This window comes from Zingiber officinale, chromosome 9A (assembly GCF_018446385.1).
Source record: "Zingiber officinale cultivar Zhangliang chromosome 9A, Zo_v1.1, whole genome shotgun sequence".
NCBI lineage: Eukaryota > Viridiplantae > Streptophyta > Magnoliopsida > Zingiberales > Zingiberaceae > Zingiber > Zingiber officinale.
This window is the reverse complement of record NC_056002.1, coordinates 132,070,586-132,131,533: the sequence shown is the minus strand read 5'-3', so window position 1 is coordinate 132,131,533 and position 60,948 is coordinate 132,070,586. Positions and strand designations below refer to the sequence as shown.

Here is a 60,948-nt window from a genome sequence, read left to right as displayed (position 1 = left end):
ATTTGTTCTATGGAGCAGCAAAGTAAGGTGTGACAATCTTCTTAGCAATTGAATGCTCACTGTGTTTGCTGTCGCACGAACCATTTCCCTAATGTATGGAATGGATGTTCTGATCTGGTCTTTGTGACTTGATTCTCATAAAGTCTGTGTGACTTATTTGGTCTTTGTGACTAAATTTTGCTCTGGTCTTCGTGACTTGATCCTCATAAAGTATTCGTGACTTATTTGGTCTTTGTGACTAAATTTTGCTCTGGTCTTCGTGACTTAATCCTCATAAAGTCTTCGTGACTTATTTGGTCTTTGTGACTAATTTCGCTCCGGTCTTCGTGACTTGATCACCTTGTAGTCTATGTGACTGACATGGTCTATGTGACCATATGGATTGACTTGGACGAGTGGGAGATGTTGGGCGTTACACTTGGCAGACGAAAGGGTTCGTCCCTTTCGCTGCTGCAAACGCCAGGGAGACGAAGGGACGTCCTTTCCCCTTCGTCTTCCTCAGCCTGCTTATAAGAGGCGTCCAAGGCAATCAGAGGGGTGGAGAGCTTCTGGCGATCAGAGGCGCAGCAGGAGAGCAGTGGAGGTGATCGTGTGAGCAAAGGGAGAACATCCGTAGGGACGGGATTTGGTTTGTGGAAGAGTCCGAGAAGGTTCCGTGTGGTGATCTTCTCGACGACAGCAGCAACGACATCTCCGGCGGTTCATCGGCGACTTCATCGACCGACGTCTTTGGTTGCGGTTCTTCGGGAGATCAATGTGAGTGTTTATGATTTCCACATTATTATTTTAATTACTTCGTTTAAGTTTTCATGCTCTCAAAACTATCAACAACTTAGTGAATCTGGACACCCGAATTCACTGAGACGACTGCACAAGATATATAAATATATATACTATACACAATGAGCGTAGCGCCTCTCATGGGGAGGCACCTCTAATCACTAGACGCGCCTCCCTGTATGAGCCACATATATGGTGCTAGGTATATATATATATATATATATATCCTAATTTGAGAGCAATTAGGACCAAATTTATCGCCTTGGATCTCTGCTGCCTTTTTCTATTGTTGGTTTCCGTGCTTTGGCTTATTGGTGTTTGCTGACTGCTGCTTTTGTTGGTTTGTTGCAATCTTAGGATGGAATGATGGCTAGGAGTTTAGATAATTGGTTTGTTCATCCCTAAGGGAGACCAAGTTCCTGCTTCCTAATAGGAAAGAAAAATGCCTTTTTGTTATCTGTATGCCATCTAGATTTTGATCGGATTCGAATTACTGTTAAAAGTTTCCTGAAAGAAAAATGTCCTTTTGTTATCCGTATGTCATCTAGATTTTGATCTGATTTGAATTACTGTAAAAAGTTTCCTGGAAATTAAAATGCCCTTTTGTTATCCGTATGTCATCTAGATTTTGATCGGATTCGAATTTTTGTTTAAAGTTTCCTAGAAAGACAAATGCCCTTTTGTTATCCGTATGTCATCTAGATTTTGATCGGATTCAAATTCCTGTTTAAAGTTTCATGGATAGTGCGGATCTTTTCCTTTTCCTTTTCCTCTTTTCCCTTTCCTCTTCCTTAATTCACGTTATTGCCCCTAAAACTGATCCTTTTTTCGAGCCCGAGTATTTCACTCGCCATTGAAGTAGAGGAACGCAGTTAGTTCCATATCTGTTTATTCTCTAATAAATAGTGGATTAGTCTCCCAGACTAATTTTGCTTAATATGGTAGTAAAAAATGAATACGTTAATTCTCAGTACCCTGTCAATCCATCTCAGGGTCAATACGAAGGAGGTAAATCACAGGCGGCTACTAGCCTTTGGAATAGTGACTAGCACATAATAGAGGTATTTACTTCGGCTTTACCGAGATTCGAACTCCATACCTCATGGTGACAACACCTCATACGCTAACCACTAGACTCATCCGAGGGGACCCAATTTGACTTAATATGCTTTTAGATCAGGTTCAAAATGTGTTGGATCGCGGCGGCCAACACGGTCCAACAAGTAGTATCAGAGCGAGAACGCTTCAGGAGGACTAACCGCCAATCGAAGCAAAGACAATGACCGGACCGAGCATATACCCACCGAAGTTCGAAGGGGAATTCGCTACCTGGAAAAGGCGAATGCAGGTATTTTTCAAAACCGACTTTGAATTACTTCTTATAATGGAATTTGGTTTTGTAGCACTGGAGGGCAAAGAAAAATATTAATGGACGAAAAAAGAGCAGGCCGACTACGTGGCAAACGGCAAAGCAGAGTACCATCTGCTGAGTGTTCTTCCGCCACAAGAAGTCAACCGAATCGGCAACTACGACTCCGCGAAGGAACTTTGGGAGAAGTTCCTTGAGCTGCATGAAGGGGCGTCCGAAGCCAAGCTCGCAAGACGGGATCTACTTCGCAACCAGCTCACCAACCTGCGACTCGGAGAAGATGAAACAACTGCACATCTGCACTCGAGAGTCAAAGAGCTTATCACCGAACTGTCGAATCTCGGAGAAAAGGTAAGTAATCGAGATTCACTCAGGTACACACTAAATTATTTTCCTAGAAATACGGAATGGACATCACTAGTAGATGCCTTTTATATTTCTAAAGATTTAGAAAAAATTACTTTAGAAGAATTATTCTCGATATTTAAAGTGCATGAATCAAAATGTGCAAGTACGAAGGAGCCCAAACACAACATTGCCTTCAAAGCATCGAGAGACGAACCTGAATTAGAATCCTCTCTCGACGACGAGGAAATGGTTATGATGGTAAGACGTTTCAAGAAACTTTGTAAATCTAAAAATACTAACCATCCGCAGGGTAGAAAGAAAAGGGCGATCCGCTGCTACCACTACAACGAAGAAGGGCACGTCAGGGACAACTGCTCCAAGCTGAGGAATAAGGATAAGGACAAAGGTAAGAAGCTTGTCCAAAAACGTAAGGTCTTAAAGGCGACGTGGGACAATACGTCGTCCGAATCGGAAGTCGAGGCTTTCTCCGGACTTGCACTAATGGCAAGTCATCAAGACGACGACTGCGAGTCAAGCTCTTCCGAAATGAGCATCGAGAGCATTGATGAAGGGGGAGCTACGTCGGAAGATAGCAGCAGTTCAGGGGGAGACACAGACAACGAGATCGACAAGGTAAGTCAGGTACGATCTCTTCCTCCCGATAAACTATTTAAGTTTATTAAACTGTTAACTAAGGATTGCTGTAAATTAGAAAAAGAAATTAAAAATTTAAAAGTAATACTAGCTAAATCTTGCCCTTTAAAAGAGTTAGATAAATTAAAATTAGAAAATTATAATTTAAAAATACAAGTAAATAACTTGAAAACCTGTGCATGTTTATCTAATACAAATGTTCGAAACTTTAATAATCTAAATTGGTGTTTTAGATACCACAAGGGACAAATTCGGAATATCTCAAAAAGGTATGTCCCTAAGAAATTTTTAATCAATCCAGTAAGTTAGAACCTATATTGGGTTCCAAAGTTCTGTTTAACTTGAACTATTAATTAGATTTAGAGTTTTTAACGAGAAAATTAAACATTAAATTTCTTTATGAGACTTTGTCTAAGAAAGTAGTTGTTGCTCCAATAATCAAGAAGACCTAGTGACTCGCCACTGCCTGGAAGTCAAAATATTGAAATAAAATGTTTAATTAATTTTTTGATAAAGCATTAAGATTTAAATTTAATGATGCTTTAAAAGTTTTTCAAACATTTTTTTTGGAAATGTTTCAAAATATTTTTTTATACTTAGAAAAAATTTTCTTGCGTAAAATTTTTACTTAGAAAAATTCTCAAAAATTATTGCCTAAGTTAAATTTTTTCTGAAATTGTTGCTTAAATTTTTTTTTACCTAAAATTTGTATTTAGAAAATTCTTAAAGATTTAAGTTAGAATTTTTTTTTTAAAAAAAATATTTCTTTTGCAAATTATCTAATTTAAAAAAATTTTTAACTTAAAATTATTTTAAAGAAACTTAGAAACTTTGTTGGAAATTATTTTCAAAATTTTCTAAGTTTTAATCCTTAGATTTTGTTCTCGGGATCCCATTTTTTATGTGATTAAAGGGGGAGAAGGAAAAGTATAAGGGTTTAGGGGGAGGTAGACAAATTTTTTTTCTACAATTTCTCTATATTTTTGCACTTTATTGCAATACTAGTTAATTCTTTTTATGTATATTTACCCTAGCTTAACTTAGGTTGCTCACATCAAAAGGGGGGAGATTGTTGGAACCCCAAGGTTGTTTTGATGTGATCAACAAGTTAAGTTAGGTCCTATTGTATTTTTAATCTTGTTTCTAAGTGTCCAGGAGTTTAGGAGTACAAGAAGTCGAGCAAAAGACGCAGCTAGCGAGAAGGACGACACGGGAGGGAGCCGACGGGCTTAGTGTGTCTAAGGTACGAGGCGCTGCGGAAGAGTATGCGGACGGAGGAGAAGTAGGCGGCGGTGTTCCCGAGGGACGAGAAGCCGAAGCGAAAGGTTGCTCGAGAAAGCCGAAATTAGGTTCGGGTGAGTCTTATTTCGGTTGGTCAAAATCACCCAAACGATCGGAGCCGGAGCGGAAGACCCGGACCGAGGCGAGCAACATCGGAGCAGAGGGACTGGACCAAAAGTCAACCCTGTTGACTTTAGTGGTCCGAGCGCCCGTAGCCAATCCGGGCGCCCGGAGTTGAACTTTGACCAAGATCGCGTCAAACGCAATCCGATACGAAGGAGATAAAAGTTTATCCCCTCCCAGACGCCTAGAACCCTTCTAGGCGCCCTGACCAAGGCTATAAATACAACCTTGGTCCAGAAGCTTCTAATTAATTCCAAGCATTAGTATTCCAACACTTGTATACTTTCTTTTAGAATTGAGCTTCTATTTCTTGTACGTCAGTGCTGTAAGAGGCTTCTCCGCCTGAAGGAGATACTAGTGCGATACTTTCCTTGGATTAACAACCTCCCCGGTTGTAACAAAGTAAACATAGGGCTGTAAACAAGCCGAGCTGGGCCGAACTGAGCTTTGGGGTGTTTAAGCTTGTTTGATAATGTAACCAAGCCGAGTTGAGCTGAGCTTAAAATGAACCAAACTTTTGAAATGAGTGTTCAAGCTTGGCTTGATTTATTTTTTATGAGCTTGAGCTTGTTTGAAGTTTGGCTTGAGCTTGGTTCGTTAATATGTTATCAAGCTCTCAATTCAAGTTTAGCTTGAGCTTGGTTCGAGCTTAGCTTGAGCTTGGTTTGTTTAGATGTTATCAAACTCTCAATTCAAACTTGTTTAATTGTTTGAAACTTTTAGTTATTTGATTGGTTATTGAGTTTGATAATTTAAATTTATCTATTTTATTTTATGGTTTATTTAGCATATTGAAAAGAGTTTTATTAATGAATATGGTTCGTGAACATTATTCATGAACGCTGTGTTGGATCGATGAGTTTCGCAAGAGGAGGGATGAATAGCGATTTAAAAATTTAGAAAGAGTACACAGCAAAAAGAATAAACGAAAAGAAAGAGCAACGCTAACAAGGTCGTTTTTTACTTGGTTCGGAGCCTTCGGCGACTCCTACTCCAAGTCCCGCACTCGTTGAGTGCTTTCGTTGGGCAATCCACTAGCAATTTGAAATGAGTATTACAAGTAAGAGTACAATTGCTTTTAAGAAAATAATACCGACAATAAGAAAAAGACAACAGAAGCACTTTGTCGGAGAAGCGTCGCAGGAGCACAAGAGAGAAGATCGTTCATTGTTGTAGTGACTCCAACCTTTACCCTCTTTATATAGGAGGTTTGGGACGCCTCGATCCCTTTGGCGCCCTGAATATGACGTAGCCGAGCCAACCAGGGATCTCCACATGGTGAGGCGACGTTTGTGGATAAATCTTGCCTCCGGGCGCCCAGACCCATGTTTTTCGGCAGCTTCCTACCTGCACGAAAACGTTAGTCCGAGGCAATTATATATCCTGCAAAACAGAGTGTTAGCATAGTTTATGATTAAATAAAATATTAATTAGATTCCGTCTCCTCGAGACCGGAATCTAATCACGATCTCGACTTAGGTGTCCGAAATGAATCTAAGTCGGATGACGCCTAATGTTCCCTTCCCGGGAACACGTACTCACAGTCACTCTCCTCCAGTGATTTACCTATACTTACCTGCCAGACGTCTGGTCAGCCCTTCGACCCGTCTGGACTTCGTGTCAGCTACTTGGTCAGCTCGTCGACCTAGCTGAGCTTCCATGCAACACTGAGTTAGCACAGTATTAACAGATATCAAGTATAACCTAGGGTTACCTCCTAGGGTTGCTTAGCTTCACTCACTAGGACTTCCATTATCTGATTTCACTCACCAGGACTTCCTCCACCTAGCTTCACCCACTAGGGACTGGTTTCACTCACCAGGACTTCCACCACCTAGCTTCACTCACTAGAGCCCTGACTTTACTCACCGGGACTTCCACCACCTAGCTTCACTCACTAGGGCCCGACTTCACTCACCGGGACTTCCACTTTGCCTAACCTTACGTTAGGACTTACCTTTGTTAGTCATCTAAACTTAACTAGACTTCCTCTCCCAAACATCAAGTCCTGTTTGGGTCAGCGCTTGGTCAGATTGTCAAACATCGAAACCCTAGAAGTCGATTGCACCAACACGTTGTTCACGAACATTGTTCACGAACGTTATTCACGAACGTTAACAAGTTGAACACATATGTGTTCAAGCTTGTTTGTTTAACTTAACGAGTTGTTCAATCATACCTTATCGCGAAGTAGTGTCGACCGACTGAGGATCTAACTTGATCCCTCGACTCCCAAATACCCGTGAATTCGGGAAGAGAAATAGTGTCAATTTCTTGACTCCCAAATGCCCGCGGAGAAAGGGAGAGAATAATCTGAGCAATGACTGTCAAAAGGAGTGAAGCCCATAGCAATATAAGGGAGCAGAGCCCGTAGCAATAGAAGGAAGCATAGTGTCGTGGGTGGAGGGTGCAGAGCCTGCAGATATAAGAGGATGCAAAACCCAATAGGTGGAGGGTGGAGAGCATATAGTAGAATAGGGTACAGAGCTTATGGATGGAGGGTGTAGAGCCTGTAGCGGTAAAAGGATGCATAGCCATGGTGAAGAGTGCAGAGCCTATAACACACCTGATTGGGGAGTTGAGCCCCTAGTATCTGATCAGGGATTAAGGCCCCTAGCTTGTAATTAAAGAGCGAGACCCCTAGATCCTGATCGAGAAGTTATACTGCGAGTCTCTGATTGGGGAGCTGTATCCCTAGTGTCTGATCGAGAATTTATGGCCCTAATGTCTGATCGGAGATATGTGCCCCTAGTGTCTGATCAAAGATCTAGGGTCCTAGATTTTGATCAAGGGACTATTATCTTACTCTCTTATTAGGGAGATATAGTATATCCTGTAATTGTAAAAAGGGAGGAGAGCTCGTAATGTACCTGATCGAGGAGTCGTGCCAACCGGCTGAGGATCTGTCTTGGTCCCTCAACTCCTGAATACCCGTGGAGTCGAAGAAAAAATATAATGAAAAAACTAACCTGTCGGCCAGCTGAAGTTCCAAGTCAATCTTTCGACTCCCGAATACCCGTGGAGTGAGGGGAGAAGATAATATGTTCGTCAGGATCCTCCGGGACTGTGATAATGGTAGAGAACCTCTTGACGTTGTCCATCTTCACGTTCCAGAACAAGTGGAGAAGATTCCCACAGACGCCGCCAAATTTGATCATATTCGGAAACTGAGTCAGACGGACCGACGAGTGAGGTGGATGGAATGTTGACCGAATCGCTATGGTCTGGAGGGGGGTATGCTGAAATGACTTCTATATTGACCAAGTCGTCAAAAGTTCTCTAGTCAACATTACTTGCAGCTAGCGACCGGGTCGCCCCGGTCTCTGGTACCCCAATACTCGAGACAGATCCAACGAATATATAAGGAGCATTCTAGTAGTAAAATGATGAAATGAATGTAGAGTAGGTATGATAACGTACCCTGGCCCAGGGGACGTCCTCTGGTGGATCGATGAGCTGGTTGGGATGTTACTTGCATTGCCCTGACTCGGAAGGGTAGATGCCTTTGAACAAGCTGGAAAGATGGATCTGACGACGTGGAGCTGAACGCGGTGTCATGAAACCAGATGTGACCTAGGCACGTAGGTTGGGATATGACATTGGTATGCAGGCTGGGATAAGACATCGGTGCGCATACCGAGATACAATGGTGGCACGAAGGTCGGAACATTAAAACATCATACAAGTCAGAGGACTACAATGTTAGAATATAGCAAGACACTAGAGCGAAATGACGATAGCTGTGGGGGCTCAGAAGTCGAAGACGGGTCCGATCGGCGAGGTCAAGCGGAATACTGGAACGTCGTCAGACATATGCTGCCGAATGGATCAAAAGGGCATGCGATAAGGATGGTCCGGAGGATAGCATCAACCGCTGAAGACAGTGTCATCTGACTGTGGGTGGTGTCGGCCGCCGGAGGCAGTCGGTCGACCGTGGCGAGAAGGCGTACGGGTTGCCGGCAGGTGTGAGGGAGAGAGGTAGTGTTGGAAAGGGGGAGAGCGGCAGGGCAGTGCTGACTCGCGATGTGTGACGGCAGAGGCAACATCGGCCACGAAAGCAACACAAAGAGGAAGGAAAGAGGCAGCCGACCTCGAAGGCGGTTGAAGACGGAGATGATGCTCCGACGATATGCTCCCAGCGACGGCGATGGCATGAGGAGGAGGGCGCGGCGCGATGGAGGAGAAGACGATGTTGATGCGTGAGGTGGCATCGGCTTGCGCAAGGTGGCGACAAAGGTGGCCCTCCTGTGCGTCCTCCTCTTGGCGGCAAACCAAAGCCCCCTATGTGAGGTGGCAGAGAAGACCAGAAGGAGGAGAGGAGCGGCGTCGACGTCAGCATCAATGCCGACGTCGGCAGTCAACATGGAGAAGAGAAGGAGACCTCCCTATGTGCCTCCTCGGCGGCAGCGGAAGAAGCCCAGAAGGAGGAGAGGAGTGTGCGACTGCTGCCGTCTGCGACGTCCTTGGCGACGAAGAAAAAATGAAACCCCCCTCCTGGACATGGTGGCAGTGGCGAGCACAGAGGAAGGAGAGGATGTCATGGTCGCGCAGAGAGGAAACTCGAAGAAGGAAGCCCCCCTCTTGCCCGTGGTGGCGACGGCGAAGCCCCCCGAAAAAACCCCTTCCCTTCGTCCAAACCCTTCAACCTAAAAGGGGGATCTACAGTGTAATCCCCAAAATGCCCCTGCCTCCTTTTCCTTATTCCTAATGAGTCCTCCACAATACTTCTGTATCACCCACGTTTTGTATTTATAGAAGATCGTGTGAGGTCACGCTATGTCAACCATACTGCTCCACATGTTCTGACAATTCAAGTGTTATCTCACGTGCTACGCTATTCCACATGTTGTTCCACATGCTACGCTAGCACACATATTATCCCATATGCTATGTCAACCCACATAATATTGAGATAATTGGGCTAAAGGGCATGACTCATTAAGTGAAAGAGCATCGAATCTACAAGGTCGAGAGGAATGAACCAAGTGTTCAATAGCCAAATGTATCTGGTCGGTGAGGGTAGCTGGTAGAGCTGAAAGGAGTGAATCAAATGTCCTATCAGTGGGATCATGAGGATTGAGCGAGATGTCTGATCGGTGGGGCCGAAAGGAGTGTCAAATTGGTGGAACCAAAAAGAGCATCAATCGACGAAGTCGAGTCGACTGGGATGATGACATTGAGTCAATATAGCTGAGAGGATTGAGCAAAATGATCAGACTAGTGGATTGGATACGATTGAGTGAGACGATCGGATCCGACTGAGTGGGGTGTTTAGATCGATGGATCTGATCCGACCAAGAGGGACGATCGGATCGATGGATCAGTAGATCGGGACTGACTAGGCTGATGGCATGCATTGAATCAATGGAGCCATTGTTTTGGAGCTAGGGAGCCGAATGATGGAACGGTTCATCTTGGATGGTCCTGTTGACCTATCTTAACTCTAATCTCCATCTCAACCTGACCACTAACCTCCGTGGCACACGTGGAGGCTTCTAATAGCATCCAGCCATCCACGAAGCCATTTGGATTCCTCCTTGCTGATCCAGAGTGCAGGTTGCCAGGACATGGCCTTCATGTTTCAGAAACATGCCTGCTCAGATTCTCACTAAAGGACAATGTTAGTTTTCAGAAATATTTTATCATAAACCATCGATATCTATCGAAATGCATCCCTATAAATTTGCACTAAAATGGCATTCCAGATCTATTTATTCTTCTCTGTTCGACCAATCGAAACTGGATACCCAGTTTCTGTGATCATGGTGAGCACGTCCCTCTCTCTGCTCTCTGAGCTGGTTCATGGCTTTCTATTATAAGCTTTTTAGTTTAGTTTATTCTTTGAGTGAGGTTGTGTTCATGCCTTTTATTCAAAGTGGTCCAAAATATCGCCTTAGCATCTCTGTAGTCTTAAGACTATTGCTTACAAGTTGGGACTACGGAGAGGGGCAGAACTTGTGTGTGAAGTTGAGGTCCCTTTGACGAGAGGGACTTCTCTTCTCCGTTGAAACTCAAAGCTCTGAAGAATAACACATACTATACCTAAAAGAGAGCATCTGTTTATGGTTAACAACTATCATAATAAATAGCAGCACTTACTCTGATTAATGGTAGCAGTTAACATAATAAAACTAGTAGTTGTCCTTGCCCCCCGAGATATGAAAATCATACGAGAGTGTTCTTTGTTAGATATATGTGCATAAAAAAGAGTTGAAAAAAAAAATTCTATTGAGACATTTCAGGGTACAGTCATATCGATATTCAAATTGTAGAAAGACCTCATTTTTAGCCTAAATATGAAATAATATGGCAATATTTTTTAAAAAAAGTTTTATTCATTTAAACTCAATTCAATTCTATTGAAGCTTATTTACGCCTCTCCTAACAAGCAAAGGAGAGTTGTTTTTATTCTCCTCCGTGTCTCTGTTTCGTCTTGTACCTTCTTTCTTTGCATAACCAAACCATGAACAACCTCCTCCGCTTTGCCCACCACCTCCTCCTCCTCCTCCTCCTCTGCTACCTCCGCCCTTCTTCCTCCTCGCGCTACGACGCTCTGTTCAACTTTGGCGACTCCATGTCCGACACCGGCAACGTCCAAATCAGTACCCTCCCCTACGGCATGACCTTCTTCGGCAATGCCACCGGCCGCTGCTCCGACGGTCGTCTCGTCATCGACTTCATCGGTACGTCGTCTCTCTCCCTTCATTTCTCTTAATTTCGACTCGCCTTCTGATTGGCCGAGTTGCAGCTCAGGAGCTGGGGCTTCCCCTGCTTCCGCCGTCGCAAGAGGACCACGACTTCCGGCGGGGGGCCAACTTCGCGGTGGTGGCCGCCACCACCCTCGCCTTCGACTTCTTCAACGACCGCGACCTCAGCAAGGGACTCTGGGTCAACGCCTCGCTCCACCTCCAAATCGACCGCTTCCGACGCCTCCTCCCCTCCATCTGCGGCGCCGCTCAAGGTAGTAGCTCCACCGCTCTCTCCCCTCGCGCACCGCCCGTTCGACGAAATTACCGACCTCCTTCTCGCAGAGTGCAAGGAGTTCCTCCGCAGGTCTCTGTTCATCGTCGGCGAGTTCGGCGGCAACGACTACAGCACCGCCCTCTTCTTCGCCAGGCCCGTCGGCGAGGTCAGCACCTTCGTCCCCCATGTCATCGACGCCCTCCGACACGGCGTCGAGGTAAGCATCCGATCACGCATCCACGCAAAATCTCATCTTTTTACCGACGATTAACTGGATGCGAATGGACCAGCGCCTGATTGAGCTGGGGGCGGTGGACCTGGTGGTGCCGGGGGTGTTGCCGGTGGGCTGCTTCCCGCTGTACTTGACCAACTACCGCTCGCTGGACCCGGACGACTACGGTCCCCGGACGGGGTGCGCCAGGAGGTACAACGCCCTGTCCTGGCTGCACAACACGTTGCTCCGGCGAGCGCTCGACCAGCTCCGCCGGAAGCACCCCGCCGTCTCCATCAGGTACGCCGACTACTACTCCCAGATCATCGATATCGCCGTCGATCCCTCAAAATACGGTATGATTCTTCCTCAACTGTCATTTGCATTTTGCAACTAATCTCGCCTTCATCCATGTTAATGACACTTTAATGATCATTTTATTTGATGCCCTAATCTCTTATTTAATATTAAAAAATAATAACAATTTTTTTATATTAATGTAGAAAGCAACACTCACGAAAACAATATGAAGGTCTCTTTTAAGGTCATCTTATCTAAAGATAGTTGAGGCAACAATTAGGCCTAAGATTGATGATTCCATGCTCCACTCTTATGGATATGAAAGCGATATGTTATAAAAAAAGTCGATAATCATGGTCACTAAGACACTTACCGATCGCCTTTGGACCACTCTTCGCTTATTTTGGACATCAATCCATAAGTGGAACATCCCCATTAAATCAAACAACACTAATCTATGCTCATCCATCCATCTAAGTAAACGCACCATAAACAAATTGCATTAAACCTTGAGATATATCGTTTTGCAAATGACCGTTAATAACATGTAATTGGTCTTTGTAGGATTCACTGATGGAGCCTTGAGGACTTGTTGTGGGGGCGGCGACAACATCTACAACTACGATCAAAAGCGTAGGTGCAACGAGAAGAACTACAGCGTGTGCGCGAATGTGTCAACCCATGTGAATTGGGATGGAATTCACATGACTGAGGCTGCCCATCGTGTCATCGCTGACGGCTGGTTACGCGGCCCTTATGTCGACCCACCCATCTTGATCTCGAGCTCGAGCTAAAAGCTTGAGGCAGAGGAAACTCGACTTGAATTGTTGAACCATGATGTACCGTAGTTTGTGTTTTGGGATTGAAAATATAGTGATGGTTTGAATTATGCCTCTTTAGTTAATGGGCCCCGGTAATCTTGTAGTGTATTAGGGGTTTTGATGACTAACTAAACTTGACATTAGGGCGGTAAATAAGTCGAGCCGAGTTGAGTTTTGGGATATTCAAGCTTATTTAATAAGATAACTAAGTCGAGCCGAGTCGAGATTAAAATGAACTAAACTTTTGAAATGAGTGTTCAAACTTAGTTTGATTTATTTTTTATGAACTTGAGCTTGTTTGAAATTTGACTTGAGTTTGACTTGTTTAGATGTTATCAAACTCTCAATTCAAGCTTGTTTTGAGCTTGATTCGAGCTTGACTTGAATTTGGCTCGAGCTTGATTTATTTAAATGTTATTAAGCTCTCAATTCAAGCTTGTTTGATTGCTTAACATTTTTAGTTGTTGGATTGGTTATTGAGCTTGATAATTTAAATTTATTTATTTATTTTATTTTATTTTATTATTTATTTAACATATCGAAAAGAGTTTTATTAATGAACATTGTTCACGAACGTTAACGAGCTGAATACATATGTGTTCAAGTTTGTTTATTTAGCTTAACGAGCTGTTAAACTTATTTGTTAATTAATCTTATATATATTGAACAAATATAAATAAATTCTTACCAAATCAAACATCAAATTTATTTACAAACGTTTAATTCATTTACAATTCTACTTTACATGCATAGTTAAATGGCAATAACAGCTAGAACTGATCAAAGCCGAGCTCATTTTATTTAATAAAAATATCATTAATCAGTTTTAAGCGCTTAGTTAGTCACGTCTGTGTTTTCCTGGTGCTTCTAGTTCTGCTTCCCCACTTCCAACTCGGTCGTCGTCTTCTCTTCTTCATCGCCACCAAATGGAGCAGAGCTTGATCGACGACGACGACTGGAGTTTCATAACCGACTCCTTCGCCGCCACCGCCTCTGCCGCCGCAGTGAGGCCCGCTCCTCAGACTCTACCTTCCCAGGGGCAACCCACCCTCGGCCTCGATTTCGCCGACGACGCCCCGAATCCCTTCGGCCGCCTAACCCTAGGTGATCCCCCTTCCACCGCTAAACCCTCGTACTCCAACCCCTGCACCGATCTTCCTGCTCCTGATGCAGCCACATCTACATCCATCTCCGACCGCGGCGCCGCTCGCTCCTCTCCATCGGCTTCCTCCTTCTCTGATCGTTTATCCGAATGCACCGGCATGGACGTCCATTGGAGAAAGCCGCCGGCCATCGAATTGAGGCCCCACCCCCTCCGGGAGACTCAGGTAGGATGCTTCATCCGGACGATCGCTGCCTCGGGTTCGCAGGTCTGGGCTGGGCTGGAGAATGGCGTTCGAGTCTGGAACGTTTCTGATGCGTTTGAAGGGTTTGGACGCCGGCGTTTTGGTACTTGGAAGCCGAAGAGGGGTGATGAGGAGAGTGCGCCGTTTGAGGAATCTTGTTTTACGTCGCCGACGATCTGCTTGGTGGTTGATCCAAGTAGTGGGCTTGTGTTCAGTGGTCACAAGGACGGGAGGATTCGCATTTGGAGAATGGAGTCCGAACCAGAGGGGAGGAAATTGGGAATGGAGAATGGGGGAGATCTAGCATATTCTCTTTCGTGGCAGGCTCATCGATCACCTGTTCTCTCAATGACCCTTACTTCACACGGTTATTTTTGTTCACAAAGCTCTCCTTTTTTTTCTCATGTTTTATTTATGTTTGACGTGCATTATCATCTTTGGTTAAGAATAATGAGGCTCACGTTGAATACTTTTTAATGCCACTGCTACAAGGTTAGATATGATAGTCAATTGGTTAAAGAAGCCTCTCATCTATGCTATTAGAGTACTAGGCTATGGCATATTAAACTATCAATGCATCCAATTTGCCTAACTCTACAATTCTATCCTTAAAGTTTTTTTTTTTTTGTTTCTGTTATCAATAATTCATCATTGGTAAAATAGTGTATATCTGATTAGTGTGATTTATGCCCTTATGAATTCCAGGTGAACTATGGTCTGGTTCTGAAGGTGGAGTTATAATAGCTTGGTCTTGGAAAATCATATCTAAAGCTCTCTCTCTGAGTAAGGAAGATAAACAGAGGGCTTCAACTTTAGTTGAAAGATCCTTTGTTGATCTCAGGAGCTTGGCTACTGTTGGAGGAATGTGTTTATTGCCTACTGCAGATATTAAATGTCTGTTGTCTGATAATTTCTACTCAAAAGTGTGGAGCTCCAGCAGTCTCTCATTTGCTCTTTGGTATCATTTCAATATATAGATATATTTGTTACCACTTTACTGAGGTTGATCTGCATATATGTTTTTGTTTCTATTCACAAACACAAGTAATTGATCAATGGCTATCCTTTTTCCTTCATCCTACTCTTGTCCACTTTCACAGGGACGCTAATACAAAGGAGCTCCTAAAAGTCTTCAACATAGATGGTCAAGTTGAAACTAGATTTGACACGTTGCAAGTCCAAAATTCATGTGAAGAGGTTGGTGATATGAGGATTAACTTGTCCTCTACTTCAAAGAAGGCTATTAATTTCTTCCAGCGATCACGACATGTACTGTTGGAAGCTGCTGGTGCTGTAAGGAAAGCTGCAGCCAAAAGCGCATTTGGTGATGATTATCGCAGAACAGAAGCGCTAACTATAACTGTCAATGGAATGATCTGGTCTGGATGTGCAAATGGTTTGCTCATTCAGTGGGATAGGTATGGTCATCGGTTGCAGGAAGTTCAACATCATTCATCTTACATTCAATGTCTCAGTACATTTGGGACAAGATTGTGGATTGGCTATATGGATGGCACTATCCAGGTCATTGACATTGAGGGAAAGTTGCTTGGAGGATGGATTGCTCATAGAAACCCAATAATAGGGATGGCTGTTGTGGGTTCTTATCTCTTTACATTAGCTAACCATGGCGGGATTCGTGGTTGGCACATGTCATCTCCAGGACCTCTTGATAGTGTATTTCAATCTGAGCTATCTCGCATAAATAGTTTATATACAAGAGTAGAGAACTTTGGAATTTTGGTGGGAAGTTGGAATGTTGGACAAGAAAGAGTGAACACTGATTCACTTATCAGTTGGCTTGGTAATGCAACTCCTCAGGTTGGACTTGTTGTTGTTGGTTTGCAAGAGGTGGAAATGGGTGCTGGTTTTCTTGCAATGGCTGCTGCAAAAGAAACTGTAAGAGGCACCTTTATTATTAGGGCACTTACTATTAATCTATAGTTCTCCTATTATGATTTCAAATGCCTTTTCACAATTTGATCATGAAATGAGCAAAACTAAAATACCATCATACATGCCTAGAATTTTCAACTCAATTATATGTCAGAGGTATTAGATTAATGGGGTAGTACTTTTAGATTTAGGATTTTATCATGAGTCTATAATACCTATGTTACAATAATCTCATAATACATGAGCTACAATATTTCATATTCCTAAATTCTACATGGTATAAGGGCCCTCTTTTTGAGTTGGATTTTTTTAAAGAAGCATTCCCTTAAGGGGACGTTAACATTGTCTGAATCTTTTGTTTCACTATCTTCTTTGGCTCTTGTTAGAAATAATAGGTTTAATGACCAAGTATTAAAAAAACTAAAATATTAATTTAGCAACTAGGATATTTTATTTAATCTTTAGGAGGATTGTTTATTTATCTGTGATTGTAAATCCGTTTGAAGCATACATGATAACAGGTTTTCCACTCAATTTGGTATCAAGGTCTATCTAGTTCGTTCCTCGTTTTCCTATGGAATGCCACCTCTTCTCCATACATTCTAAAATGTTTAAGCCCAACTCAGTATGCTTAAATAATTATAAACTTTCTTTATCCAATTTTGCATTAATAATCCTTGACTGACTCAAAACTGATATGTTTCACATTCTATTTGAATCTGTTAATATTATTTTGAAAGTATAAATATTTCTAATCAATTAACTTATGTTTGGATAGTTAATTGTAGTATGCTAAATCATTTTTAAGTCTCCAACATGTACATTCTGCTCTAGGTAGGACTCGAGGGTAGTGCTAATGGCCAATGGTGGCTGGAAGCAATTGGGAAAATCTTAGATGAAGGAGTTCCTTTTGAGCTTATTGGCTCAAGGCAGCTTGCTGGGTTACTTATTGCTGTATGGTAAGTTAGTTTTTTCCAGCATGAACATTTATGATTTACTTTTACCTTTTCTTGTTAAGTCTAATCTTTGTGTTCAATTTCAATCATAATTTTAAATCTGTCTGAGCCAAATATTTTGATTGAAAATTCGAAGGTACCAGATGCTGAAAACTGAGCTTATTTAACTGAGTCGATCAAACCAAGTTGTCTGGTTCACTTCATTTGACAGAAGTGGAATTAACCTTAGCTGATATGATCGAGTTGGTTAAACCAATTTGAGCTAAGTTGATCTGATTGTTTTTTTCATTTTTTTTAGCAGATTTTTGGGCATTTTGAATTTATGTAATAAGATCATGTAATGTCTATATTTAAATATTATGAAATAACACATGGTTCTGTCAATTGAATTTACCCTTTGACCTATAACCTAGTGACTTAGAGCTTGATCAGATCTGTCAGGCATCTGAAACCCTAAGTCGAACATATACATCCTCATTGACCATGCACAATTTTAGAAAACTGTGGTGTGAGTCACCTGAATTCATACTACATTGTATACTAGAGTCTGTAAAAAGACCTAGATTCAGTTCTCATAATTATGGTAACTGGGTTCTGTGCTCTTGTATTGTAGCTATGGTTGCATGCCACTTGCAAGTAATTCTAAACAAAGATTGTTAGTTATAATTGTCTGCATATAATTATGTAGTAAATGTTTTCCTTTTTCTCAGGGCTAGAAAGAATCTTAGGTCGTATATCGGTGATGTCGATGCAGCAGCTGTGCCATGTGGATTTGGCCGTGCAATTGGGAACAAGGTACTTATTGGAAAAATCATACTTCTTATGTTTTTATAATAATATTATTTCTGTGATGGAATTGTGCATTCATTCACTTTGTTTGAAGGAACTTAGATGCTGACTAACAGTTCTTTTGTGCGTTGCAGAATTGTAATTGATAATACCTAAAAGAATATTGCCATGAGTTTGGGGATAATTTTTAATGAATTATTTGTATCTAAAATACAAAGTGTATATGATGTGCCCATTTTACTGGAAAAGAAGAATAAAGTTTATAACATTCTGAACTAAAGTATTAGTTGGGAAGAATGAAATATTGTATTGTTGTCCTTATTTTTAAGGAACTATTACAACATACATATAGGATGTAAATGTAACAACTTGTGGTGGGAATAAACCTATTCAACATATGATTAATTGGTAATCTAACAATAATGAAGTTCCTTGATGGGAATTTCTAAGTAGAAGATGCTTTCTCTATGCCAACTTCCAGTTCTTTTGGCTTAAAATCTGATCTCATTATGCTTATTACTGGATTATCTATTTCCTAAATTTTCTATAATTGATTTGGTTTTTATTTTTTATGTTCTCTATTCCAAGTTGCAGTTTCTCCAGCTCCTTTTGTTGGAAATCTAATATCCTGATCCCAATTGCCCGATCTTGTAGTTACTATCTATTTTATAAATTTTCTTAACCGAACTTGTTTCATCTTTTGTTTTTCCTGATCATAAATGTCCTGAATCGCTATCTTAATGTGTGACCTCTTGTTGTCTTATGTTTGTTAGTTGACTGTCATTGCTGCAAGAGTACAACTAGATGAAGGCAAATTTTGAAAATCCAATAGCTTTTATTTTTGTTGACTTCTGTATCATTTCTGCTTTGGCATGTTATCCAAGAGTAATCACATATTAAGATACAAGTGCATGTTGTAGTACCGTCAAGGTTTTTTTTTGGTTTGCCTTGCTATTAATTGAATATGAGTTTAGTTGGGTACCACAAAGTAGGTTATGTTCATCTAATATTCTGGTCATTAATTCAGCAATTGACCAGTTCTACGTGCATGGATAACTCTACATTTGCTCTTTCAATTTAACCTTATCATATTTTTCTGAATAATTTATCATGACCTAATCTGTCTCATACATGTAGTTAAGCTTTTGGATGCTGAATTAAATTTGTCTCATACAAGTAAATAAGCTTTTAGATACAGTTTAAAATTTGTATCAATCATTTAAGGTGGCTTTGCCTCAACATTAGATAAAGGGTGGAGGATTATAGAATAATTTCTCGACCAATTAGGTATTTTGTGTCTTTGACTCTCTTGGATCTAATAAAACCTGTTTTGTGTGTTCCTGTGGTCTTTTTGATTCAAAATAAATCCTTGGCTGTAATATTCTCAAATCCCAAAGTTTACGTGCATATGTAAATTGTTTGATGACAGGGAGCTGTAGCTTTGAGGATGAGAATTTATGATCAAAAAATATGCTTTATTAATTGTCATTTTGCTGCACATTTGGAGGCAGTGAACCGACGGAATGCTGATTTTGATCATGTTTTCCGAACAATGACTTTCAGCCGTATTTCAAGTGGACTTAATGCCGCAACAGGTTTGTATATATTTTCTATCTATAGTTTGGATAGCATAACACTTTTTATGGAGTAGCAGTTAGAGTTGCATGCTTCTGGATAGCTACATCTTTATTCTGGCAATTTATATTGTTGCAGGTGGTGCTTGCTCTGTCCATATGCAACATGGAGTAAATGTATGTAATGTCTTCCTTTTCATATTTTTTTTGTAAAGCGGTACTATATTAGAAGAAGCTATATAACCTTTGTATCACAGATCAATTATGGTAGAACACCAGAGTTATCAGAAGCCAATATGGTTGTATTTCTGGGTGATTTCAACTATAGGCTTGAAGGCATCACATATGAAGAAGCAGTGTATTTGATCTCTCAAAGGCGCTTTGACTTGCTCTTGGGAAACGATCAGCTCCAAGTGGAAATGAAGGCAGGAAGAGTTTTTCAGGGATTTCAGGAAGGAAACATCAAGTTCCCTCCAACATATAAATTTGAAAAGGACCAGACAGAATTATCAGGTAGAAATGCAAAATTGTTTCTATTGGTAAAAAATGTGCTTAATATTGAACAAATATTCTTGTTATGAATGAAGAGAAAATAACCGTTTGAGAAGTTTAACTAAATTCTCTAGGAAATTGTTGTCTGAATTTTGTGATATACTCCCATAGCATAAATTATAAAGGTTAATTGTTCAATTCTTTTTTGTAGGATATGACTTAAGTGAAAAGAAGCGTATTCCTGCTTGGTGTGACAGGATACTGTTTCGTGACAGTCGTAATTCAGAGACTGATTGTTCATTAGCTTGCCCTGTAGTCTCTTCTATTCTTATGTAAGTTTCTTTTCCAAAATTACTCTAGAGTAAGTTCCGGCAATTACAATTCCACCTAACATCTCAATATCTCAGGTACGATTCCTGCATGGATGTGATGGGAAGCGACCACAAACCTGTGAAAGGCATATTTACTCTTAGTATTGCACACGTAGATGAAATAACCAGGAGGCAAAAGTTTGGAGAAATACTTGTTTCCAGTAGCTTGAAAGAAGAATTTGACAATATTCCAGAAACTAGTTTTAGCAGCAACGACATTACTCTGCAAGGTTATGACATAACTGTTTTGAGAGTCACTAATAAATGCAGAAGAAACATAGCTATATTTCAATTATCTGTCCAAACTCAGGCGAGTCTCAAGGAGAGTGAACAAATTTCTGGGCTTTATTCAAGATGTTCTTTTGGTTTTCCTGATTGGCTAGAGGTTAGTTATTTTTTTTCCTGTGTGCAGTTGAGTGTACTTCCTGATTGGTAGACTTCTCGGATATAATCTGTCTAGTCATGTATTGTGGTCACCATGTTTAATATTAGAATATTGATAATATCTATGTACTTAGGAATTTTATATTAACAGAAATGGAGAATATTAGAAGAGAACATTAACTTAGATACATTGAGAAACACAATTAAATTTTTTCATAGCATTTGCCATTTGGCAGTTTCGCTGTTGTATTATTTGGCAAAATGAGAGAATATTGTATTATTATTATTAATGTATAGAATCACAATTAGTGTTTGTAATCCTTAAACCTGATCAAGTCTGCCTATTGAGATAAGGTATAGCTTTCCTTTAATTATCTAACAACTAGGTTAGGCCCAGTCTGCATTATGGCTGTTTCTAAATGGAAGTGTCTTAGTTTCTCCTTCCACGAAAAATAAGGATTGTAAGCCTCCACAGGTGTGGTGCAATGGTAAAGCACTTAGTGTAACAAATAAAAGGACCGGAGTTTGAATCCCAGTGGGGAGGAATATTCTGGAGGTCAGCCTTTAAATGTGCATAAGTTGTGTTGTGGATTTATCTAGTAGGCAAACCAGGGGGAAGACCGTTTACCTTCAGGATTAGTGGGGTGAAGTTTGGACATCTGGATTATCAAAAAGAAGGATTGTACTTTATGAACTCTGGTTACACTACTGGCCAGGGTTTAGAATGGATTTGATACATAGTTCATCCATTGCAGTAGCCCCATAGGACTGTGGCAAAAGGCGATTTGCTCACCCCCGGCGCCCCTGTCAATCCGTCCCTAGGCCAACACAGAAGAGGTAAATCACGGATGGATACATAGTTCATCCATTGCAGTAGCCCCATAGGACTATGACAATGCTGAGGAAGGCTTAATGAGGTTATATTAGGACCTGACATTATCCAGTTCAGATATACGAGTGAATACCGGAAGAGTACCACAATAATCTGTCTGGTTACCCTTTCGATTGAGATACAATATCTGACCTATTCACTGTGCACCATTGACTGCCACCATCTAGCTAAAGTACACATGACATAAACACAGGATCTATAGCCTTGTCCGCTTCTGCTCACCATTGGTGACACAACACTAGTGTCGTTGAGTATATATTAGCAATATAACTCGACTCCACTGAGGTTCACATACAGCCTAAAATGAAGATATTTGTAATTTGTTTATATTATAGGTGTTCTTTTACCTTTGAAAGCTAATCTTCTAATATTTATTTTATCACGAGTAGTTTTTTCGATACGTGTTGCTTTCAAAATGTTAGTGCTTCTTATGTTTTTTTCTAGGTCAATCCCAAAAGTGGTACGATCAAACCAGGCCAAATTGTGGAATTATCTATGCAGTACAAGGACACTGATATTGTCTCCAAGTTAGATGAGAGAACTCACAGAATGCAGCAAAACTGGCAGGATGTGGATTCTATGGATAAAGTAGCAACATTGAGAGTGGACATCTCAAGCAACTACTCAACTGAGGTAAAAAGTTTTTCGATCCACATACGTCATCGTCGTTCATCCATGAGCACACATGATGGATCTAGAGGTGTATCAACATTGACTTCCCAAAATTTTATTTGAAAGACAGACTTCTTCCATGTGTTTTCAGTTATAAGACTACATATCTGAAACCCACATTCACATCTTCTCGACTTGATTTTTTGTTCGCGAAGACATGTACAGCAAGCCATCATCATATTCCTAGTGCCAGCAATTCTACTGGCAAGAAATTCTTGAGAAGGTACTTATTTGTGTGTGTGTGTGTTTTTATTCTTGTAGATGTAATGCAAACTCCATTGATTACTTAACTTGCATCCCATACATTAAGGTTTTTCATACATTAAAGATGATTAGTGTAGTAGAGATCGAACAAAATATCTGTGTTTCATGCCTGGTTTCCGTATGTAATATTGTTCATAAATTGGTTTTTATTTTTTCAATATCCAAACGTGAATTAGTAAGACTGCTTTATGGAGTCTTTTCTTATCAAACTTCTGTGATATGGTTGCTTATCTACATAATAGAATGTTATCCATTATTTAAGCTCGCATAATTATACCGGTAAATGAATCGAATGAGTAAGTTTGATCTTCAACTGATTTAAAAAAAAAATAATTCCAGTTAGTCTCATTGACTATCTTTGAGGGTGACCGGTCTAATCCTATGGAAGTTTTTCTTATTTAGAGAAATTTTTTTTATAAATACATCATAGTTAAGGTTCGAACTACGGATGTTTGGGTGACAGCCTAAATGTCCTATCGCGGTATCATACCCTCGAGGACGATCTTCAACTTGATAAGCTCTTATTTATATTTGTTCAATACTATCAATTAAATATATTAGTTTATATTAAATATCTCCTCGGGTAGTACGGTGGTTGAGATATGGAGTATTGTCATATTATATTATGGGTTCGAAATTCAGCGTGTCTGAGCATACCTTCTTCCATGTCTTGGCCATTGTACAAATGATTAGTAATCACTTGTGATTTACCTTCTTTGTATTGGCTTAGGGACAAGTTGGTTGGAGTGCTGGTGAGCATGTCTTACCCATGCTTTGGTTATCTCCTTATTGATTTAATGACGAATTGACTAAAATAGTAGGGGTGAGTACACCTTCTCTCATACCTTGATCATTACATTAATGGCCCCCGTGGTTATGGTGTAACGGCAGAATATTCAAGTTGTCACCCACGGTTTGAACCCTAGCTATGACGAATTTTTTTCTTCCAAATGGGGCGCAACTAAAGAATGCTGAGCTCCTGAACTGTCCGCTACGAGCGCTTCTCAATTACCCTGATGGTTGATGAAAAATTTTCGTGAGACTAAACCGATCACCCCAAGCTCACGTTATCCAATTATCATTTTTTTTATCATTAGATTAATGGCTAGTAAAAATCTATAATTTATCTTCTCCATATTAGTATAAAGAATAATATTATAAAAAATTTTAAAACAAATAAATAGATTTATATTATCAAACTAATATCAATCAAATAAATTTAAAATATAAAATTTTAAATAATCAAATAAATTTAAATCGAGAAGTTAAATCAAATCAAATATAAACAAATTTTAACGATTTAATTTACTTTAAATTCAATTTGATTATTTTATTAAAGTTTATCAAAAAATTTAACTACTTAATTACATCCTTCCTATAATACATTTTAATTAAAGATTTATATTGAATTCTTTTCTCTTCAGATTGTTAAATTTAATAGGGCATTGATAAATTTGAGAAACAATTTGACAAAAAAACACATGTAAATTTCATTTTAAAACTTGTTCTTCCTTTCTTCCTACATTTGCATTTGGAGCATAACTTTAAACACAATTCTTACAAAAAAAAATTGAAAAAAATAAACAACCCCTATTTTGATCAAAATTCATTGAAATTATAGGCATTTAAATAGCACAAAGACATGCATCAAAATTCCAAGATTAAACTTCAGTCTTCATAAACTTAGTGAAGATAAATGAAAGCAACTTTAAGGCCAGGATATCCCTACAGCAGTGACTACCGGATCACTCATCTTCTTGGGTGCGCAACCTAGCAAGCTTGTTGGTGACGACGATGTCGAGTTGTGCAGCTCGCTCGACAATCAACTTGCGCTTCCTCGTAGAGACATCGTGAGCAATTTCAGCACAGTAAGTCCTATTAAGTGTTTAGGGTTTAGGGGGCTGCATTCAAATAGATACAATGGCTAAAGAGTAAGAGAGAATGCCAAAGACCTGTTGTGCATCATCAGCAACTCCAGATCGGCGACATTGTGAACCACAAATTTCTTGAATCGGTTCGGCAAATAGTGGCGTGTTTTCTTATCGGAACCATACCCGATATTTGGCATCAGCGTGCATCCTTTAAACTTTCTTCTCACACGAGAGTCAATACCCTTCGGTCTCCGCCAATTTGTCTGCCACAAGAACATTCAACAAAAAAAAATATTAGATCTGATCAAAATAGGTTTTCCCCTCTCCTTAAATGTGTAGTATTTCAAAGCACAAGAACAGTTAGTTGACAAGTAAAATTACAAAGATTCTTATCTCAAATAAGCCACAGTTAGATGTTAGATTCTAGTTCTCTGGAATCAAACAATCAAGTTTATGTTTGCAATTTGACATTCTTCATTCAACAATCAACATTTCAAGTAAATGAACTTGATCTTCCACAACTCCTTGATGAATTAATATGATAGACTAATCATTTATTTCTTTCATGAACTTGTGGATTGTTTGAGAATTTCATATGTAAATTGCAAACATCCACACTCAATCATAAGGTCTAGAGATACAAGAGAAATTAAAACAAATGTAACAGTATCATCAAAACTCTTGATTTACCAATACATGGGTAGGTCTCTCGGATAATAATTGAATGATTCTTCCCTTTGGATGATTTGTTTGAAAACAATTAGCACCTTTTTCATTTTTGCACATTGAAAAAGCTTGTGCAGTATGAACAAAAAGAGTGAGAAAGTGAATTATCAAAAGACAACAGAATGATAACTTGGTAATTTAATCACTAAAGCGACTAGATGGTAGATATTCTAGTTTTCTGGAATCAAAAGTCAAGGTATTGTTAAGTAACAATAAATCACAATCGAAGTTTATGTTTGCAATTTGGAGTTGTTCATTCAACAATCAGCATTTCAAGTAAATGAACTTGAGCATCCAAACTCCTTGATGAATTAATATGATAGGCTAATCATTTCTAACTTTCATGAACTTGTGGATGGTTTGCAGCAAAGGAAGAGGGAGACCTACTTTACATCTAAGAAGGGAAGGCGCTGAGGTTTCCTACCAGCTCTCCTTCTTGTAATAAGGAAACAGCATTTCAATTTGATTAACTTGAGAATTGCTTAGGACAAAAGAAGAAAAAAAACTAAATTTTATGTTAAGAGTAAAGGGGAAAGAAAGATGAAATGGCAGATTAGGACAATGAAAAAACATTGATAGAAGAATTCATCAACAATTAGGTTTAGGTATCATGAGAGCTTCCCTAGATCATAAATTCACAGAAGTTCAAACACGGCGTTTAATCTCTTCTTAAAAGCTAATTGCTTGGAAATTAACAAATCAAACGTACCTTCACGCAGATCTTGCGGTCACTTTGGGGCCTCTTGAATTTCTTGACGCGCTTCTTCACGATCTTCTTCGCAAGCAAAGGAACCGCCATTTCTTCTACAGAAAGCCACAATGTTTATATATAAAAAAACACAGACACACATTTTCAAGTAATAAAAACGTATGTAAAAAACATAATCACGGCGAGAACAAACAGGTTTCTAGATGGACGAAAGGGTCGAGAAGAAGAGCAAACAAAAGTGAGGATTCGCTCTGAATCGTTAGAACGAAACGAGAAATCTGCAAAAGAAGCGAGGTTCAAAACCGAAACACTAGGAATGACGCGAGGCGTTGCGGCTTACCTGCCGACTACGAGCTACTTACTCCCCCAAGAAACACAAACCCTAGACGGCGAAAATGCTTTAATAGGAGCGGCGTTTGGTGCGACCATTGGACTCTCGCGGTGTCGGCTATACCCTAGCGGGCTGTCAACGGGCCTGGGCTTTTGTGCCTGGGCTAATTGTTTGAATTATAGAATTAAATTAATTCCACTTTATAAGTATTTGTAAGTTTTTTCGAACTTTATTTTACCTCTCCCGTCAACTTCTATTCTGTTGCTTTATTCAGAGAACAAAACTCATGTAGCGTTGATCTTTAGTTGTTACTAGTTCTAGAATTTATATAGTACTCAAGTGATGTTAATTTTTAAAATACAGTATTCCTATGGTGTTAATTTTTGAAAATGACCATCCTAGTAGTGCTAATTTTTGAAATGTAACATCGTAATGATATTATTCTTTAAAATCTAGCACCACGTCCCGTAGAGGTACTTAGTTGGTTAGAAAATAGTAAATTTATTATAATGAAGTAGAGATCAAATTCTGATGGGTACATGTCTTCAGAAAAAAAAATTTCCACCCTTAGTCATTATAAGTTAATCCCATGATTTACTTCTCTTTACATAATCTAAGGACGAATTGTGAGGGGCGCCTAAGATGAACATAATCATCTTTTTACTATAATTTAAAATCTAGCATAATAGTGATATTGTTCTTTTCATGTAATACTATAATGATTAATGGGAGGGATAAAATGGGCAATAAATACGTTAAAAAATGTAAAAATTAGATGTGTCTTTTTATGCCCTTTTGCTTGGATGAAAATTTTAATATGATTTATGACGTCTTTCATTGTCATATTAAAATTTAGACAAAAATAAGTGATTCTTATGTTATTGTTCATGTCTACTTCAATGAGCCCTATGACTACTTTTCTTTGTTTAAAAACCTAGAGTCGTATAAAACAAGTAGGACTTTGCCGCTTACTCATTTTTGAGTTAAGCCTCTAAGGCCCAATATAATTAACCCTAAATGGATATAATTATATTTACATGTTAAAAGTGTTCTTGTTGATTCTTCAATCATAAGGTTTAGACTTTTCCCCTCCACTAGGAGGGTGAAGTTGCTGGTGTAAGTACCTCGGGATAGTTTTGATGTGGTCAACTAAATTTAGTTAGGTCCTGTTGTGTTTGATCCTTGTGTCTAAGTGTGCAGGAGCTTAGGAACACAAGAAGTTGAGCGAAAGATGCAGCTAGCGAGAGTGATGATACAAGAAAGGAGTTAACGAGTTCGGTGCATCTGAAGACGAGATGTTGAGGAAGAGTATACTGGCAGATGAGAAGGACGTGCGTGGCAGTCCGAGGGATGAGAAACCGGGGAGGAATGCTGCTGAGGAGAAGACTAGAGTTGAGTTTGGGTGAGCTTAATTCCGGATGGCCGGAGCATTACCCAAGCGAGTGGAGCGAAAAATGGTTAACAAAGGAAATTAACTTTTTTTGGATGAATAGTATCGAAGGCGCCTTCAAAGGCTTAGAAGGTGCCTTCCATGAACAGTACCGAATACGCCTTCAACGGCTTGGAAGACGTCTTTCATGAACAGTACGAAGACGCCTTCAATGAACAGTACCAGACTCAAGTAATTGTTTGTTGTCATTGAGTTGTGGATAAAATTTTATCCACTTGAAGGCACCTTGAACCCTTTTGAAGGTGCCTTCCACCCACGGATAGAATTTTTCAGGAGCTGTAAAAAGATCCCTAGAGCTAAGAAATATAGAACAACTTGAACAACATATATTGTACACTTTCTTAGTCTTTCTTTTGAGCTAATCAACTTCTATAAGAGGTTTCTTCGCCTGCAACAAAGGAGAATTCTAGTGGAGCTTTCTTCAATTTCTTGGATTAACAATCACTTAGGTTGTAATCAAATAAATAGAATTATCCTCTTATTTTCTTTTATTTAGTTGTTCAATTAATTCATTATTATTATTATGCTAGTTTAATCTAATCAAAGGATCGAAAAAGGGTTTATTTTTTTGTAGGCAATTCACCTCTCTTGTCGGTCCCGCTGTGCCAACAAATAGTATCAGAGCCAGGATGTCTCAGAAGGACTAACCGCCAATTGAAGCACCGAGACGATGGCCAAGCTGACAATCTACCCGTCGAAATTTGAGGGAGATTTTGTGACATGGAAAAAATGCATGGAGATATTTTTCAAAACAAACTTTGAATTACTCTTAATTATTAAATACGATTTTGTAGCCCCAAAGACCAACAAGGACGTTGAAAAAGAAGAGTACCAGTAGACCAAAAAGGATCAAGCCAACTTTGTAGCGAATGGACAAGCCAAGTTCCACTCACTAAGCGTACTTCCACCCTAGGAAGTCAATCGGATCGAAGATTACGAATCAACAAAGGAACTTTGGGAGAAGTTTTTAGAGCTACACGAAGGAATGTCCGAAGAAAAGCTCGCGAGACAAGACCTGCTCCAGAACTAACTGACGAACCTTTGGATGAAAGAAGGTAAAACAGTCGCACATCTGCACTCGGGGATCAAAGAACTCATCACCAGACTCATGAATCTCAGAGAAAAGGTAACAAATCGAGATTCATTAAGGTACGCTTTAAATGCATTTTCTAGGGCACCCGAGTGGATATCTATAGTCGACTCATTTTATATATCTAAAGACTATGAAGTTAGTTCATTAAAAAATTTATTTTCTATTTTTGAACTTCACAAATCAAGATGTGTAGGATTACAAAATAAAGAAGAAAAGATAACTCACAACATAGCACTAAAGGCTAACCTAAAAGGCGAACCAGATCCAAACTCCGAAGAATCAATCGACGAAGAAGAAGCAGCATTATTGGTAAGAAAATTTAGTAAATTTATTAAATCTAATAAATTTAATAAGTTACAGGCGAAAAAGTATTTTCAGAGTAAAAGGAAGGTTCGGTGCTATAACTACCAAGAGGAAGGACATATCAAGGATGACTGTCATAAACTAAAGAAGAAGGAGAAAGACAGGGACAAAAGACTAACAAGATCAAAGCATAAGAATCTGAATGTCACATGGGATGAATCGTTGTCCTCCGAGTCCGAAATTGAAGCTTACACCGGACTAACTCTAATGGCAGACCACTAAGGAGAAGATGAAAGGGGGAGAATCATCAGAGGAAAGCTTCGATGAAGGGGGAGCATCAGAACACGAGGTAAGTGAGGCACGTGCGCTATCTCCCAAGCAATCTTTTGAATTTATCAAAACGTTATCTAAGAATATAGTACAATTAGAAAGAGAGAATACTACGTTAAAATTAAACTTAGCAAATTCATGCCCCTTAGATATGTTTGATAATTTAAAGATAGAAAATGAAAAATTAAAAATAAAAATCAAAAAGTTGAAAAATGAGCATGCATGTTCAAATGATTTTAAAAAACCAAATTTAGAAATTATGGTAGAATCAACTGGTGTATTAGAAATCACCGGGGATAAATTAAGAAAATTCTTAGAAATTATGTACCTTCCAAAGTTTTAGTGAATCTAGTAGGCAAGAACTATATTGGGTTCAAAATCTTTTTTTAGATTAAACTCTTTTTTTTTTATTAGGATAGAAATTGTCTCAATTAGATTTTTTTTATTTTTCTATTCATATTTTGAGTTAAATAATTTTTTTGTGTTATCTGATGATCTAATCTACAAACAGATTTTTTTAAAAAAATTTTATTTGCTATTGAGTTATTTTTTATAAAATTATTAACAAAAATAATACTTTGAAATTTAAATTTATTTTGTAGACTTAAATTTTTAAAATCTTATTTTTATATGATAAAACATAATATTCTCTATCCTTACAAATATTTTTAAATTTTTTAAAATAATGTCTGATTTATTATAAATTATTTTTCAAAAAGATAATTGTTAATATTAAAAATATTAAAAAATAGAAATTTTAAAAATTTTATTTTTTGCTGTTAAACAATGTGTCTCTTACATCTAAGAAAAATAATAGAATTTTTAGAGTTGAAAAAATATTTTTAAAGATTTATTTTTAAAAATTAGTTTCTGTAATGAAATAATTTATTTCTTTTCAAATACAAAGTATTTCTTTGTGTAAATTTTTCTACTGATGTAACTTATTCTGTTTAGATTCGACAAATATTTTCAAGATTTTTTGAAATAGAAAAGTAATTTTTATATTATTTATGTCAAAATGGAAGCTTAATTATTAAACATAGAATATGTTTAAAAATTATTTCTAAAAAATATTAGCCTACTAGTAATGTTTGTAATGTACCCCTAAAAATATTTGTTTAACACTTTATTATATTTTACCCTATTTTTTTACGTGATCAAAGGGGGAGAAATATGTAGAAATTTAGGAGGAGTTAGGATTTTTTTAGATTTAGAATTTGTACTTATTTTACAAGCAATTTGTTATCTACTTTAATTATGTTATTATATTTTTAACCCTAACTTGAATTTGGGTTGATACACATAAAAAAAAAAGGATGATTATAAGTACCCCGGGTAGTTTTGATGTGGTCAACCAAGTTCAGTTAGGTTCTATTGTGTTTGATCCTTATGTCTAAGTGTGCAGAAGCTTAAGAACATAAGAAGTTGAGTGGAAGATGCGGCTAGCGAGAAGGATGGCACGGGAAGGGCGTCGATGGGCTCAGTGCATCCGAAAGATGAGATGCTGCGGAAGAGTACACCGACAGACGAGAAGGACGCGCATAGCGGTCCGAGGGACCAGAAGCTGGGGAGGAAGCCTGCTCGAGTAGAAAACTGAAGTTGGGTTTGGGTGAGCTCAATTCTGGATTCCCGGAGCATCACACAAGCAAGTGGAGCGAAAAATGATTAACAAAAGAAGTTAACCATTTTCGGATGAACAGTGTCGAAGGCACCTTCAAAGGCTTGGAAGGCGCATTCCATGTACAGTACGAAAGCACCTTCAAAGGCTTGAAGGCGCCTTCAATGAACAGTACCAGACTCAAGTAACCGTTTGCTGCCGTTGAGTTGTGGATAAAACTTTATCCACTTGAAGGTGCCTTGAATCCTTTTGAAGGTGTATTTCACCCATGGATAGGATTTTTCAGGAGCTATAAAAATGCTCCTAGAGTTAGAAAATATAGAACAACTTGAACAACAAGTATTGTACACTTTCCTAGTCTTTTTTTTTTTTTTTGAGCTATCAACTTCTGTAAGAGGCTTCTCCGCCTACAACAAAAGAGAATTCTAGTGGAGCTCTCTTCAACGCCTTGGATTAACAACCGCTTAGGTTGTAACTAAATAAATAAAATTGTCCTCTTATTTTCTTTTATTTAGTTGTTCAGTTAATTCATTATTATTATTGTACTAGTCTAATCTAATCAAAGGATCAAGAAAGAAGTTTATTTTTTTGTAGGCAATTCACTCCTCTCTTGTCAGCCCCGCTGTGTCAACAGTTGGGTCCTATGATATCTAAAAATAAAGTAGTTAGGGAAAGTATTCCTTGTTTGTACAATCATATGAGATTAAATGTATTTAATTGTTCATTAGAAAACAACATTAGATTTCATTTTATATCTACAAGTTATTCTAATATGTGATTAGAGATCCTATTTCTTCTTCTTGTTATAATATTAAGCCGTATTTGTTTTAGTTCTCCTTCCTCCTGTATTTTTATATTAAATAATTTATTTAGATAGAAGTCTCTTTTGGTTACCTTTGCGTCGCGGGTTCCCTCATGCAATTCGATGAGTGGTGTTACACCATTTTCATGTCACATTGTACATTCCAAAACTAAAGGTAAAACATGTAGCATGAAGTCCCAAGTCGAATCTCACAAGGAAACTAATTGTAGGATGATTGATTTTAGATTAGAATTATTCTTCTTTTAAAGTTTTCTGCAGATTAGTTGGAATGATGACTTTCAATTCAAATCCTACGTTAAGAATTAAAATTGCAGCTAATTAATCTGATCTTAAGCAATGATTAAATTCTAGATAAAGAAAACTAATGTACTCTGTGAATTAGAAACTAAAAGAATTCAACAGAATTTAAATTGCAGAAATAACTTGTGCAGAAATTTTAATACGAAACTGGATTTGCAGAAAGAACAACTACAGCATAGAAATGCAGAACTCTAGCTGTAAAAAAAACAAGAAAGAAAACAGAATTGACTTGCACAAAAGATAACTAAGGTAACAAAACTAGAACTATATAGTTCAAAATTAAAGAAACAATGAATTCAATGACAAAATCTAAAGGAAACAAAAACGCAGAAACTATAAACTGCAAAACTAAATTCTAAGCCATCTCCAATCAAAACTACTCCCCTAACAAGTCTTCCCTTGCTACAACACAAGCTAATTGAATGAAAACTTCAACTCAATTCAATCTCTTCCAGCACCAAGGAAAACTTTCCTGGAAAAGCCGGTGAAGATTGGAACTGCACAGCTCGAAATTTTACAGATCTTGAATCCGATTTCTCTGGATCGATGCTCTCTGATAGAGAACAAGCCACTATCACCGAAGAATTCCCCCGATGATGGCTGAAACAGAAGACATACAAACAGATCTGAGCTCCGGAGAGATGTTTGCCGGCGCGTGCAAAAGATCCGAGCCTAGAAGCAAAAGAATGGAAGCTCCAACGCCAATTAGACTCGTTGAGAAGTAGATCTGAAGGATGATGGGGAGCTGCGGTCGTCGCTCGAAGAAGACGACGCTACAGTGGAGAAATCGCGAGGAACCAAACTCCAGGAACTGTAGCTTCTCACGCGGGTTTTTAAACCTCCTCAGTTTTGATCAAACGGCTGAGAAACTTCTGAGCTAAATCAACGGCTAGAACATATCAGATCTGGATCAAAACTTCGGAATCCTCATCAATGGCTCAGATCTGCTCCTCATTAAGTCGGATGAACTAGATCTTCAACGAACGACTTAGATCTGCTCAATCTTGGATGAACGACCCATAATGCTCCGAGGCTTGATCGACTTGATTAGCCTTTGATTTGAGCCCAAGTGTGACCTGATCTGATCGGGTCCATGACCCTTTTGATGCCTACAAAATAATAAAAACATATTAGCATCAAATACCATGAAAATAGGCTAATTTGCAATTAGGTCCAAGATCACATGCAATTTACAAAATGTAGAACAAACATGAGTTTAAGCTATGCAAATATCATTAAAAATATGCATAATGAATCAAGATAATATAACCAAAATCATGGTTATCAATGAGCTTGTTCCACAGTTCCTTTGTATTTTCGTGTGGGCCGATGCGGTTTAGTTCTTTTTTCGTTAGCCCGCACTGGAGGGTGTTGAGAGCCTTGAAATATATTTAGGCTTTCTTCTTCATATCCGGATTCCACTGTTTCAGGTCCATCGGAATTCCGACGTCATCGACCGGAGCCTTGTAGCCTCTGGTAATACTGAACCACTGGTTGAAGTCGGTCTTCAGATAGACCTCCATTCACTTCTTCCAGTATGGGAAGTCGTCGCCATTGAAGAGGGGAGGACGAACAGTGTTGTACCTCTCATTTTGGGCCATTGCTCTTATACACAATAAAGAAAAACAGAGATGGTCCCAAGACTTTTGGTCTTGGATTAGTAGTGTGGAATAAAAATAAAAATATTAAGACTAAATTGGTATTGCACCAATTCAGATTGGTTTGCTACGAGAAAATGTTTCCAAAGAGGTAATTGTACCAATTTGGAATATGTTGAAAAACTTAAAATCGAATACAAAAATTTTCACCTCTTTTGGCTGATTAGTGGTTACACCAAATCAAAGCGGTACCTGCTCTGATATCACTTGTTTGATCGAAAAGAATGCTAGAGGGGGGAGAGGGTGAATAGTGCTTGTTGAAAAATCGTTATCGAGTTAAAGTACGCAGCGACAAATAATAACGAAAACAACGCTAATACACTAAGTTTTACTTGATTTGGAGTCTTCATCACTCCTACTCCAAGGCCCATATGTGAGAGTGCTTTCATTGGACAATCCACTAATAGTTCGCAAAAGAGTTACACAATAAGTACAAGAATTATAAAATAAAGTTACCAATAACAAGGAAAATAAAAACTGAGCCGCGGGTTGTCGGAGAAGCTTCACAACATCACAGGAGCATCTTTGGAGCAGCGCACAAGAAAGCAGTTGAAGAGAGAAGTTATTTTTTTGTGCTCCTTGTGGAAGACTGCTTATATAGGCAGTTCCGGGCGCCTAAATCCCTTCCGGGCACCTGGACCGTGACATTAGCCATCTAATCAATGCGCTCTAAGCTAGCGACAAGACTGATTTTGGGCATTCCGGGCGCCTGGATCACTTTCGGGCGCCCAGAGCACTCCGGGTGCCCTGATCCCTTCCGAGTACTCGGACCAACTTTTTCAACAGCTTTATTTCCTGCAAAATGAAGTTAGTCCAAGACAATAAAACTTATATTACCCTGCAAAACAAGTGCTAGTACAATTATGGTCAAGAGTAGTAATTAGATTTTGTCTCCTCGAGACCAGAATTTAGTCAAATTCTCAACTTAAATTTCCCAAATGGATCTAAGTTGGATCGACGCCTACTGTTCCCTCAAACGGGGAGCGCGCCCTCACCAAACCACCCTCCTCCAGTGACTTGCCTTAACTTACCGCTTTGCCAGACATCCGATCAGCTCATCGACCTATCTAGACTTCATGCCAGCTATCTTGTCAGCCCATTGAGCAAGCTGGACATCGTGTCAGATATTTGGTCAGTCTGTCGACCTATCTGAACTTCGTCCCAGCTATCTAGTCTGTCTGTCGACCTAGTTGGATTTCTTGTCAGATATCCGGTCAGCCCGTCGACTTATCCGGACTTCTCCTGCACACTTAGTTAAATCATTAGATTACATAAAACCTAACAATTAACTTACTTTGTCATTCATCAAAACCTGAGTTAGACCATTAGTGTAACCTGTGCCAACAGATTCCAACCCTCTTAAGCGATTGGGGTAATCACTTAAGTTCAAAAATGTAGACATTCTGAGTAGGTTGCTGATGTGGTAATCGCTTAGGAGATTCTTAAGCGATTAAGACACCCAAAGGGCCCTAGAAAAGGGTTGATGTGAGCACTATTTAACATCACTCTCAAAACAACACTCGACGCTAGTTCTTGGGAGTTCTTGGAAATTAGTGATGTTGCATTTCCTTCTACCAAGAGATAGATTCGAGCAACAAGAAGAGAGCAAGCTAAGATTTAATTGTTGTAATCTCATGTAAGATTTCATTGTATTTGTTCTTTGTATATTTTGTGTTGTGAGCATGTACTAGACTTCTCCGCCTTCGGATTATTTCCAAGAATGGGTGTTTTCATAGTATAGATGTATGCACTGTGTGGATCCTTGGATTAGTCACCTTAAGGAGGTGGATATCAAGTAAATCCTTGTGTTAGCATTCCCTCTAGCTCCTCGCAACACTTGTCCACTAAGCCTTAATCACTAGAACTTAATTCACCTAGCCCCCAGTTATAAATTTGTCTGTTAAGCCTTAATCACTTGGACTTGATTCGACTTGATTCACCTACCTTCCAGCTACGAATTGTTTTATTAATTCTTAATCATTTGGACTTGATTCACCTAGCATCCAACTAAGAATTTATTTTCTTGGTCTTCAACCAAGACTTAGCTCATGTCTAACTCCCAATCAGAACTTCAGATGCATAATTCCACTAGGACTTAGTCATTGTCTGATTCACAACAAAAACTTCAACACCTGTCAAGTAACTCTGAGTGAAATGTTGTGCATCTAACACCAACATAATAAAAGTAGCATCGGAAATAAATTAAGATAATTACAAAAACATGATTTAGTTTTTTACTTTGTTTGTAGTCCAACGACTACTACTCCAAGGCTCGTGATCCTTAATTGCTTCCAAATAGGCAATCAACTAAAGTTCTCCTCTCTTAAAACTTTTAGAAAAGGAGCAAAACTCATACAAGATATAAGGTGGATAGTAACAAACTACTATCACCTTAAATGTAAATGTAAGTATTAAAAGGATTATATCGACAATCAAAGAAATAAAAGATTAATCATAAGCTATCGGAGAGTCTTTTGACGCCATAATAGCAGCACTTGCATGAACAAAAGCAACAGAGGCGAGATGGAACAATGAGAGAATAGATGTTAAGCATCAGACCTTGAGGTTTCTTTCATAGGCCGCTTCCATTCGACTTAACTCTATCAGTTGACTGAACCTTTATCATGCGATTGATTTCATATGTTTCCTTGCTTACTTAAATACGATCTGATTGATCTTGAGAAATTCAAGTTCCTAGTCGACTGAATCTTATTTAGTCGACTAGTCCCCAAGGCTTTCCTTTATTGCGACAATCCGATTATATCTGTATCCATTTTTCATATGTGGTTCGGTCTACTGATCCCCCTGATTAGTTGATTGAATCATGGTTTCCTTCTTTGCGATCAAATCTGGTTGTGTTTATTCACTTGAATCAATCGACTGAACCAGCCTATTCAATCGACTGAACTAACCGACTGAACTCCTCGGTCAATAAAAACTTTACTTTTATGTAAAACAGAGTTAGCACAATAATACACTTATAATGATCCTACAAAATAGAGTTAGATAGCAAATAATAATATGCATGAATAAATCAGACAATTAGGATTGCCTGATCTCAGATTAGAAATTTCTATTGGTTTCTTTAGTCAGATCAACGCCTAAGATTTGTCCCAACTGGAATACGATCTCACTGTTCTTCTTTTCAGAAGAACTACTCTACTTCAGGAGTTTACTTCAACTTATCTGCCAAATATCTAGTCCTTCAGATTTATTTGGACTTTATCTATTCAGTGTTTAATCCTTGACCTAGGACTTTCTTCTGGCTTAATGTTCGATTCTTGTTGATCCATAAACAGATTAAATGTTTGGTCTACTGACCCATCTAGATTTTTATATCTTGTGTTTTTAATTTGTCGAAACTTTCATTGCCTAATATTTGATGTAACTAACCTACTAAGTCTTTCCAAATTAAGCAGCATGCACATTTGATTAATCCATTATATTACACCAAAATTTAACTTTAAACTTTTAACAACATTAAAATATATATTTGATTATGATGTTCCCTACACTAATACATTACTTTTAGGTTTAAGTTTATCATCTTCTTATCTTACTTAGAGGGTGTTTGACTAAACTTATTAAAAATAACTTATAAGCTCGTACAACTTATAAGTTGTTTTAGGAGCTTATAAGTTGTTAGGTCTTATTTTAAAAATAAGTTGTTAAAGTGTTTGAGTGAACTTATTACAATCAACTTAAAGATATTGATGTGTTTGGTATTATAAGATCTTTTATTAATAAAATTACCAAAAAGGGTATAATACTATTAATAGAGGGTTTTGAGATTTTTATTAATAGAGGGTTTTGGGCGAATTTCTGCACCGGGAGAGAGAAAATTAGAAAGAGGCGTTGACGGAGAAGATGACACAACGATGGAAGAAAAGTCGATAGAGATAAAAAAATATTAGGCTTATAAAAATTTATGGAGGATAAGATGGGGATTTATGAAATTATATAAGGATATTTTAGAGAAATAAATTATTAAAATAAGATCTTTTTTAAAAAGTAGGGTCTTCCATACTTTTTTAAAAACAACTTATAAGCTACAAAACAGCTTATTTTGACAGCTTATAAGCTGTTTGAAAAAAAATTTACCAAACAAATTTGAAGAGCTTATAAGCTCCAAAACAGCTTATAAATTGTTTTAGAGAGCTTATAAGCTCAGCCAAACACCTTCTTAGTCAATACATGTTCTATATTATCATAATATTATTATTCCTTTTACCGTCACGGTTTATATCAGTGTTGCTTAGATGAAGACCGAGCAAGATGCATCAAAACTATTCAAAAAGAAAGGATAGCCTTTCTACCTAGAAAAATTATTAAGCAGTCATATAGAAAATAAATTAAAAATAGGGAGGCCAATAAAAATAAAGTAAAAATAAATTTTAAGTCGATGTATCCATCATAAATAAATTGATCCATCTAGAATATATGTGTCATGAATTAGAAATTTAATTTTTATCCTGTCATAACAAATGTTTTTTTATATTTTAATAAATAAAAATAATTATAATTTCTATTAAAACTAAAAAAAAAAAATAAAACTACCGAAGTCTCTGCCTCTATGTCTTTTATCCTTAAAAGATCCTTAGCTTCTAAACTTCATTATGCCTCACATTTAGTCTCTCTGATATATTAGAATTTTCTAATCTACTTAGATTTTTTTCAGGTCCAAGGACTAATAGTCACATGAGAAAGTATATGACACTCATATAACGATCCATGATACTTTCTCATGACGGATCATTCAGTATACATTCTTCAATGCATACCCATGTGTCAACTTGATATCTCTATATCCATGACTTGTGAGATCAAGTCATCGAGTTGACCTACATGCTAGTCTCGTCGCATTAACATTGCCCCTGAATGTTAATACTTGAGTAGGAATGATTAAGAGTAGCGTTCCCTATATCATCTCACTATCGATTCAACCAATCGATTGATATAGGTAAGAATCTTCTACTCAAGGACGCTATTATATTTAGTTATTTGGCACCAATACAAGTAAGCATAATAACCATAAATAAATGCCTTTATATACATAAGAAATATGATACAATGAGTCCATACAACAATCATCAAATGATTGGCTCTATGGCTCTAACTAACAGTAATCTCGTGTAAGATTTCATTGTATTTGTTCTTGGTATATTTTGTGTTGTGAGCGTGCACGAGACTTCTCCGCCTTCGGATTATTTCCAAGAATGAGTGTTTTCATAGTATAGATGTATGCACTGTGTGGATCCTTGGATTAGTCACCTTAAGGAGGTGGATACCAAGTAAATCCTTGTGTTAGCATTGGGGAGTTCTTCGTTTCAAGTATTTCGCTGCAAATAAGCTATTTAGCCCCCCCCCCCCTAGCTCCCCGCAACACTTTTGTCCACTAAGGCTTAATCACTAGGACTTAATTTACCTAGCCCCCAGTTAGAAATTTATTTGTTAAGCCTTAATCACTTGGACTTGATTCACCTAGCAGTCAACTAGGAATTTGTCTGCCAAGCCTTAACCACTTGGACTTGATTCACCTAGCAGCCAACTAGGAATTTGTTTGTCAAGCCTTAACCACTTGGACTTGATTCACCTAGCTTCCAGCTACGAATTTCTTTATTAATTCTTAATCATTTGGACTTGATTCACCTAGCCTCCAACTAGGAATTTATTTTCTTGGTCTTCAAACAAGACTTAGCTTATGTCTAACTCCCAATCAGAACTTCAAATGCATAATTCCACTAGGACTTAGCCATTGTCTGAATCACAACAAAAACTCCAACACCTGTAAACTTGACACAACTAGTTAGATCACAACTAACATAACTTTAACTTTAGTCATATATAAAAACTCTGAGTAAAATGTTGTGCACCTAACACCAACATAATAAAAGTAGCATCGGAAATAAATTAAGATAATTACAAAAACATGATTTAGTTTTTTTACTTGGTTCGTAGTCCAACAACTACTACTCCAAGGCTCGTGATCCTTAATTGCTTCCAAATAGGCAATTAACTAAAGTTCTCCTCTCTTAAAACTTTTAGAAAAGGAGTAAAACTCATACAAGATATAAGGTGGATAGTAACAAACTACTATCACCTTAAATGTAAATGTAAGTATTAAAAGGATTATATCAACAATCAAAGAAATAAAAGATTAATCATAAGTTATCGGAGAGCCTTTCGACGCCATAGTAGTAGCACTTGCGCGAACAAGAGCAACAGAGGCGAGATGGAACAATGAGAGAATAGATGTTAAGCATCGGACCTCGAGGTTTCTTTCATAGGCCGCTTCCATTCGACTTAACTTTATTAGTTGCCTGAACCTTTATCATGCGATTGATTCCATATGTTTCCTTGCTTGCTTAAATACAATCTGATTGATCTTGCGAAATTCATGTTCCTAGTCGACTGAACCTCATTCAGTCGACTAGTCCCCAAGGGTTTTCTTTACTGTGACAATCCGATTATATCTATATCCACTTTTCATATGTGGTTCGGTCTACTGATCCCCCTGATTAGTTGACTGAATCGTGGTTTCCTTTTTTGCGATCGAATCTAGTTGTGGTTATTCACTTGAATCAATCGACTGAACCAGCCTGTTCAGTCGACTGAACTAGCATGTTTAGTCGATTGAACTCCTCGGACAACAAAAGCTTTACTTTTCTGTAAAACAAAGTTGGCACAATAATACACTTATAATGATTCTACAAAATAGAGTTAGATAGCAAATAATCATATGCATGAATAAATCAAACAATTAAGACTCTCTGATCTCAGATTAGAAATTTCTGTTGGTTTCTTTAGTCGGATCAAAGCCTAAGATTTGTCTCAATTGGGATATGACCTCACTGTTCTTCTTTTCAGAATAACCACTCTACTTCAGGAGTTTACTTCAACTTACCTGCCAAATATTTAGTCCTTCATACTTATTTGGACTTTATCTGCTCAGTGTTTAATCCTTGACCGAGGACTTTCTTCTGACTCGATGTTCGATTCTTATTGATCCATCAAGTCTGTTTTGCTAAATGTCTGGTCTATTGACCCATCTAAATTTTTGTCTTGTGTTCTTAATCTGTCGAGACATCCATTACCTAATATTCTATGCAACTACCCTACTAAATCTTTCCAAATTAAACAACATGCACACTTGATGAATCCATTATATTACAACAAATTTAACATTAAACTTTTGACAACATTAAAATATACATTTGATTCTGATATTCCCTACACTAATACTTACTACTTTTAGGGTGCGTTTGGTTAGAGATTATCCTTGATAACTTTGGTTATCCATCCAAGGTTATCAACAAACATCCTGTTTAGTTTAGGTAATCGATGATTCCCGAGTAATGTTCCATGTCCGACACATCAGCAAAAGGGACATGCAACCAGGAATCGAAAAACCTCGGAAAACTGAGGTTTTTCTTGATTCCGGGGTTATCGATTTTTTTTACCCAAAATATCCTCTGATAAAAGAAAAATGTGAAAAAAGTAAAATGTAAAGAAAAAAAATGGAAAATATAAAAAATAAAAAATAAAAAATGTAAAAAAATTTAAAAAATAAAAAATCATTAAAAATAATAAAAAAATAAAAAATTATTAAAAAATTAAAAAAATAGGAAAACATTAAAAAATTTTAAAAATACAAAAAAACATAAAAAATAAAAAATACAAAAAACATTAAAAAAATTTTAAAAATACAAAAAAACATTAAAAAAATAGAAAAAACGTAAAAAATTTTAAAAAGTAAAAAATAATAAAAAATGTTTAAAAGCATTAAAAAAATTAAAAAAATAGAAAATGTAAAAAACCCTAAAAATTAAAAAAACTTAAAAAATATAAAAAAATTAAAAATTACAAAACATAAAAATAAAAAATAAAAAAATATATTAAAAAAATGTGAAAATATAGTAAAATAGAATAGAGTTTAAATAATAATAATAATAATAATAATAATATTATTATTATTATTATGTATAGTTGGTTTTGTAACTAAGGGTAATCTAGTAAAATACTAAACTAGGTTATTCATTAAAACCTTCACACAAACATATTTTTGTTACATTACCTAAATTGAACCAAACAACATTTGGTTATGTTTTATTCCCTAAAACCTTACTATGTGATTATCTGATAATCACATAACCAAGGTTATACATGATAATCTGAACCAAACGTACCCTTAGGTTTTAAGTTGATCACCTTCTTATCTTACTTAGCTAATACTGTATATTATCAAAATATTATTATTCCTTTTACCGTCAGTGTTTATATCAGTGTTACTTTGATTAAGACCGAGCAAGATGCATAAAACTAAAGAAAGCATAGCCTTTCTACCTAGAAAAATTATTAAGCGGTCATATAGAAAATAAATTAAAAATAGGGAGGCCAATAAAAATAAATAAATTAAAAATAGGGAGGCCAATAAAAATAAATTTTAAGTTGATGTATCCATCATAAATAAATTGATCCATCTAGAATAAATGTGTCATGAATTAAAAATTTAATTTTTATCCTGTGATAATAAATGTTATTTTATTTTTTAATAAATACAAATAATTATAATTTCTATTAAAACTATAAAAAAAAAATTATACTACAGAAGTCTCTGCCTCTATGTCTTTTATCCCTAGAAGATCCTTGACTTCTAAACTTCATTATACCTCACATTTAGTCTCTCTGACATATTAGAATTTTCTAATCTATTGAATTTTCCTCCTGCAAAGTATAAGTTTTCATTGATTTATTTGGACTTTCATTTCCTGTACTTGCAAAACATTCATACACTTATACATTTATATTCACATATCTAAATGTATATAAGTTATACTTTAGATTTATCTCATAGACGAACTTGGAGAATGTCATCTACCTTCAAGATTAATCGGGCGAAACCTACACATCTAAATTATTAAAAAAATAAAAATAATACATTTAATAATAGAAAAAATAATTACGTTTAACATCCCTTACAACTCGTCCTCAGATTATATGAAGAAAGATAAATCATAAAATCAACTTATAGCTAATCATCAAGCGGCTAGAAAGTGGAGAGAATTTTTTTTTAAGAACAAGTGTCTATTGTAAATTAATCCCTATCTCATTATAATAAATCTATTATCCGTATCATAATCACATATCAATTAAGTTAAGCATCAAAATAAGATACATACAAATAAGTTATTTTTTCCTCACTTAATAAAATTATCATAAATAATAAATATATAATGAATTTCAATACACAAAGTTCTCTCGGCCAATCAAATAATAGATAGCATGAAGATGAAGCCTCTCATTTTCATGGTCATCTCCCTCACAATCTCTATTTCTCAAAAGAGTTGTGAGAGAGGTCATTGTTGATCATGGAGACTCAAAATGTCACAAGCAATTTTGTCAGACACCATCTCTCTTGCTACACCTACAAAATGACAGCCATTGAAGGTATTTGGGAAAGTATCAATTCCTTTGGCTATGCCGTCCCTATCTTCATGATTCAAATCATCTTGATCATCACCGTCACTAGAGCTCTCGACTTTCTATTACATTTTTTCCATCAACCCCGCGCCGTAGCTGAGATCATTGTAAGTTGTAAAATGTTTCTCAATACTATTTTTTTAAAAAGCAAAAAATTCAAAAGGGCATCGTTGCATTTTAAAATATTCTTATTCTAAGATAAAATTGTTTGTTGTTGTTATTGTAATAGTTGCATAGAATAAATACTATACACTTTTATAAAAAAAAAACTTTTTCAAAAATTATCAAAATCACTATAATAAAATCAAAATCGTTTTATTTAAATAATAATAATAATAAATATCTTTTTGGAAATTTAAATAATTAGATATATTTTTTTAAGTATAAATATGGAAATGAGTATTATGCTTCAAAATAATTCCACTTTTTTTAAGAAAAAAAAAACAAAATCAAAATATAGTTTGATATTTCTGTGACAGGGCGGCATAATTTTGGGGCCCACGTTGCTCGGCCGGGTGGATTCATTCCCGGCGATCTTCTTCCCGATGAGGAGCCTCTTAACGCTGGAGACGGTGGCTCAGCTCGGCCTCATATACTTCCTCTTCCTCGTCGGCGTCGAGACGGACAGCCAGGTGATACATCGGTCCGGACAGAAGGCCTTCATCATCGGAGCTGCCGGCGCCGTCCTCAGCTTCGGCATCAGCGCCGCCGCCGGCCTCGCTCTGCGGAACTTCTTATCGCAAGGCATGAAACGAATCTCTTGCGTGCTCTTCATCGGCGTCTGCAACTCCGCCACCGCCTTCCCCGTCCTCGCCCAAATCCTCGCCAAGACCAAGCTGCTCAACTCCGAGATCGGCCGCATCACCATCTCCGCCGCCATGGCCAACAACGCCATCATGTGGATCCTCTTCACCCTCGCGCTCAGCATCTCGGAGTTCGACCCGCTGTCGTCGCTCTGGATTACTCTCTCCGGGTTCGCCTTCGTGACTTTCTGCATCGTTTTTGTCCGGCCAGTGATGCGCCGGCTGGTGCAGAGGATCCCCGAAGGCCAACTGGCCAGCGACTTCCACGTCTGCCTCCTCCTCAGCTTCATGATGCTCGCCGGAGTGCTGACGGAAGCCATAGGCATCTACGCTATCACCGGCGCGTTCTTGGTCGGCTTCATGATTCCCAACGGCCCCGTCAAGGTGGCGGTGAGCGAGAAGACGCACGACATCGTCTACGGCATCATGATGCCGCTCTACTGCATCATCAGCGGGTTGAAGACAGACTTGACGCTCATCCACCGAAACAACGCACAGGCGGCCGCCATTATCATTCTAGTCTCTGTTCTCGGCGCCGTCGCTAAGATCGTCGGCATCTTCATCGTCTCCGGCATGTACACCATGACATTGCGCGACGGGCTCACGCTCGGCTTCCTGTTGAACTCCAGAGGCCTCATCGAGTTGCTCATCCTCAACATCGGCCGCATCAAGCAACTGGTCGACGAGCAGTCGTTCTCCGTGATGGTGGTGATGTCGGTGGTCATGACGGTGGTGACGACGCCGGTGGCGTCGTACCTGCAGCGCCCGCTGAGGAGAATCGTCGGCTACAAGCGACGAAACCTTCAGAGGTCGAAGCCGGACATGGAGCTTCGGGTGCTCGCCTGCGTTCACAACACCCGGAACGTGCCGTCCATCATCACGCTCCTCGACGTCACCTGCCCCACCAAGCGCTCGCCCATCTTCGTCTACGTCGTCCACCTCATCGAGCTCGCCGGCCGCACCTCCACCATGCTCATCGTCCACAGCTCCGACCACCTTCACCAGAGGCCGACGACGGGGGCCTCCGGCCCACAGGGGCAGGGCAACCACATCTTCCACGCCTTCGACAAGTACGAAAGGCAGACCGGCGGCGTGTCGGTGCAGACGCTGAGCATCATCTCGCCGTATTCGAGCATGCACGAGGACATCTGCAGCCTGGCGGAGGACAAACACGTCACCATCATCATCATCCCCTTCCACAAGCAGCAGACCGTCGACGGCGGGCTGGAGCCCATCAATCCCAACCTCAAGATCATGAATGAGAACGTCCTCGCCAACTCGCCCTGCTCGGTGGGGATCCTGATCGACCGCGGGCTCAGCAGCAAGAGCCGCCATGCTTCTGAGGACCACCACCTCTCCCGCCGCATCGCTCTGCTCTTCTTCGGCGGAACCGACGACAGGGAGGCGCTCGCCTACTGCTGGCGCGCCGTCGAGAACCCCTCCATCGGCCTCACCGTCGTGCGCTTCGTCCCGGTGCATGAGCCATCGCCTCCGCCGTCGGCGCTCGAATTGCAGGAGGCGAAGCTGGACGACGATTACTTGAACGAATTCCGAGTGCGGAACGCGAGCAACGACTCGGTGGTGTACGTCGACCAAGTCACGAGCAGCACCGAGGAGACGGTGGCCGCCATCCGGGCGATGGGGGACACGCACGACCTGTACGTGGTGGGGCGGAGCCAATCGGAGGCGGCGACGTCACTCACGGCGGGGCTGACGGAGTGGGCCGAGTGCCCGGAGTTGGGCCCCATCGGGGACTTGTTGGCCTCGTCGGACTTCGCCATGTCAGTCTCCGTGTTGGTGGTGCATCAGTACGTCGGAACGATACCAGGGGTGCCGCCGCCCGGCCCAGCTGCAGGCGACGACGGCGAGCAGCGGTTCATGAACCACGTCAACCCCAAGGCGTCCTTCGCAGCGACGACATAGGTAGATAGGTACACATGATCAGAATGAATCTAGTGTTGGCCCGACATGTCGATATGCATGGATTTGGATTCGGATTCAGATTCGATTTCGATAAATTCCTTGATTTAGATTTGGAAATTGGATTTTAATTCCACTACGTGCTTTTCTGGACAGACAAAATCAGAAATTAAATACCGGTCATCGGTTCTAAAGAAAACAAACCTTGTGACTTCTAACTTGTACGCCGTCAGGCTTAAAATTGGACCAAATTTCTTGAACTCCTGTTCGAGTTGCTCAGGTGTTGCATCCGATGGCAAAATACAGGTGAGCAAACAGGAATTTAGATCGATACTTTGGTTGAAACTTTTGGTCGATAGAAACAATGGTAGTCACTAGTTTCACAAATTACCAATGAGCTTTTATGAACTATCACAAAAGTTGATCGTTAAAGAGTAGTGGACAACGAATAAAAATACCTATAAATCTGCTTATTTAGTTTAGTTCATGTGAGAAATGTGCTAGAAAAATGTCCAATAAGATTCATATGGCTGTCAAATACTATACTTAGGGCATGATTAATATAAAATGAATACTGATGCGGCGATAAAGGGTCCGTCTGACACAGGTCAACTACCAAGATGGAGATCAAAATCAAGGTGGTCAATGTCAGAGTGTCAAAGGGATCGCCTACGGGGTCGAGCGGAGGACCTGAGATCGGTCAAGACAATCAGTGTCCAATCGGCAAGAGACTTGTTCGAGCTGACTACCTGTCCAGCTCGGGATAATACGATAAGATAACCAAATGCTTAGTGCAGAACGGTAGAATACTGAGGAGATCGAAGAGCTTGTCTGATCGAGAGGGACAAGCTACTACACTCAATCACCGGAAGGAAGAACAACTGAGGCCGACATAGCGAAGGAGTCCTGGCCGAGCGGTTGTCCCGTTCGGCCAAGCAGCGGGACCATTGTTATATCTCTTAATATCCTTTTGGAAGATAGTGTCACTGACACAATGTATGATAGACAGACGGATTGTACGACGTAACCTTATACTGTCTTGTCAGGGATATGCATGCCCTATTAAGGTATGGTGTCTACGTCTTGAGGAGTGTACACGTCATCCACTAGAGCTCTATATAAAGGAGGTCCAAGCACCGACGGAAGTACGCGCTATTCACTGTTTGCATTTGTGTTATTATTGCTCCGTTTTTCTCTATAGTGTCAATAACTGACTTGAATGTCGGAAGACTAACGTCGAAAACTCCTTTCCTGACTCGACATTAATTTTGCAAAGCAAGACGCGGTCTGTATGCAATTAACGTAATACCACATCGTCAGCTTTCCACTTTTCCATTTTCGAATAAGATGAAATACCAAACATCAAGTCAATGTAACAAAAAGAATCAATGAATGACTGTAGAGAGACTTGAATTAACAACAAAAAATTGAACTTATATAGTTCCCACAATGGAAGCATATGATTTCTTTGTCATGTTTCCTTGGGCAGCGACAGGACTCGGTTCAGCAACCATCACTGGAGTAATAGTTGGAACTTTGGTTTGATCTAGATTATGCTCCTCTTGTTTCAGGGAAAAAGCTGGAGGTCAAAAGCAATGTCTTCATATTTTTTTAATCAAACAATAAAACTTACAGCACGACTGTTGGCCTAGAATCGAATAGGATAGCACACTCAAAGCACACAGCACACAAGAAGAAATAAGAAAAATAGGACAAATAGGAACTTCACTTATGAAATGAAACCTTACAATGAGATGCCTTCTACATGCCTCTAGGACTCTTTATATAGCATCACAAATGATAAGAGCACGAACACAAGATCCATAAAAATAGGATCTAGATGAGATCCATAAAAATAGGATCTAGACCAAGTAATAACTAATTATCAAGATAATAAAACATAAAAAAAATGACGTGGAGAGGATTATTTCTCACATTACTCCCCCTAATCCTGATATGATTGTAGATCACGAACGCCGAGTAGTTGTCGCATGGCAGCTAACTTCACTCCTGGCAATGCTTTAGTTAACGCATCGGCTCGCTGTTCTCCGGTATTAACGAACTCCACCACAATCTGCCCCTTCTCAATGCATTCTCTGATAAAATGAAACCTTGTATCTATATGCTTGCTTCGACCATGGAATACCGGATTCTTCATGAGAGCTATGGCGGATTTGTTGTCAACAAACAAAGTTACCGGTTTTGGCTTTACACCTGTTAATTCACTGGCAAGGCTCCTCAACCACAAAGCATGACAGGCCGCAGTTGTGGCTGCCATGAACTCTGCCTTACAAGATGAAAGCGTCACTGTCTTCTGCTTCTGTGAGTCCCAGGACACCAAACTTTCATTAAAATAGAAAGTCATTCCACTTGTGCTTTTCCTTCCATCGAGATCGTCGGCTAAATCACTGTCCGAGTAGCCGAATATACCAATTTCCTGGGCTCCCTTTATGTAAACAAGCCCAAAATAAATTGTACCTTTTAAATACCTGAGAATCTGTTTGACCACCCTGTGATGCATGATTGTAGGCCTCTCCATGTATCTGCTCGCCATTCCAACAGAATATGACAGGTCCGGCCGTGTGTGAAGCAAATATCTCAGACAACCAACAATGCGCCTGTACTCCGTGGCGTCAACTGGAGTCCCTTCCAAGTCCTTATGCAACTGTGTCTTGGGTTCCATTGGATGCTTTGTGGCATTGCAGTCTGCCATCTTGAATTGAGATAGAATTTTCTTGGCATAAGCTGATTGTCTAAGTGAAATTCGGCTCTTCTGTTGCTCCACTTCAATCCCTAAGTAGTAGGAGAGAAGACCCAAATCACTCATCTCAAATTCTGTCATCATTTGTTGTTTGAACTTGTTGATTTTCTCTGTGCTACCTCCTGTCACGATGAGATCATCGACATACACTCCAACAAGTATACTTGCTTCTCCTTCAACTCTTGTATATACTGCATGTTCTTGAATACATTTTTTGAAGCCGAGCTCTACCAGACTCCTGTTCAGCCGCATGTTCCAAGCTCGTGGAGCCTGCCGCAGTCCATAGAGGGCCTTGAATAACCTGTACGCCTTATGTTTCTGATTTTGTACCTCAAATCCTTCCGGTTGAGAGACGTATATTTCTTCTTCTAACTCTCCGTTAAGGAATGCTGACTTCACATCTAGATGGTGTACCTCCCAGCTTCGATTCCCTGCAAGTGCAAGAATGACTCGAATAGTATCAAGTCTAGCGACCGGTGCAAATACCTCTTCAAAGTCGATGCCTTGTCTCTGTACATAGCCTTTAGCAACTAATCTTGCTTTATACTTAACAACTTTCCCCGCTGAATCTTTCTTCAGTTTGTACACCCACTTTAGGCCAATAGGTTTGTGGCCTAATGGGAGCTCAGTTAGGGTCCAGGTCTTGCTCATCTTAATAGTTTCCAGTTCTTCCTCCATTGCTTCGTACCAGCAAGCCTCGATTGCAGCCTCTTGGTAACAGGTCGGCTCTTCAGACATCATCAGTATTACCTCATTTTCTTCTTCATCAATACCAACCACTTCCTCAGTGTTGGCATATATATCGGCAATGGACCTAAACCGAACTGGCCCTTCATGAGAGTCAGGTGAGGTAGTTGTATGGGTGCTCGATGATGATGTAGATGGACTTGATGCTCTTGTCATGGGTACCACGGCTGTTGCCGGTGGTGCGACATCTTCTGTTCCTGCCTCAATGTCTGCTACAACAACCACCTCGTCGGTGTCGAGTGCATCCTCCACCATAAACTCCGGTAAGTTTTCTTCATGGTTAGCACCTGCAGTCCATGTCCATTCACTATTTTCTTGAAATACTACATCTCTACTTACTTGTAGCTTGTCATGCCTTGGATCAAATAGACGATGAGCTTTGCAACCTTCCTCGACACCCAAGTATACCATGGGTGAACTTCTGTCGTCAAGTTTCTTCAGGTGAGGGGTTGCATTTTTCACGTATGCAACACAACCGAACACTCTCAAGTGGGCGAGATGTGGCTTTCTCCCCATCCAGGCTTCAAATGAGGTGCGGTCTCCTAGCGCCTTAGTTGGGAGACGATTTAGCAGATAGACAGCATGCCTAACTGCCTCTCCCCAGAACCTTGCCGGCATGTGTACCCTGGAGGAGAGATCTTGCCATGGCCATCACAGTGCGATTACGGCGCTCTACAATGCCATTCTGTTGGGGTGTGTAGGGAGCTGTAAAGTGCCACTCGATCCCTTCATTTTCACAGAATCGAGTGAACTCTGTGGATAGAAACTCACCGCCACGGTCTGTCCGAAGTGTTTTGATCTTGTACTCAGTCGTGTTCTCCGTCACGGACTTGAATTTCTTGAATGCTTGGAATACATCTTTCTTTGCTGCTAATACAAATACCCACATCCATCTTGTACAATCATCAACAATCAAAAAGAAATATTTGTTACCAGCCAGTGTACTTGGTGAAATTGGCCCGCAAATATCAGCATGGAGAAGTTCCAACGGCTTTGTCGCTCTGAAGTTTGCTTGGTGCATGAATGGTGACCTTGCATGTTTAGCGACCACACATACCTCGCAAAGCTTGTTCGGCTGGGGCAATGGAGGTACATCAACTGCCAATTTCTTCTCCCCTAACAGCTTCAAATCGTGAAAATTGACATGTCCGAGCCTTGTGTGCCATAACCAGGTTGGGTCTTCTAGGCTTGCTAGGAGACAGACTTGCTTGCATGTCTTCAAGGTTACCTTGTACAAGCGATTTTGTGTTCGCTTTACCCGTATCAAGAGCTTCCCGCTCCTATCAATCACCTTCATGATATCTTTCTCCATGTGCACTTCGTTCCCAGTTTCTGTCAATTGACCGAGACTTATGATATTACTACAAAGTTTCGGAATGTAGTATACCTCGTGGAGAGCCTTCCGATCGCCATTCTTGCATTCGAACACAACTGTCCCCTTGCCCATGATCTCAATGGTTGATCCATCGCCAAATCTCACCCTCCCGGTGATGGTTTCATCTAGTTCTTGAAACTTCTCACGATGGCCAGTCATGTGGTTGCTGGCACCGTTGTCAAGGTACCAGACGTCTTTATCTTCTTTCTTAACGCCATGGTACATCTCCGGTAGTAACCTATCTTCACTGAGCAGAATGGTATCCTGCCGCTCATGCCTAGTGTCAGACTCCTCGTGGGACACGGTCATCATCAGTGCCGGCTCTTCATCGGTGGCACAAGTGAGGTGAGCCTCATCATCACGCCGTTTGTTGTAGCATTCGGACGCATAATGCCCCATTTTCTCGCAATTGAAACATTTTATATGTTTCTTGTCTCGAGTGCCACTGTTGTTGCCGCTAGTCCCTCCTGCACTGTCTTGGCGTTGCGTACCACGACCACGACCGCGCCCTCGCCCACGTCCACGCCATTTGCCACGACTAGGGCTGCTGGACCCACGCCCCTTTCCTCCTGACGAAGTGTCCACGTTGCTCCCCTTCTGTCGCATTTGTCATTCGGCATGGGTTAATAGGAGCTCACCTTCAGTGCCGTTGGTGTTGCTGCGTAGTCGTAGTGTTCGTTCTTCGTACGCCTTCAGTCGCCCTATAGCCTCCTCAAATGGTATAGACTCAAGGTCGTAGAATTGCTCAATACCAGCAACAATAGGAAAGAATTTATCAGGGACAGAATCGAGCAATTTTTTTACCAACGAGGAATCTTCAAGCGTGGCACCAAGGGTGGAGAACTTGCTGCTTAGGGCGCTGAGTTTGCCAGCAAACTCATCAATCGTTTCGGTCTCTTTCATCCGGAGAGCGTCGAACTCGCTCTTCAATGTTTGTACACGTGCCTTCTTCACCCGATCACTACCAAGGTACCTCGTCTTGAGGCTGTCCCAGACTTCCTTCGCCGTCTTCTTTGTTGCGATCTGGAGAAGGATGTCTTCGGGGACACACTGCAGGATGTATGCACGTGCCTTTTTGTCCTTCTTTGCATCCACCTGGGCTCCTTCCGCTGGCTCCACCGCCTCCCAGACTCCCTGGGCATCAAGGATCGCCTCTGTCTTTATTGCTCATACAGTATAATTGTGAGGACTTAGCATCGGATAGGGAAATGACACTCCGCCGTTCTCCTTTACTGGGATGCTCGACATTTCATGGAATTGTAGATTCTTGGATGCCTTATACTACCAATGCTCTGATACCAGATGTTGGCCTAGAATCGAATAGGACAGCACACTCAAAGCACACAGCACACAAGAAGAAACAAGAAGAATAGGACAAATAGGAACTTCACTTATGAAATGAAACCTTACAATGAGATGCCTTCTACATGCCTCTAGGACTCTTTATATAGCATCACAAATGATAAGAGCACGAACACAAGATCCATAAAAATAGGATCTAGATGAGATCCATAAAAATAGGATCTAGACCAAGTAATAACTAATTATCAAGATAATAAAACATAAAAAAAATGACGTGGAGAGGATTATTTCTCACAACGACTGGCGGGTAATATAATCAAGACTGACCTTCCTCTGCAGGATGCAGTTCGGCATTACCATTCGCCAGGTCCTGGCTTACTTGCTGGTGTTCAACCTCTTCCACGAATCTGAATATGTCATTCAACACAAAGAAACCAATATCCTGTGGAGCAAGGAAGAAAGACCGGATGAAGGTTCTCTTGACATTGTCCTCCCCTATCAGATACCCAGCCACAAGCACTGTCACCCCGCTGCTAAGAGATTCCTGTGAGTCCACGGTGTTCATGTTAGCTCTAACATGACCAATCGACAACAGCACCTTTTGGTTAATCGCCTGCATCTCGTTCCACAATAAATTCAAGAGGAGGGAAAAAAATACAACTTCAGCTGAAATCGATATAATAGGGTGGAGGGGACCAGTCGGTTCCCTGAAGATCTATCTGCGTTGTCTCATCCCTCGCTTGCCGGTGGTCGCCCGCCTCCCTCTTCTAGGGTTTAGGTTTGGTTGGAGCTAGGGATAAAAAAAATAATTAATCAGATTGGATAACATCGAGTCGATCATCCCAGCCCACGTAAGTGGTTGGAGTTAGGATGATCAACCCGACCCCACGGAAGTCGAGAGAAGAGATCATATCATCGCTGCTAAATTGACAACAAATATATATTTTTGAGATTTTATTTTCCCTAGAAGAGTAATGATGTAGAATGCAATAAAAAGAGTAAAAAACAAAAAAAAAACAAAAAGCACAGCGTGGCTCCGACTTAATGGCAATATATTATTTAACGCGTTCAATTCATTGAACGCGTTAATGCTACAGTGCGTGAACAGTACAGCCACGTAATGCTACAGTATGTGAACAGTACAGTCACGTAGATATTAACGCTGAAGCTTTAACAGCATTACAGATGCTCTTAGTAAATTTCCAGTTCAACCTAACGAATGAACCTTCTCTCTCCTATTTTTTTTACTCCATGTCCTCGGGATCATAGTGCTGCAGTAGAACATCTAGATTATCATCCAGACATCTATGGTTTGAACCCTAGCTATAATATATTTATAGAAATTTTTCCTTCAAATGGGAGTGTAATCAAAAGATACTGGACTTCTGGGTTGATCGCCGCGTGCACTTCCCGAGTTACCCTGATGATCGGTGGAAAAATTTAATAGGGTCAGACTGATTATCCAAGAAATAATCAATGAAACTAACTAGAATTATCATTCATGTTTTTTCTTTCCCGCTTCAAAAACCCCGTCGTCAAACGAAGACTAGTTCAATGGAAATTTTCCTTTCTATTCCTCCAAACGAGCTAACGAAGAGAAAAGAATCATCGGACCTAAATTACTTAACAAAGGAATTCAGCTCTTGGAGCGAAATTGCACGACCCGTCTCCCTTGCTCCCAGCAAAAAAACACAGCAAAGAAGGCTTCAAACTCAGAGAAGCAAAGGATTCAGTCCGTTTCCCTTCAGGTTCCTCTGACTTGTACACATCCTTCTTCTAGTCCTTTCAGTCGCAACTCCTAAATGAGTACCTCCTCTTTATGCTGATCGAAATTTTCAAGCAATCATAAGCTACCCTCAAAATTTAGGATTACAATGTTGGGACCGATGTGTCCGCTAGAAGGGGGGTGGGGTGAATAGCGTTTCGTCGCGCTTGCGTCAGTTTGCTTCGTCTTATTGTTGTGCAACGGAATACTCGAAGATAAACACTCACAATGCTAACACCTAGGATTTACTTGGTATTCACCTCAAAAATATGTGACTAATCTAAGGATTCACACACGACACGCTATCTCTACTAATGAAAACCTCTTTCTCGGTCGTAGTCGAAGGCGGAGAAGTCTCGTACAAACTCACACACAAATACAAGAAGAAACTCTAAGAATACAAGTGAATACATCTTTTTTCTTGCTACTTGTTGTTGTCTCTTGAACCTTGAAGATGCTCCTCAAGTGCTTTCAAGAACTGGCGTGAGTGCTAGAGAAATCGCTATGAAGATCGCTCTAAGCTCGCAGGAGAAGATCGCAAAGATCTGCGGAGAAAACGCTCCGCAACGGCTATATCCTGTGCTCCTAATCGATTGAAATCAACCTCAATCGATTGCCACGTCAGCTCCGTACAATCGCAGTCGTCCATCACCTGCAGCCTGCGCAACGGTCACTTCCCAATCTATCGACCGATTGATTGGGACTTCCTAAATCAATCGCTCGATCGATTCAGCGCCTTTCTGTGCTCTCGCGTCCGCGTGAGAGCTTCTGCTGCCCAATCGATCGCCCGATCGATTGGGAAAGCCTCTGTGCTCGCGATTTCACATCCCAATCGATCGGCCGATCGATTGGGCCTTCCCACAATCACAGCACAGTCCAAATCGATTGACCGATCGATTTGGATCCTGTTCAATCGATCGCCCGATTGATTGAACACTCTGAACTTGACTCAAACTCAAGTCCAAAGTCCCAAACCCAACTTCCAGTCAACCGTGACCTGTTGGGTCTCCATGCCTAGCATTTGGCCACACCCCGACCAACCTCGAACTGACCTTCTAGCCTCCTCCATCAGCCTTGCGTCCCTCGGATATCTCCCCATCCTTCACGCCTTGCCTTCAGGAGCTTTCTGTAGGATCGAAAAGAATTTAGATATCTCCACAATGACATGATATTGTCCACTTTAGGCCTAAGCCCTCATGGTTTTGCTCTTGGGCTCTCCCCAAAAGGCCTCATGCCAATGGAGATATCTTTCTCTTATAAACCCATGATCTTTTCCATGTGTTTTCAATATGGGACTATGTTTGCAACCTTGCAACCCCAACAATCCCCCCCTCAAACAAAGGACCATGGGCTTCCCACGTTCGATCCTTAACCCACCAGGTCTTCCTGCCCCTCGGTCTACCCGATCTACTAGGACTTCCTGCCCCTCGGTCCACCCGACCTATTAGGACTTCCTTGCCTAGCCGCAACTAGGACTTCCTGCCCCTCGGTCCACCCGACCTACTAGGACTTCCTTGCCTAGTCGCAACTAGGACTTCTTGCCCCTCGGTCCACCCGACCTACTAGGACTTCCTTGCTTAGCCGCAACTAGGACTTCCTGCCTGGTGTCTGGTCCTCTTGATCCGAACATAGGAGCCCCCACTTTCTTTATTCGAGGTCAATATTGTACTCACATGGTTCAATCAGACCATAGCTCTTGTGCACAGTCGGCGGTTAAACCTTCTGGCAGTCCGGGCTCTGATACCAACTGTAGGATCGAAAAGAATTTAGATATCTCCACAATGACATGATATTGTCCACTTTGGGCCTAAGCCCTCATGGTTTTGCTCTTGGGCTCTACCCAAAAGGCCTCATGCCAATGGAGATATCTTTCTCTTATAAACCCATGATTTTTTCCATGTGTTTTCAATATGAGACTATGTTTGCAACCTTGCAACCCCAACACTTTCTTCGTCCTCATCCTAGTTGTCGGGTCTTCCTTGTCAAGTCATACCAGGACTTACCTTGCCAAGACCACATGCTTGGACTTACACCCTTTGCCAAGATCACACTTGGACTTTCCAATTGACTGACTCTTCACCAGGACTTTCTCCTTTGCCAAGATCACACATGGACTTTCCAACTGCTTGGCTCCTCACCAGGACTTTCCACTTGCCTGGCTCCTCACCAGGACTTTCCAATTGTCTGGCTCTTCACCAAGACTTTCTCCTACCCAGCTCCTCACTAGGACTTTCCCGTTACCTGGCTCCTCACCAGGACTTTCCCTTGCCTAGCTCCTCACTAGGACTTTCCCGTTGCTTGGCTCCTCACTAGGACTTTTCAAATGACTAACATCCAATTAGGACTTTCCTAGTCAAGTCTCCTGTCAACCTTGACCTGATTGACTTGTATTCTCATCAACCTGGTCAACCCTTTGACCATCTCCATAACCACTTATATTGTCAAACATCAAAACTTAAATCATGACTCAAGCTTTATTCAACTCAAGCTTAGTCAAACTGGTCAAACTTGATCTAGGAAAATTACCCCAACAATCTCCCCTTTTTATGTTTAACAATACCTCTAAGTTAGGCTAAATCTCATAGCCTTAACCTCTTCTTTATACCAAGGCTAATTCTCATAGCCTTAACCTTTCTTTATCACAAGGCTAAATCTCATAGCCTTAATTGTTGGGGTTGCAAGGTTGCAAACATAGTCCCATATTGGAAACACATGGGAAAGATCATGGGTTTATAAGAGAAAAGATATCTCCATTGATATGAGGTCTTTTGGGGAGAGCCCAAGAGCAAAGCCATGAGGGTCTAGGCCCAAAGTGGACAATATCATGCCATTGTGGAGATATCAAAATTCTTTTCGATCCTACAATTGGTATCAGAGCCCAGATTGCCAGAAGGTTTAACCGCCGACTGTGCACAAGAGCTATGGTCTGATTGAGCCATGTGGGTACAATATTGACCTCGAACAAAGAAAGTGGGGGCTCCTATATTCGGATCAAGAGGACCAGACACCAGGCAGGAAGTCCTAGTTGCGACTAGGCAAGGAAGTCCTAATAGGTCGGGTGGACCGAGAGGCAGGAAGACCTGGTGGGTCGAGGATCGGACGTGGGAAGCCTATGGTCCTTTGTTTGAGGGGGGGATTGTTGGGGTTGCAAGGTTGCAAACATAGTCCCATATTGGAAACACATGGGAAAGATCATGGGTTTATAAGAGAAAAGATATCTCCATTGGTATGAGGCCTTTTGGGGAGAGCCCAAGAGCAAAACCATGAGGACTTAAGCCCAAAGGGGGGGCTTGTTAGGACCGAAAAGTAGCTAGAGGGGGGAGGGTGAATAGCTTCGCGTGTGCTCGTCGTGCTTCGTTGCTTGTTTCTTCAAAGTGATGCGCAGCGGAATACAAAGAAACAAACTACAACAATGCTAACAATAGGATTTTACTTGGTATCCACCTCACAAGAGGTGACTAGTCCAAGGATCCACGCACACACACACACACCTCCACTAATAAACACTCCTTTTCGGTAACTACCGAAGGCGGAGAAGCCTTACAAGACTCTCAATACAAGTAGAAGAAAGGGTAGTAAAGAATAAGCAAAAACTTACAAGAGATGCAGTAAAAACCCTAACTTCTTCTTCTTCTCGTTGTAACTCGCCTCTTGACTTGGATGAACCTCCAAGAACCTTCAAGAACTGGCGGTGAGAAGCTTAGAGAGTGCTGGGGAGGAGCTGTGATGAATCTGGAATGAATCGGTGAAGAGATGCCGAAGGAAATGAATGCCTGCGGCTTAAATCGACGCTAACGGTCGAATCCCGATCGATTGGAATGCTCCCAATCGATCGGGAGGCTAGATCGATCCACGGATCGATCCAGGCGCCTTTCCATAGAAATGCAGATCGATCCACGGATCGATCCGGCCATTCCAACGACGGCGTCCCAATCGATCCGCGATCGATTGGGACCTCTGAATCGATCGGAGGTTCCGTTCGCGAGGACTCACCGGATCGATCGGCGGATCGATTCAGATCTTCTGGATCGATCCACCGATCGATCGATCTGGATCGATCCACGGATCAATCAAACTTGCCGCGATGCTGATCAATCCAGATCTTGGTTTTTGCCCAAAACCAAGTCCAAAGCCCCCTAAACCAACATCTACTCAACCATGACTTGTTGGTACATAAGACCTAGCATCCGATCACCCTTGACCAGCTAGGACTCTCTCACCAAGTGTCTGGTCAATCCCTTTGACCCACTTGGACTTTTCTCTTTTTGCCAAGTATCCGGTCAGTCCCTCTGACCTACTTGGACTTTTCTTTCTCGTGCCAAGTATCCGGTCAATCCCTTTGACCTACTTGGACTCTCACCAGATGTTTGGTCAACCTTGACCCATCTGGATTTCTCTTGCCTGACTTCACTCACCAGGACTTTTCCAATTGCCTAGCTTCACTCACTAGGTCTTTCACCTGGCTTCACTCACCAGGATTTTCCTCCTGCCTAGCTTCACTCACTAGGACTTCCCAATTGCCTAGCTTCACTCACTAGGTCTTTCACCTAGCTTCACTCACCAGGATTTTCCTCCTGCCTAGCTTCACTCACTAGGACTTCCCAGTCAAGTATCCGGTCATCCTTGACCTACTTGACTCTTCTTCAATCAACCTTGCATTGTCAAACGTCGAAACCCAAACCAAGACTCAAGCTTGGTCAACCAGGTCAACCTTGACCTGAGGGATGTTGCACCAACATTAATCGCTTCTTTATACCAAGGCTAAATCTCATAGCCTTAATCTCTTCTTTATCACAAGGCTAATTCACATAGCCTTAACTCCATGATAAAACATGAATGAAGGTTTCCTTCATCCTCTCCCTTTCCTAGAAGGCACACTCCCCCTTCTTGGGATGAAGACCTAACTTAACCTCCAATTCTCCCCCTTTGTCATACATCAACACCAGAAAACAAACTCTTCTCCATAAGAGTTAACTCTACGTTGTTTACAACCTCATATGTTGTTAACAACCCCACAATGAAAATCTCATATTCTTCATTACCGCCTAAGCTCCCCCTTAAGCTCTACTTCATTTCACAATGTTCATCCTATAGCATGCATCAACTTCCCAATGAAACTCCCATTCATTGTATTCAATGCTCCCCCTTGAGCAGTAATCTTCGTTTCAATGCTCATCCAAGAACATTTTTCACTTTACCAATGAAGGTTTGATCCCCTTCATTAATCCAATGCTTCCTCTTGAGCAGTAACCTACTCCACAATGCTTATCCGAGAGTATTTATCATCCTAGCAATGAAGATAACCAATATTCCATTGTTCCCAATATTCGACCCTGAGTATTATCCATCACGAAGGTTTAACCCCCTTCCAAGGTCCTTGAAAGTAAATTTTCATGCATTCAAGGAGTAACTCTCCTAAAAACATGGTCAAACTTCTGTAATTGCACCAACAATAACTTGGAGTTCTTAAACAGTTAAGAAAATCAAAACTTGAAGTTTTGAGGTTCAAAATTTAATAATGAAACTAAACCCCAATCTAAACTTCATCTAAGTCTACTTTAACCAATCCATACTTGTTTTCATCATGAAAACTCCCTCTAAATATATACAAGTGTATTCCAAAGGGTTAGAAATGGTTAATAACCCTTGAAAATCAAAACTTGAAGTTTTGAAGTTCCAAAATTCGAAATTGAAACTAAACCTCATCCTAAACTTCACTTTGATTTATCTTAACCAATCCATACATATTTTCATCAAGAAAACTCCCCCTAAATGTATACAAATGTATTCCAAAGGATTTGGAATGGTAATTGGAACTTGAAGTGGCTTAATGTGCTGAAATCAGGCTTTTCAGGTCAAAATCAGACTTCCCAATTGATTGAAGTTGGGACTCAATCGATTGAAATCACTTCAATCGATCCATTGATCGATTCCACAGGCTACTGCTCGTAGAAATTCCTTTTGAATCGATCGGTTGATCGATCCAGCCTGGGTCAATCGATCGGCTGATCGATCCACTGACTCTCTGTTCATGGGAATTAGCTTCTCAATCGATCGACTGATCGATTAAAACCATCCCAATCGATCGGCTGATCGATTGGGTTTCTGATTTTCTGAAATTTAGTTTCAGCGAAATTCTTAAACTCCCAAAAAATTCTATAAAATTACAAAAATTATGAAAATTCATGTAGATACTCTTTAGGGTATACTCTATCAAGAAAAAATAGTTTTTTATGAAAACTTCCTATTTTCAAAGATTGACACAAATTTGAAAACTCTTGAAAACTTCAATATTTTCTCCTAGTTTGTGTCTAACTTTTCAATGATAAATACTATCAAAAGATAGTCTTCACCAAGGTTTTTAAAAGCATTTTAAAAATATTTTCAAAACCAATATCCAACCATGTTCTTTGGGCTCAATGCACATGACTTGTACATTAGCTTTCCCAATGATTGGAAAACACATAACTATGTGTTTTGATGAACCTAAAACTCAACAAGATGCACTAAATCAACATCTTGAGTTTTGTTCACCATCCTAACATCTCACTTGTATCTAATGTATACTAAAACATATACAAGTCACCTTGTGGTTCTTTGTCAGATGTATATTTGGTTTTGCCCTAAACTAAGGGATCATGCATAGCTATCTAGGCATTATAAACTTATGATCATCCACCTAGGATGTCACTTGGTGTCATCCCACTTGTTGAGATATTTATCATTCATGATAAATGTTGTTTGTCCTTAATTACAAGGAAATTAACATAATGCATGATGTTACATGGCATACATCAAAACGAGCAATTTTCAAAAGGAAAAAAATGCTATAGCTACAAGATGTATATATGACATGACATGAGATTTTTATGTTTTTCATACTAAAAATGAATGCAACACATGATGTCATAACATGTGATAAGCAATCAATCATGACACTTTAGCATATATAAAATATACCTAGATAGACTATCTAAGTATTCTTAATCCCTTAGCTAAGCCTTTAAATTCTAATCCTTGATTGTCTATTGAAGAAATGCCACAACCCAACTTGGCATGTCTTTTACCCTTTCCTATTTGTGCCAATTGAAATTAAA

At 39.9% G+C, this 60,948-nt stretch overlaps 4 protein-coding genes across 6 annotated transcripts; 3 read left to right on the top strand and 1 right to left on the bottom strand.

The window, feature by feature from the left end:
* The first annotated feature begins 10,921 nt into the window (after positions 1 to 10,921).
* On the top strand, positions 10,922 to 12,927 carry LOC122018694 (GDSL esterase/lipase At5g45910-like). Of its 2 annotated transcripts, none has more exons than XM_042576094.1 (5): positions 10,922 to 11,238; positions 11,304 to 11,516; positions 11,587 to 11,735; positions 11,809 to 12,085; positions 12,594 to 12,927. In XM_042576094.1, exons 1-5 carry the CDS (start codon positions 11,019 to 11,021, stop codon positions 12,821 to 12,823), a joined length of 1,089 nt encoding a protein of 362 aa, XP_042432028.1. In that variant the 5' UTR covers positions 10,922 to 11,018; the 3' UTR covers positions 12,824 to 12,927. The 2 variants fall into 2 exon arrangements, with proteins under 2 accessions (XP_042432028.1, XP_042432029.1); XM_042576095.1 differs by having other exon boundaries at positions 11,103 to 11,238; positions 11,309 to 11,516.
* A 757-nt stretch (positions 12,928 to 13,684) lies between these two features.
* LOC122019813 (type II inositol polyphosphate 5-phosphatase 15-like) lies at positions 13,685 to 22,642 on the top strand. Its single transcript, XM_042577357.1, has 11 exons — positions 13,685 to 14,563; positions 14,902 to 15,154; positions 15,297 to 16,095; positions 16,927 to 17,051; positions 17,759 to 17,843; positions 19,267 to 19,432; positions 19,551 to 19,588; positions 19,669 to 19,924; positions 20,115 to 20,235; positions 20,311 to 20,659; positions 21,995 to 22,642. Exons 1-11 carry the CDS (start codon positions 13,777 to 13,779, stop codon positions 22,283 to 22,285), a joined length of 3,270 nt encoding a protein of 1,089 aa, XP_042433291.1. The 5' UTR covers positions 13,685 to 13,776; the 3' UTR covers positions 22,286 to 22,642.
* A 1,437-nt stretch (positions 22,643 to 24,079) lies between these two features.
* On the bottom strand, positions 24,080 to 26,249 carry LOC122021745 (60S ribosomal protein L32-1-like). 2 transcript variants are annotated; one of them, XM_042579900.1, is made up of 5 exons: positions 26,133 to 26,173; positions 25,986 to 26,070; positions 25,793 to 25,887; positions 24,439 to 24,620; positions 24,080 to 24,361 (listed from the first exon to the last, which is right to left on the bottom strand). In XM_042579900.1, exons 3-5 carry the CDS (start codon positions 25,880 to 25,882, stop codon positions 24,232 to 24,234), a joined length of 402 nt encoding a protein of 133 aa, XP_042435834.1. In that variant the 5' UTR covers positions 25,883 to 25,887; positions 25,986 to 26,070; positions 26,133 to 26,173; the 3' UTR covers positions 24,080 to 24,231. The 2 variants fall into 2 exon arrangements, with proteins under 2 accessions (XP_042435834.1, XP_042435833.1); XM_042579899.1 differs by lacking the exon at positions 25,986 to 26,070 and having other exon boundaries at positions 26,133 to 26,249.
* Positions 26,250 to 43,129: 16,880 nt separating this feature from the next.
* Positions 43,130 to 45,904, top strand: LOC122019598 (cation/H(+) antiporter 15-like). Its single transcript, XM_042577052.1, has 2 exons — positions 43,130 to 43,285; positions 43,658 to 45,904. The coding sequence occupies exons 1-2, from the start codon at positions 43,130 to 43,132 to the stop codon at positions 45,902 to 45,904; spliced, it is 2,403 nt and encodes an 800-aa protein (XP_042432986.1).
* Positions 45,905 to 60,948: the final 15,044 nt, after the last annotated feature.

What these genes read in the sequence shown, in the direction of transcription:
- LOC122019598 (XM_042577052.1), top strand. Translation starts at nt 43,130, where the DNA reads ATGACAGCCATTGAAGGTATTTGGGAAAGTATCAATTCCTTTGGCTAT. An exon ending in GCGCCGTAGCTGAGATCATT is followed by an intron (nt 43,286 to 43,657) that starts GTAAGTTGTAAA and finishes TTTCTGTGACAG; the next exon opens with GGCGGCATAATTTTGGGGCC.
- LOC122018694 (XM_042576094.1), top strand. Translation starts at nt 11,019, where the DNA reads ATGAACAACCTCCTCCGCTTTGCCCACCACCTCCTCCTCCTCCTCCTC. An exon ending in TCTCGTCATCGACTTCATCG is followed by an intron (nt 11,239 to 11,303) that starts GTACGTCGTCTC and finishes GCCGAGTTGCAG; the next exon opens with CTCAGGAGCTGGGGCTTCCC. An exon ending in CGTCGATCCCTCAAAATACG is followed by an intron (nt 12,086 to 12,593) that starts GTATGATTCTTC and finishes TGGTCTTTGTAG; the next exon opens with GATTCACTGATGGAGCCTTG.
- LOC122021745 (XM_042579899.1), bottom strand. Translation starts at nt 25,882, where the DNA reads ATGGCGGTTCCTTTGCTTGCGAAGAAGATCGTGAAGAAGCGCGTCAAG. An exon ending in ACCGCAAGATCTGCGTGAAG is followed by an intron (nt 24,621 to 25,792) that starts GTACGTTTGATT and finishes TTCTTGTGGCAG; the next exon opens with ACAAATTGGCGGAGACCGAA. An exon ending in TTGCTGATGATGCACAACAG is followed by an intron (nt 24,362 to 24,438) that starts GTCTTTGGCATT and finishes AACACTTAATAG; the next exon opens with GACTTACTGTGCTGAAATTG.
- LOC122019813 (XM_042577357.1), top strand. Translation starts at nt 13,777, where the DNA reads ATGGAGCAGAGCTTGATCGACGACGACGACTGGAGTTTCATAACCGAC. An exon ending in AATGACCCTTACTTCACACG is followed by an intron (nt 14,564 to 14,901) that starts GTTATTTTTGTT and finishes TATGAATTCCAG; the next exon opens with GTGAACTATGGTCTGGTTCT. An exon ending in GCCGTGCAATTGGGAACAAG is followed by an intron (nt 17,844 to 19,266) that starts GTACTTATTGGA and finishes GTTTGATGACAG; the next exon opens with GGAGCTGTAGCTTTGAGGAT.